Consider the following 72,089-nt stretch of genomic DNA (forward strand, 5'->3'; position numbering starts at 1 on the left):
GGTGTCCTGGTGCCAAGTGCACATATGAACACCCCTATGCTTGAACATGGTGTTTGCTATGGACAATCAGTGACGAGCACAGAAGTCCAATAACAAAACATCACTCGGGTTCAGATCGGAGGGGCCATGCCTCCCAATCACGCCCTTCCAGGTCTCACTGTCATTGCCCACGTGAGCATTGAAGTCTCCCAGCAGTACGAGGAAGTCCCCAGAAGGTATGCCCTGTAGCACCCCCTACAGGGACTCCAAAAAGGGTGGGTACTCCAGACTGCTGTTCAGCGCATATGCACAACAACAGTTAGGACCCATCCCCCCACCCGAAGGCGGAGGGAGGCTACCCTCTCGTCCACCGGGGTAAACCCCAATGTACAGGCTCCAAGTCAGGGGGCAATAAGTATGCCCACACCCGCTCGGAGCTTGTCACCGGGGGCAACTCCAGAGTGGTACATAGTCCAGCCCCTCTCAAGGAGATTGGTTCCAGAGTCCAAGCTGTGTGTCGAGGTGAGCCCGACTATATCTAGCCGGAACCTCTCAACCTTGCGCACAAGCTCAGGCTCCTTCCCCTTCAGAGATGTAACATTCCACATCCCAAGAGCCAGCTTCTGTAGCCGAGGATCGGACTTCCAAGGTCCCCTCCTTCGGCCATCACCCAACTCACACTGCACCCGACCTCCTTGGCCCCTCCCATAGGTGATGAGCACATGGGAAGGGGGACCCACGTTGCCTCTTCGGGCTGTGCCCAGCCAAGCCCCATGGGTGCAAGTCCGGTCACCAGGCGCTCGCTATTGAGCCCCACCTCCAGGCCTGGCTCCAGAGGGGGGCCCCGGTGACCCACGTCCGGGCGAGGGAAAACACCGTCCAAATTTTTTATTCATCATAGGAGGTTGTGTTGAACGCACTTTGTCTCATCCCTCACCTAGGACCAGTTTGCCTTGGGTGGCCCTACCAGGGGCATAAAGCCCTGGACAACAGAGATCATTGGGACACGCAAACCCCTCCACCACGATAAGGTGGCGGTTCGAGGAGGAGCTTTTTTTTCAACCTTATCAATGATTTCCCACAGCTGAGCCCCTAACCTACAGTTTGTGCATGTTAACATTATAATGTGGAGTCAATGCCCACACCAGCATATATTTAGCAACAGCCTGTGTTGCGGCACATGTAATTTTATCTCCGCCATTTCAGTTTCCTCAGAATGCTTTAACATTACAGCTATTCACCAGTACATGTAAAAACCATAGTTTCTGTAACTTTTGTAGAAATCAACTCTCAGTTAACAAGGCGAACCAAGTAGGCAGCATGCAGATTGGGAATGTGTCAGGGTCCTGATGATCAAAGACCTTTCCAGGTCTTCTGTATCAAGCAAACTTCACTTACTCTCGATCACAGACACATTCATCTTTCTGTTTTGTTCTGTTACAAGCGTTCAAAGACTCCAATGAAAGAAAACAGAAAATGCTGCATCCCCAGCACCGAAAGACCAACATATGATTTAATGTCATGCTTTTACCTTTTCACATATCTGTGTCATGGTTTTTCTAGGGCTCTGTTCCTGTCTTGACTTTTGTTCTTTGAAGCCTTTGTTCTTTGTAGATTTTTTGTAAATTGATTTGTTACTTTTGTTAATATTTGTGTTTTTGTTTTTAGCTATTTTTCTTTGGGCTTGTTCTGCTGTGTTAATTATTGTGTGAATGGTTTTGTTCTCCTTACATTATGTTCCTCCCTTTCCCCTTCATGTTGAGCCAACGGGCATGGGGCCTCCACAGGGTTGGCTGCACAGTGCCCATGACATGTTTAAGAGCAGGTGTAGAAAATATTTTAGACAGGAGCACCATGACATGAATTATTGGTGGGGCAAAGCAAAGGTCAAAATGATAGTTAATTAATTTAGCTAATAAATTCTCACTGTACTGAATAGATCAATATGTGTCTACCTGGCACTAAGCAGTGTGCGTAAGCTTTTGAACTTTATTAATGATGGAGACCAGGGCTTGCAGTTGTTCCCCATGAACAAGAATCCCCAGTGAGGTCATAAGCTCACACTGCCGTTTGTGCACACCTCCCATCGCTACTACCGATTAGATGGTTTAGTGAGATCCTCGGATCATCCTCGCTCTGATTGCTCATGGCCTTTGGCAAACCTGACTACAGAGGAGGTAAAAGACAAAACCATGTTTCTGTGGGTGAACCTGACATTACTGTGACTTGAAGAGCGACAGAGGGAGGCCATCATGTCCGCCTGAACTTGTCTCTCCCTTCAGGTTCTACCCCCCAAGTCTATTTTTCCCATGGGATCAATGCTTCAACATATGCAATTTTTGTATCCTTCATGTTTTTCAGAAACGTAACGCTAGTCAATAAAGAGAATAGAAGGTACAATGTCAGAATTTTATTTTGGTTCAATAATGTAGTTACAGTACCTTACATTTGATTATTGCAGTTTCTCTTTTGTAAAAGCTTTTTTTAAATCAGTTTTTATACAAATGGCTCATTTCTGAATGGCACTTTTAATGCCAGTACTATTTATTTCAAAACGCCTCTTTTCATTACTGAATGGTTTCCTCTCGTTTCTCAAATTTCTGTGATGATTTTGTTATTTCTCAATCAAGACAAAGACCAAAAGGCAGAACCTGTTTCTATTGGCTTATCCTTTGCTGTTGATTACTTTTCTTGATTGTAGGCAGCAGGCTTTCAAATATCAATAGCACTACTTGCATTCCAGCTGAGAAAGGCTTTGCAGGTAGTAGAGATCATTTAATACAGTGGTGTCATTATGAAATGAATTAACAATACAGCATATTGGAGATTCTCACATGGACAAGAGCAGCTTAAGACTGACTGAGCACCATGTCCGCACAGAAGGTGATTGTGAAGAAATCACATAGAAGAACAATTAATGTTGATTGCTGGTAGCTGTTTACTTGATGTTTTAGCCAGTCTGAATATAAGGAAAGTAGCACTAGTAAGTTAAAGTAACCGGCAGAGAATAACTAACCAATAGTAAGAGATTTAGACCTTTGGTTTTCATTGACAAATCCATCCATCCATTTTCCAACCCGCTGAATCCGAACACAGGGTCACGGGGGTCTGCTGGAGCCAATCCCAGCCAACACAGGGCACAAGGCAGGAACCAATCCAGGGCAGGGTGCCAACCCACCGCAGGACACACACAAACACACCCACACACCAAGCACACACTAGGGCCAATTTAGAATCGCCAATCCACCTAACCTGCATGTCTTTGGACTGTGGGAGGAAACCGGAGCGCCCCGGAGGAAACCCACGCAGACACGGGGAGAACATGCAAACTCCACGCAGGGAGGACCCGGGAAAGCGAACCCGGGTCCCCAGGTCTCCCAACTGCGAGGCAGCAGCGCTACCCACTGCGCCACCGTGCCGCCCTTTCATTGACAAATGAAAAGTGATATTCGGAAGTGAATTGTGCTTCAATTAAAATGGTCATTTAGAAATGTGCCATTTGAAAAAGTTTCATTATTAAAGAAAAAAGGTATTTCAAAATAAAACCATTTTGAAACAAAATCTACAATAATTAAATGAAAGATAAATACATAGTTAAACCTAAATAAAATGAAGACATTATATTTCATAATACTTAGCTGACTGTTATTTAATTATGTGCTTATTTTACAATTTAATTACCCATTTATATATATTGCTGTATTTTTCCATTTGATTATTTATTTCATTTTACATCAAATAATATTTAATTGAACGAGATGCATGTTTTTTTATATATCGTTGCAGAGAGTGCTCTAAGGCATGGGTCGCCATCTCCGGTCCTGGAGGACTACCATGGCTGCAGGTTTTCATTCTCACCTTTTTTTTTAATGAGTGTCCTGTTTGTGCTGTTAATTAACTTTTTGTGAATTCATTGTAATTGACTTGTTTTTTAAGATTTGTTCCTCTGAATTTCTTTTCATCGTTCCTCTGAATTGCTTCATTTCTTTTCTTAAATGGCACCCAAACAGAAGTGAAATATGAAGTGAGGGAGCCAACAGCAAGACCAACTAAGTCAGGGCTTCAAACTCCAAGCAATTTCACTCCAACCAGCTGCTTAATGAGGCACTGAGTCTTGTCGTTAATTAAACTTGTTCTTTAATTCCGTGGCTTGTTGCAGCTCTCATTGAGCAATAGCAGACATTTCTGAAATTGTTGATTTCTTCTTTTCTAAGGGTGCTGTTCAAATGTTTTGATAACCAGCATAGATCGACACCCCTAAGACCTTCATCTTTCTTTATTTTCAGATATTGTATGTTGTTTTGGCTCATTATGTATCTCATTATTGTCCATCCATCCATTTTCTAACCCGCTGAATCCGAACACAGGGTCACGGGGGTCTGCTGGAACCAATCCCAGCCAACAAAGGGCGCAAGGCAGGAACCAATCCCAGGCAAGGTGCCAGCCAAACGCAGGGCACACACACACACACACACACACACACACCAAGCACACACTAGGGACAATTTAGAATCGCCAATCCACCTAACCTGCATGTCTTTGGATTGTGGGAGGAAACCGGAGCGCCTGGTGGAAACCCACGCAGACATGAAGAGAACATGCAAACTCCACACAGGGAGGATCTGGGAAGTGAACCCAGGTCTCCTTACTGCGAGGCAGCAGCGCTACCACTGTGCCACAGTGCCGCCCATTATTGTTTGGCTGCTAATTAAGGAAAAAAGAAACAAGGGGTCTGAGTCTTCAAGAGCAAGTCAATTAAAAAGTTAATTAGCAGCAAAAACAGGTCACTCATTAAGAAAAGGGCTAGAATAAAAACCTGCAGCCATGGTGGTCCTCCAGGACTGGAGTTGGTGACCCCTGGTCTAAGGTATCAATTTCTCATGTCCTTTTTAAATGACTATAATCAAGAAGCTCAATTTATTACTGCCATTTATGCTCACATCATTCTAAGCATACACTTAACCAAACTGGGCAGATGTTCTTACAGTTTCCGACAAATGAAACAGCTTAACTGTATTTCTTTTTCATGATTATTTTATGCAGTGCCTTTACTGTAAACTTAATTAAAGTTAACAGCACTTGTGATGGCTTTTGATCAGCATCATCAGCTGGAATGCTATTAGATAACCTCTTGGGAAACAAGACTGTCTTATTAATTGTTTAAATGTGAAACAATAATATTGTTACTGTACTGAAAAAAGACTTGGATGTTTAATCTGTAAAATGTCATTAAGAACATCAAAAACCCTTCCTTAGAAATATCTTAGACCCAGAAGAACATTTTCAGGCTGGAATGCAGGACACTTTACTGGAAACTGCTGAAACATTTAAGAAGATCACACCTAAACCTTGTACTAATTTTAATGATGCCTGCTGCTTCACCTTTCTGCATTTCCCCCTATAAGAGTATTTTCTCTGGTGCACAACCTCATCTTTTCATAGGCCATTTATCTTCGCTGATCAGGTGGGACAATAGCTAGAGAAGCTCTACACTGCAAGGCAGCTGGACCTGGAGGCATTAGGCTGAGGGTGCTCAAGGCATGTCTGCTCTGTAAAGTCCTTCAACATCTGTCCATTCTTTCTCTGAGCCTTCTACAACTGTGGAAGATATCCTTATTATTCTGTCAGGACTGTTGAAAAATGGCAATCCACAAGAGCAAAAGGGAATAGGAAAATGGAATCATTAACCAAACAGTTACAAGGAAAGCAAATTGAACATGAAACAATGTCCAGAATCTGATAAAAAAATCATGGTGAAAGCAGTAAGTTTTGTGATTTCTGTCTCACAGAAGCAAAAAGGTTGAGCAGGCTTGAAAACTAAAAGCCTTCACCCCAGAAAGCCTGGCCTCAAATGCAAGAGGCAGGTTTGTGGTCTGCATAGGGGCAAAGCCCTTTAAAACTCAAAATGTCAAAAAATGACCAGAATTGGAGGAGAAGAAAACTATTAGAAACCTCTGATCTTAAGGACAAACAAAACCAGTGTTCTTTTTAACAGTTAAAGCTTGTATATTTAAGAAATCAATAGGGAAGACAAAAAAGGCAAGGCTGGATAAAGAAGCAAAAAAATGAAAAAGGGCAAAATAAAAAAAAAATCATAAAGCCAGGGGTCAAGGCAGAAATCCAAACAACCAAAGATGCACAAATCAAAAACACAATGTGAAAATCAAAAATCTAAAGAGAAAAACACATTACTGGAAATAAAAATTAATTAAGTTGCAAGCATCATAACAGACGTAATTAGCACATATGCTGTTCTCATTATTGTCTCCCTGTCTTTGTGAAAATTATTGGCAATGTAGCACTTTAATACATTTCAATAAATATATATATATTTTTAATTTATTTCCAAGAACATCAGCAATGACCTTTTTGTAGTGCAAAGCATGCATTTCTAAATAGTAAAACCATGAATTATTTGCTTTTTACATGTCGCTGAGGAAAGCTACTTGAAAGAAAATTATACAGACCTGATGGAGATGTGTCATGGAAATATAAATATATGCCTAACTAATAATGAGCACTGGTGCAACTTCAGTGTTCATGTACAGATTTGTGAGCTTGCTGCATTCCTGGCTGATTGAAGCGCCCTTCAAACAATGAGGGCTATGGGCTTAAAGGCAACAAAAATAATATCTCTTGTGCCTCTTGTGAAGGGAAACTAGAAAAATAAAGGCAGCACTTTGTTGAAACCAGGAAGCAACTCAAGCCGGGACACTCCCTCATTTCACACTCCCACACCGGACTACCTTAAAGCTTCTGATCAACATAACACATACATCTTTGGCATCTAGGAGAAAACTGGATGTCTGTACCTGCACAGTGACCTGGCTGGAATTCAAGCCCAGGATGTTGTGTGGCCCATCTATGCATGAATACAGAAATAAATGAAGGGCTTATAGGCCTTCACATAAACATTGTATTTTTTCTTCTTTGAACTTATTTACTTCAGTACAGGACAATGAACAGCATAGCACTGCACAATAGCATTAGGGTTGAAACCAACCCTAGACTGGACACCAATGCATCTCAGTGGTGCATTTGAAATACAGACAACAGTAAATTATCACTTGCATATCCTACTAACATGCAGCACCATGTTAAACTATTTTTAAATCTATTTATAATAAAAAAATCTTGGGTCGAGACGTGATCTTCTCAGAAAGACACTTTGACATCCCGCGAGTCTAGACTTTACAACCTTTGGAAGCAAGACCCATGAGAAGGTCACTTTTGCACGTCACGTCCTACTTACAAACAATTTAAAAAAGATCATAGACATCTAACCTCTCAGTTGTTGAAATGCTTTTGACAGACACACTTCATTTGCACAAAGCTCTTAAAAATATTATACATTCTAGATGGCAATCAACGACTAAGCGAAGAAGCAAGAGCAGCTATGTGCAAATTCTGAAAATAAGGAAAGTAATAATCAGCCCAGACCAAGTGGGATTGAAAACCAAGTAGGTCCAATCGGGGTCAGAAATAAAAGACTTCATAAAGATGTTCAAAAACGTTGGCGTGATACACATGCAGAGCAGGTTAGAGATTATAAAAGTAGTGGAATTCTAAAGGCTCAAAAAAAACGTTAGCTTTGGCAGAGCAAGTTACAGATTATGAAAGTAGTAAAATTCGAAAGTATCAAAAAAGAAAGTAAAAATTGCATTAACACATACAAATGGAAATTATTACTCGGTGAAATAACGGAACAGCAAAAAGAGATCGAATACATAATAATAATAATAATAATTCATTACATTTATATAGCGCTTTTCTCAGTACTCATGGACATATGTGATATGTCAGAAATATGTAGATATTGTAAGGCTTTAAAGTTTAAGTCAGAGACTTGTAGATCATCTTATTCGTGTTGCCATCAGGAAAAAGAGTGTTGCCTCCCAATGAAGAGGCATATCCACAAGAATTAAAAAATTTGTTGTTTCGTGAAAGTGAAATCCACAAATACTACAGGCAAAATATTTGAGTCTACAATCATCTTTTCGCGTTCGCATCATTCAAAGCTCAAAATGAAGATTTTACACAATAATGGACCATGCGCTATGAAAATCTGTGGTCTCACAACAATCAAAGCTACGACAAATTTAATTTCGAAAAATCCACAATTCAGTCTGGTGTATACTTATGATCACGGAAAAGTGATGCAACATAGAATCGAAAGAGTATGTAACAATTCCCATGAAAATAAGAATCTCTTAAAATTGTATATCCGGATAACCAAACCTGGGGGTGGGTGAGCGAAGCGAGCAGGGGATGGAGCCCCCTAGTTTTATAAAGTATTATTTTATGTATTTTATCATCAACAGCACATGAGGAAAATATCGCCAAGATACACTAGCCACATGTCTTACATCTTAATTTATACCATGTAAGATCTTATGGTTTTTTTTTTTGAGAACTAAATCTTAAGAGTTGAATGTTGCTTTATTATTGGTTTGTCCCAGCGACTTTTACTGAGAGTGGGACACCTTTAAATCAGCAACCAAATATGAAACTGATGATGTTCTATCAAAAATTGATGGGCATCCTTAAAGCTATTTGCTGCTAATTAAACCAAATTAATCATTTTTATTGGATTTGAAAGATTTTCCTCTTGAAATTGTTGGGGTTTCAAGATTTCTAAAGATGTATCAATTGTTTTTCTACATGTGGCAGCGTACCTTTTTGTTTACCTCATTCAATTTTTTTATGGGCATGTTTATACTAATATGCTTGAAATGCAATAGCTTTTTGTGGGATTTTGATGAAGGATTTGGGTAGAGTTTACGTCATCTCTGGGGTTTTTGACCCTGTGGAATCTTTTGCAAGCATTTATATTGCTCAAAAAAACTTTCATTAATACTGAAATACCATTTTGTTTTCATAAGCCTCTGACATTTTTCATTGTTACAACCGCTCGTTGCCATGATGATTGCATCCACAGTTCCCTGGGATTACACGATGAATGGCTTCATCAGCCCCAGCACAGTACTGCTGCCTAATGGGAATTGTAGGCCTCGCATCAGCATTGGTTTTTGAGTTGCCCCACTCCCATTATAACCCCATTTCCCGAAATGAAATATAGCTTGTATTTTAAATTTGACCAACAGCAAGGCACATGTTAAATTTTGTGAAAATCAGTTCAGCTATTTTTGTGAGATTAGTGAACAAACAAACAGATAAACAAACAGCCATCCAAACAGATTATGATTTTGTTTATAAAGACTTGTCAGCCTACGCTGTTAGGAATTAACTCATGAGATTATAGATGCCATTGAAGATACAATAGTAGGTAGAAGAAAATAAGAGAAACCAGAAGAATAAACAGTTCAATATCAATAGGGTTCCATTCATATTCACTGCATGGTCCCCGAATTTAAAGATAGAGAAGTCCACCTCCAGGCCTCACTTCAAATGGATTTTGAACATGTCATTCACTTATATTACCTCCGGACAGCAAAAACCTAACATTCATTTAGATTTTAAACTGCTATACAGGAAGGTGCTTTATGGCATCTTTATGGAAAATGCAGCAGGGACTGAGAGGGATGTAGGGAGATGTAATAGGGATGAGCTAATTAGCACAAAATGTCAAATTCAATGCTGTGAGTTGAGCCCACCTAACATAATGGATAGCTAACATGTAAACAGGGCCTGTTAAGAGTGTGGTGGGCGGCATTTAGAATCTGGCTGAAATGTTTTACTACACTCTGAAACACATAATTAGAGAGTTGGTTAAGGCTTTAAGAACTGAAAGATCACATTGGGTCTCTCTTTTCTGGAAGTAATGGATGAGGATTTCGTCCTGTGGACGATTTTAGTTGTGAAGGAGATTAATGTTAAAATTTGTATCATGCCCAAAATGGTGATAGGAGTTCGGTACATCTTCCTTAAACAGTCTTCCTACTTTCACATAAAAAGAGAGCAGACAATAAAATGTGAGTGTAGCTTTATGAAAGGAAGCAGCTCCTGAAAATGCTGCAGCTCTCCTCTCCCATAGGGCATCCCTCCCAACAGACCGGCTTCTGTTATTCACGAATGCTTGAAAAAATATGATCATTTAGTGTTTTTGTAGTCAATTGACTCCCTGCCACACTAATCATAAAACTGAGCCCAGGAAATGAATGGATGGATGGATTTAATTGAAACAGGGTAGGATTACAAATTGTGCTTCCCTAGTCTATGCCTTTAATGTCAGAAGGTGGCAGTAATGCACTAACAAAAGTGTTTGGTCTGCTGCTTCTCTCAAAAAGAAGAAGATTTGGAGGACTGACCAGGCATCTTTAGGGAGAATTCAATTCATATGACATTGCTTAATTTGAAAGCAGCTTTATGAAAATAGATGCCGAGTCTGAAGGGCCTAAGCAAAGGGCAGCATCGGTTCTTTATTTGATTTTTCTGCCTGGAACATATTTAACTCAAATGGTCAACATTTAAGAAGGAGGCATTACTTACTCTATTCGTATTCTATATTGTATAATTTTCTCTCTTTGTTTGAGAATATTATATTTGTCTTCATTGTAGAGTTCACTGGGTTCTTAAAAACCCAGGAAGTGATCTAATTAAGGGAAGGGTCCTTAAAGAATGCTGTGGGGAGCTCTCACAAATCTTGTGTCAGCTTTTTAATCGTTCCCTTAAATAGCAAAAAGTGTTGAAGCTTAGAAAGAGCTCTGAAATCCAGCCTTTCCCAAAAAATAACTGTCTAATTGAATTAAATGATTATTGTCCAGTGGGCCTTACATCACGCAAGGAATTCTTCAGGAATGTCTATTTTTTTGACAGCCCCTCAGCCCTGACTCCATAAGAAGACAAGAAATAAAAATCCTTCTAGGAATAAAATAAGGCAATTCAGAGAGACACCCCTTTCCAGGTAGGTTGGTCATACAATGGGTGACAAAAAATGGGATACATACTGTGAGGTTTCTGAACTCTTCTGGGATCCCTCCCCATTCCCACATCTGTGGAAGATTGCTTGGATGTTGCAGAAGAAACCGTAGGTTCAAGTGCCGCAGCATAGTGCCATGGAAACAACTACGAGCCGATTGAGATCACGCTATAAGCATCGTCGTCGATGGGTGATGCAAGGAACATTATAAATGCAGGGAACAGTTTAACTATTAAGGGACGCCAGCTTCGTCTGTGGCATATTGATCTGGACCGCCCAATATGGGGACAGATCCAGGACTTAGTACTCCTGATTTACAGCTGGATCCGTGGAGACACTTTTGAGTATATTGTGGAGAAGCTTGCTATTGATGCAGTCCTTTTAGATGAGAGCCTTTGTGATGAAATGCTATGGAACAACGTTCATTCACTGCTAGACTTGACCCACAGACTGGAGGCCGTACAGAGCTACCCAGGCTTGAACCCAGCTTCAATCCAATCGTAACAGACTTCTAGGGTTGGCAGTGCCACGGATGGAAGACGCCATTGTGGGAACACCCTAGTGCAGACTGAACGCAGATGCTTTCGTTGTGATCAACTGGGCCATCTGGCTCAGGGGTGCCATCTCCCACCTGTGCAAACCATGACCATCGGTATGGCCCAGGTATGTGATTCGCAAGTTTCTCCCAAAAGATTATAGGAGGACAATTTTAAGGTTTCTATTACACTGGCCTTGCGGGAAGTCTTGACTCACTCTGGCAGACCCCTTATAAGACCACAGAGCAAGTGAACATCCACTGCGTACATGGGGGCATTTAAACAAACAAGACTTTATTACTCCCTCTGGCATTTAAGGGGAAGAACTTTAAGGTTTGCAATGCCATATCAGACACTTCACCCTGGCCACTCTTAATAGGTAAGAGGAATGCTCTCTTCTGCAGGTCTTAGCCATCTGCATAGTGCCTCCCCCTGCAGTGGATAAAGCGGACAGAGAAGGGCTTGTCACAGACAATGTCAGTCAAGGAACAGGGTTTAAAATTGAAATGGAGTTGTCCAGGTGGGAGGCGAATTCTCAAGTGAGGACCTGAGACAGCTGGCAGACTTTTCCTCCAGTCGCTTGCACCTATAGCATCCCCAGACCGGACACCCAATTTGGACCCAGACGAAAAAAAAATAACAGTGGGAGGTGAGCGCAATGCTACATCAAACACAGAGGAAGCAGTGGCTGCCATTCAGACAGAGTTTGCTTACCTGCAATAAGCCAATAGCACCTTGGATTTCACCTTCAAACAAGCCCATGTTGCAAATGATTCTTACTATCTGGAGAGAGAGGACCCAAACTTTAAAACACCACATTTTTTAATTAAGAATGTTTTCCTGTATCAGTTGATTTCTGATTGCATGGGTGATGAGTAGCTGGTGGTGCCAAGTGGGCATAGGGAGAAGATTTTAAAAATAGCTCACAGTCATGTTTTGGGGTGTGAACTTGGCGCAGAAAAGATGAAAGAATGTATTTCGAAATGCTTCTATTGGGGAATATGGGCCAGTATGGGAAAACAATTCTGTAAAGCCTGTCCTGACTGTCAAATAGTTTCCACTTACAGACCTGCCAGGGTACCCCTTGTACCAAAGCCTATTTTAGATGTCCCCTTTGAGAGGGTGGGATTAGACATTGTTGGCCTGCTTACCAGGAGTAAAAGTGGCTTTCAGTGTATGCTTGTGTTAGTTGATTACGCCACAAGATACCCAGAAGTAGCCATGCTGCGGTGGGCAGATGCCCCCAGATTATTGCAAAAGTGCTCTCAGACATGTTCACGCATATTGGTATCCCTCGTGAGATTTTGACTGATCAAGGCACTCCCTTTATGTCTCACATCATGAAGCAACTATGCGAAAGTTTTGCAATTAAGCAGTTACACTCCATGGTTTATCATCCACAGACAAATGGCATCACTGAGCGATTTAATACAACCCTAAAATAGATGATTTGGCGGGTGGCCCATAACAACCTGACCTCCTGGGATACAGTAGTCGCCGCAAGCATCCACCGGGTTGAGTCCTTTCAAACTATTATTTGGCTGCCGACTGCAAAGGGTGTTGCATTTTTCTGGAAGAATGGAACAGGTTGCCACATTGTCTTCTATTGCGGTGCGAGCAGGATGCACAAAAATGTAATTATGACAAGACGAGTAAACTTTGTGAGTTTAAAAAGGGGGATAGTCTGGTAGTCATAAAAGAGCATAAATCCCCTGTGAATTATAAAGTTAGAATTGAAGGGTAGTGGAAGCCCATACAGGTTTTTCATATTAACCTGCTGAAGAAGTGGCATGAGCCATGCAAGGTCATGGTCACGTCTACAGCGGTCCCCCAGATTGAGGTCGCTTTTGGGGAATGATTTAACTGACGCTCAGAAAGCAGATTTGCTATCTCTGATCGAGAGTAACTCCGACATCTTTTTGGCCATACCTTGCCGGACAGACATTGTGGAACACAAGATCATTACTCCACCCAGTGTTACAGTACAGGTGCCCCCATATCGCCTGTCAGAGGCAACGAAGAAGGTGATACACAAAGATTCTTCAGTTAGGTGTGATTCATCCCAGCAAAAGTTAGTGGCAGAGCCCAATTGTACTTGTCTCAAAGTCCAATGTTTCGGTTCAATTTTATATTGATCTTTGGTGTTTGAATAACATTTCCAAGTTTGATGCATACCTGATGCCGCTTGTGGATGAGCTGTTGGAGGAGCTTGGGCAGGCCTCATATATTTACACCCTGGACCTCACGAAGGGTTATTGGCAGGTGCCCTTGGAGGAGTCCAGTTGCAAGAACACCACATTCGCCACTCCAGACGGGCTGTTTGAATTTATGGCACTTCATTTTGATCTCAATGGTGCACCGTTGACCTTTCAGCGGATGATGGAACAAATCATGCGTCCCCATTCTGCATACATGGTTGCCTATCTTGATGATGTTATCATTTCAATAATGACTAGGAATCTCATCTCGCCTACCTTTTGGGCGGTGCTTGACAGTTTTGCAGCTGGCGGGGTTGATGGCTAACTCTAAGAAGTGCAAGTTAGGTATGATGGAAAGCCATTATCTGGGGTATTCCATGGAGAAGGGTTTGCTCAAGCTTATAAAGGACAAAGTGGGGGAGGTGGTTGTGTATCCTCATCCCGAAACATAGAGGCAGGTTCATGCCTTCTTCAGGCTCGTGGGATACTACAGGCAGTTCTTTCCCAATTTTACGCATCAGGCCATCCCCCTCACTGACAGGACAAAGGGCAGAAAGAATAGTGTTGTCTGGACCAATGCCTGTGACAGAGCTTTCTTGGAACTAAAAGCCGATTTATCCTCATTCCCAGTTCTGCGCAATCCAGAATTTTTGAAGGAATTTATTCTGCAATCAGATGCAAGCGGATGTCTGTGTATAGGAGAGTTCTAGATCCCGCTACAATAAATAATCATGCTGTCCATTCTTTCAGTTGAATAAAGCTGGTTTTGCTAAAGTACTGAGACTCAGCCTCGCTTTTGGGGTGCAATACAATACACAAAACAGAACACAAGCTATCCTCTTTACAGACCTAGATGGTCAATATATCTTTGCCACCTATAAATACTGTACAATACAACAGTAAAAACTACTTTATTCTCGCACAATGTTCCTTATGAAGTGCAGGAGCAGAACCATTCTCAAGGGTTAATAACCACAAATCTAGTTATATCCTCCATAGTATAGGACTCACCAACCTTGGGGGACTCGACTTGAATTGGAGGGGTTTGTAAAGTTGGAACAAATAAGTGACCTTTCCCACAGTTCTAAACGCTCTTGAGAAAAGCCAGACAATTGGAAGCTATTGCATATTTCCCTACGGAGGTGCTCATTCCACAGTTGTTCTCACCTTTCCAAAAGCTGCACTATATCCCACTCTAGCTCTGTTTTAATGTCATCCACATATTCCTTCTGCATTCATGCATTTTGTAGCGTCTTTGTGAAATAAAGACCTCTCCACCACAAATGTTAGACATGACTGAGCAAATCCAGACAGTCGGCCAGTTCATTCAATAACGATAGTGACCTATCACTTTCATTGAAGTACATAGATCGCAACAGGCTTGTCTGCTCCCGGGGCCTCATGTATAAACAGTGCGTACAAAAATGTTATGTACGCCTGTTTCCACACTCACATCCAAATGTATAAAAACAAAACTTGCCGTAAAGCCAGGCACATTCTCACACCAGCTCAATCCATTGCGTACGCAAATTTTTGGCTCGGTTTTGCAAACTGGTGGCACCTAGCATCAAAGCAGTACTATTGTACCGGTTTGTTTCCCTTTATTTTTTAGATTCAACACTGAAATTAATCACATATCATTTATTAGGTTAAGACATCTGATTGTAATCAACCTGTAACAATATAATGATCCACGGAATGGTCAAACTATTCCAAATCCCATAGCTGCTTTAGCATTTCTACTCTCAATGCGCCACTCAGAGTATTATAATCCACTGTATCTGAGTGTGGAATCACAGCTCTACAGCAGCTGATTGGAAGGAGTATTATCGGGATACAGCATCTAGCACACACTGCCTCAGCCATGCACACAGTCTATTTGAACTTCTCCCATATGGCAAATGATTCAGAGCCTTTTCTGTAGGGACCTTGTGGTTCAGAAACAGTTTCATCCCAAGAGCTCTATTATTATTATTATTATTATTATTATTATTATTATTATTATTATTATTACTGTTATTTTATCATTTTAAAGGAAAATAAGTTAATGGAGAATTTGCATATTGAATCTCATAGTACCATACAGTAACATTAAAGAAATTAAATTTAATTCAATAGTCGATTTAGATTTCCAAGCGCTATCTTCTTGGAGCTCCTGCTATAATTTTTAAGATGAAAAAAGTAAAGTATGTATATTGCATTTTACAGACAAATTTTTAACTTCATTTAAATAATGCATACTGTTAATAATTAAATGTGCAGGCACGGTGGTGCAGCAGTAGCGATGAGCTGGCACCATATTCAGGGATTGTTCCTGCCTCATGCTGTATGCTTACTGGGACTGGCACAACCCTGGATGGATAGATGGATGGAAACATTAAACATGTACTATGAAGATATTTGAATGTTCCATAAAAGTTTTGAAGAATCAGCGTTCTAAGTTTACAGATGGCTTGACATTTATTATAGAGCTTATTGTGTGGCGATTGGTTAATTAGAGAAAGAAAGTAAGGACAGGAATTGGGAGTTAGTACATTTGAAAGGGACAGTCCTGCTGCAATAATTATTATCTTTGAGGGTTATGCATAGTGCAGCAAGCATCTCTGGACGGGGTACCAGCTCATCGCTACTACTATGCCACCGTGCCCTCATGTTTAATACATGCTTTAATTCATATCATCATGAAAATGATATCAAGTATACATCTTAGTATTTATATTGTTCAGAGAGCTGTAACATCATGAATGTAATGTATTCTGTGTCCTGTCGGCATTAGGGAAAGCCTGTTTAAGAAGCACGTAGTGATTCACACACATACAGTAGAATACATAGAAGAAAACGTAAAATACGAAGCATTTAACGTGCTACTTTAGTTAGAATGGGAATTGACAAACTAGTAAATTAAATAATTTTAAGATGAAGTTTATGACGTTCTACATAAATGACAAAATAAACTACGTGATTAAAGTGGACATTTCAAGATTAAAGTTGACTTTTTAACTTTTTTTCCACTGTATCCTTATTTTTTACTTTTCTCTGTACTGTAATGCGCTTCCATATGACACTCAGACAGTGGGCTATGACTTGCCTTTTCACTGCGGTTTTGATAACTGACCACTTCTTTTTTATTTTGGGCACTGTACAACTTTCTGAACTTCAACTTTCAAATTTCTCTGCCACTCTATGTCACATGATCAACCTATATTTTTGTTTTTACCACTGCTTAAACCAACAAATAGTATGTTTTTCCTTCCCTTGGTATTCGCTGAAATTCTTCTTTTTTCGCCGTGCTTTTGCCATTGTCTTTTCATAGAACGCTGAACTTAAGGGGTTATTTATATTTATTTGCATATTCAAAGTGGTGTAATTCTGGGAGGAGTTGGGATGTGGTTGCAGGCACGTGCACATGCATTACATTTCATGCTGACCAGGATTTAGGTAGCGGAAGAATGTGGACGTCGGTGTACGCACAGATTTATGCATCTGGATTTTATTGTGTGTAAGCACATTTCTGTTTTTGTCCATACACCATGTTTTAGCGTGAATTCTATGCACGGCGTTATGCATGACGCACGCTGAATGCACCTTGATCATAATATCACAGTACTCCCTGTTGATAGCAGTAACAGCAGCTTACTGATCTGTAGTGTGAATGAACTGCTACCAACTCTCAGAATGGAACATAACACCTAGCATTACGGCCATTCCACAAAGGACATACTCTTTTTTCAGTGTCCTTTCAGAAATCAACACATTAGAACAATTGTCACGTCAAGTCGAAATTTGAATGTTCCCAAAGCTGCTCTCTACCACACTACTTGGCAGTTTATTCCATCTGGCTTTGTGTAAAGAAAAACAAAATCTAACATCTGTTATAAATCTTCCCTTTATCTTTCCCTGTGTTTTTGTTGAAGAATTAATTTGAAAGTAACAGGTTGGATCCAAGTTCCATTCATGATTTTAAATATTTTAATCATGTCCCATTTTAATCTCCCATTACTTAAACTGAAAAGGTTCAGTTCCTTCTCCCTCCCCTCATAGTTCCAGAATCAACCAAGCCACTCTTCTCTGGATTTTCTCCAGTGCTGCTATGTCTTTTTTGTAATATGGAGAACAGAACTGAACACAGTACTACAGATGAGGCCTAACTACTGCTTTATATAACTGAAGTATACATTCCTTTGACTTAAACTTCAAACAATGTAATATTAAACCTAACATTCTTTTAGCCTTATTGTTTACTTCCGTACACTGTCCAAATGTAGATAGTTTCTGAGTTCTTGGTGACTCCCATATTCAGGGCCGGATTAAGACCCTTAGATGCCCTAAGCACTAAGTAATTTTGGTTCCCGCTTACACTAGTAATTCAAAATATTAAAACAATAACAAATAAAATAAATAATAAATATAAATAATAAATATAATAATATATAAATATAAATAATTCATATAATAATAATAATAATAAATAAAATAAAACAAATAGTAGCCTCCCTCCGCCTTCGGGTGGGGGGACGGGTCCTAACTGTTGTTTGTGCGTATGCACCGAATAGCAAATTGGAGTACCCACACTTTTTGGAATCCCTGGAGGGGGTGCTACAGGGGACACCTTCTGGAGACTCCCTCGTACTGCTGGGAGACTTCAATACTCACGTGGGCAATGACAGTGAGACCTGGAAGGGCGTGATTGGGAGGAATGGCCCCCCTGATCTGAACCCGAGTGGTGTTTTGTTATTGGACTTCTGTGCTCGTCACGGATTGTCCATAACAAACACCATGTTTAAGCAAAGGTGTGTTCATATGTGCACTTGGCACCAGGACACCCTAGGCCTCAGTTTGATGATCGACTTTGTGGTCATGTCGTCGGACTTGCGGCCACATGTCTTGGACACTCGGGTGAAGAGAGGGGCAGAGCTGTCAACTGATCACCATCTGGTGGTGAGTTGGCTTCGATGGGGTGGGGAGGATGCTGGTCAGGCCTGGTAGGCCCAAATGTGCTGTGAGGGTCTGCTGGGAATGTCTGACAGAGCCCCCTGTCAGAAGTAGCTTCAACTCCCACCTCCGGCAGAACTTCAACCATGTCCCGAGGGAGGTGGGGGACATTGAGTCCGAATGGGCCATGTTCCTCTATTGTTGAGGCGGCTGACCGGAGCTGTGGCCGTAAGGTGGTTGGTGCCTGTCGTGACGGCAATCCCAGAACCCGTTGGGGGACACCGGCGGTGAGGGATGCCGTCAAGCTGAAGAAGGAGTCCTACCGGTCCCTTTTGTCCTGTGGGACTCTGGAGGCAGCTAATAGGTACCAGCAGGCCAAGCCAAATGAGGCTTCAGTGGTTGCTGAGGCAAAAACTCGGGCATGGCAGGAGTTTGGGGAGGCCACGGAGAACAACTTTCGGATGGCTTCGAGAAGATTCTGGTTCACTGTCTGCCGTCTCAGGAGGGGGAAGCAGTGCAGTGTCAACACTGTATATGGTGGGGATGATGCGCTGCTGACCTCGACTTGGGATGTTGTGGGTCGGTGGGGGGGAGTACTTTGAAGACCTCCTCAATCCCACTAACATGCCTTCCAATGAGGAAGCAGAGCCTGGGGACTCGGAGGTGGGCTCCCCCATCTCTGGGACTGAGGTCACCAAGGTGGATGAGATACGCCCAGAGTTCCTCAAGGCTCTGGATGTTGTAGGGCTGTCTTGGTTGACACATCTCTGCAACATCGCATGGACATCAGGGACAGTGCCTCTGGATTGGCAGACCGGGGTGGTGGTCCCCCTCTTTAAGAAGGGGGACCGGAGGGTGTGTTCCAACTACAGAGGGATCACACTCCTCAGCCTCCCTGGAAAAGTCTATTTGGGGGTTCTGGAGAGGAGGGTCCGTCAGATAGTCGAACCTCGGATTCAGGAGGAACAGTGTGGTTTTCGTCCTGGTCGCGGAACAGTGGACCAGCTCTACACCCTTAGCAGAGTCCTGGAGGGTGCATGGGAGTTCGGCCAACCAGTCTACATGTGTTTTGTGGACTTGGAAAAGGCGTTCGACTGTGTCCCTCGGGGGAATCCTGTCGGGGCTCCTGGAGTATGGGGTACCGGACCTCCTGATAAGGGCTGTTCGGTCCCTGTACAACCGGTGTCAGAGCTTGGTCCACATTGCCGGCAGTAAGTCAAACCCGTTTCCAGTGGGAGTTGGACTCCGCCAGGGCTGCCCTTTGTCACCGATTCTGTTCATAACTTTTATGGACAGAATTTCTAGGCGCAGCCAGGGTGTTGAGGGGGTCCGGTTTGGTAGACTCAGGATTGGGTAACTGCTTTTTGGAAGTCTGGGCATCTCTGCTCAAGCTACTGCCCCCGCAACCCGACCTCGGATAAGCGGAAGAGGATGGATGGATGGATGAAAACAATAACAAACTAGAAAATAAAATTTTATTTTATTATCGAAAATTCGAAATTAAACAAAACATACTTATAGTAAGAAGGAAAATAATATTTATTTTTCTATGCTTCATTTTATTTTTATCTTAATAATTTTCTCCTACTTTTTTTCCTTGCAAACTCTTTGATTAGATAGATAGATAGATAGATAGATAGATAGATAGATAGATAGATAGATAGATAGATAGATAGATAGATAGATAGATAGATAGATAGATAGATAGATAGATAGATAGATAGATAGATAGATAGATACTTTATTAATCCCAGGGGGAAATTCACATACTCCAGCAGCAAAAAATATTAAATTAAAGAGTAATAAAAAATGCAGGTAAAAAAAAAAAAACAGACAATAACTTGAATAATGTTCAACGTTTACCCCCTCTGCTGGAATTGAAGAGTCGCATAGTTTGGGGGAGGAATGATCTCCTCAATCTGTCAGTGGAGCAGGACAGTGACAGCAGTCTGTCGCTGAAACTGCTCCTCTGTCTGGAGATGATACTGTTTAATGGATGTAGTGGATTCTCCATAATTGATAGGAGCCTGCTGAGTGCCCGTTGCTCTGCTACGGATGTCAAACCGTCCAGCTCTATGCCAACAATAGAGCCTGCCTTCCTCACCAGTTTGTCCAGGCGTGAGGCATCCTTCTTCTTAATGCTGCCTCCCCAGCACACCACTGCGTAGAAGAGGGCACTCGCCACAACCATCTGATAGAACATCTGCAGCATCTTACTGCAGATGTTGAAGGATGCCAGTCTTCTAAGGAAGTACAGGCGGCTCTGTCCTTTCTTGTACAGAGAATCAGTATTGGCAGTCCAGTCCAATTTATCGTCCAGCTGCACTCCTAGGTATTTATAGGTCTGCACCCTCTGCACACAGTCACCTCTGATGATCACGGGGTCCATGAGGGGCCTGGGTCTCCTAAAATCCACCACCAGTTCCTTGGTTTTGCTGGTGTTCAGTTGTAGGTGGTTTAAGTCACACCATTTAACAAAGTCCTTGATTAGGTCCCTATACTCCTCCTCCTGCCCACTCCTGATGCAGCCCACGATAGCAGTGTCGTCAGCAAACTTTTGCACGTGGCAGGACTCCGAGTTATATTGGAAGTCCGATGTATATAGGCTGAACAGGACTGGAGAAAGTACAGTCCCCTGCGGCGCTCCTGTGTTGCTGACCACAATGTCAGATCTGCAATTCCCGAGACGCACATACTGAGGTCTGTTTGTAAGATAGTCCACGATCCATGCCACCAGGTATGAATCTACTCCCATCTCTGTCAGCTTGTCCCTAAGGAGCAGAGGTTGGATGGTGTTGAAGGCGCTAGAGAAGTCTAGAAACATAATTCTTAAAGCGCCACTGCCTCTGTCCAAGTGGGAGAGGGATCGATGTAGCATATAGATGATGGCATCCTCCGCTCCCACCTTCTCCTGGTATGCAAACTGCAGAGGGTCAAGGGCGTGTTGGACCTGTGGCCTCAGGTGGTGAAGCAGCAGCCGCTCCATGGTCTTCATCACATGTGATGTTAGAGCGACATAATCAATCTTACGTAACACATCTGCTTCTATACATAATAGTGATAAGGCATCCAGCCTGTCTTGATGCATAGTTGTTCTGAGGGGATTTTTAATATATTTCAACAGAGAAAATGAGCGCTCAGCTGAGCAGTTTGTGACCATTAATGTTAAAAATATATGAAAGGCAATGTCTACATTTAGAAAAGCACACTCAATATTGTCTTCTAAAATTATTTTACAAAGTTCTGCATGACTGAATCTTGTTTTTACATTTTCTGTTGCACTGAACTTATGCCGCACATATAAATGAAACTGCTGAAGTTCAGCTGAGAAATTACTGTTGAAGAGAAAATGGCATCCGAAATTTTACAAATTTTAACATTTGGGGTCGATTTTAAAGGTTTTTTTGAAATGTACGTTTTTTATTTTGAAATGAAAACCATAAATTTACCATTTTGGTTATTTAATTTATTTATGGCTTTTTTGTCAATTTAGGAAATCTATTTACACATATTCTTAGTACAAGATTTGCAGAATATTTTGTGAAAATTTTGTTAATAAATCTTTATTAGTAAAAAAGTTATAAACAATTGTATCCAATAGTAATCAGCTGTATGATTTTACACTTTTACATAATGTAAATGAATTTTAAAATATCCAAGAATAGAATTAAATAGACTTACCAGAATATTTTTTCCTCAAACTGGGAAGATTTTTTGTTTTTCCTTAAACCAGAAAATAACTCTTTCTATGCAGTAGAAATGTATTTTAAGTTAAATAACAGATAATTCACGAAACACAACAATTACGTGATAATAATTTTTAATCAACTATTAATTATTATTTAAACATATAAAAACATATTGTTTTGAATCAAATTATTTTCACAATATTTTGACATAACATGGGGTTTAAGGGAATCACCATGAAATGGGAATTTCCCATCGCAGATGGCACCAGTATACAGAACGCACTGTGTAAGGCGCCATCTACGAACAGTGACGGCATAGGGAGGTACAGGGAGGCATTATTCATTTTTCATTACATTTTGAAAATGGCTATACATTTAATTAATTTAATAATTTATGTGATAAGCTCTGCCATGAAAAATTTTTGTGGTGCCCCCTTTACCCTTGATGCCCTAAGCATGTGCTTACTTTGCTTATATGGTTAATCCAGCACTGCCCATATTCTTCAAGTAAGGAGTACTTTCAAGTTTCAAACTGCCCATTGTGTATTCAAATTTGACATTTCTACAAGACCTTCATCACAAAACCTACTTAAAATCCTAACTAACACACTGTCATTTGGTTGTGTACTTTAAAGATTCATTATTTACAGTGTAATCCTGAAAGTCCAGCTCTTTATCCATTAGGCCTCACTGTGGGGAAATCATCTGTGCTTGAGAAAGACTGAGAAGGAAGCAGGAAACCAAAACACAAAAGAATGAAAAAGAGTTTTTGAACTTCCTTAATGAGATACCATCTTCAGGCGGAATACATCTGAAGGCATTCTTTACTTTGACACTGATTAGCATATTCCAGGCTTTCAAATATGAAATGTAATGGAAATGGAAACACTAAGAACTGGAATCTTTAGTACAGACCAGGCCAGCGCATCATATTCTCTCCAATTGGCATACTCAAGCGACTTTAAACCTCTTTAATAAATATGTTGAATTAAACTACTGAAGCTGGGTTTACTCAACATAAAAAGATTCATAATTAAAAAAAAACATCATTTTTCCTTAATCCTAGTATTCCCAAGGATATCAGCACTAGTGCCGTGGTCTTCCTAATAGCACACAGACATCAGGAGTGGTAATTGGCCCCTGATGAGATAAAATTAATTAGCTGTCAGTTCTTCTCCAGTTACAGGATGTTGTCAAAGAAGAAAGTAAGTAGCACTAGAGGAGTAGCAAATTATCCAAAAGGGCAACTTATGAATTATTTTATAAAAAATATTTTCCTTAGAAAATGGAAAATGTCATGAGATTAAAATTTATGCCATATTACTTATGGATTTCTGAAGTAGATTCTTGCATAATTAAAGTAATTGATTCTTTTTATTATGCAAGTTGTGTATGGCAGTCTATCCTCCCATGTTTTGTTGAACTCACTTATTCCATTAAAGAATTGCAGGGACTGCAGCCAATCTGGGCAGCATGAAAGACGGGAACCATCCTCGGGTGGTCAACTAGCGGATCATAAGCTTAGACACACACACACACACATCGGGTTAACGGAAAGTGACCTGTGGGTGGAAAGTGAAATAACCTGAGAAAATCCATGCAAGCCTACAGAGACAGTAAGACATCAAAGAAAGTGGTCGGCCTTGCATTTGAAGCTAAGTCCATGGAGCTGGAAGGCAGCAGCATTATTAACATTTTTGCAGTTTAATACAGCAGGAAAAAATGAATCACAACTTTTATTTCCTTTTAGTTATACGGTATAATTTGCTTTTGTGCTGTTTCCACGGAGCTCTTTATGAACTGACCATGCCCTCCCTATGCCATTGTTGTGTTTTGCCGTGGTTCTCCATTTTCTTGCCACATCCTATAAATTAGCCTGCTGTGTGTAAATGACAGTAGGAGTAAGTCAACCCATCTAGGACTAGCTCCTGTCTTCTACCCATTTACACAAACCAATAATAAGCAAATCCCCATAACTTCATAAGATCTGCAGAATATACAATAGTGCCATTAGCATTATATTTACCCCCGAGTGAAAAATATGGGAATTGTTTCAACAAGAAATAATGTTATCACCTGTAACAGAAACATGTAAATACTGAAATGTCAACATAAATACAGTAGGAAAGGTGTGTCTGGTGCCCACTGTTGTACTGATGCAGATTTACAGTAGTACATGCCTCTCAGTTGACATTTTTTGAAACAGTCACTAATGCACAGCCTGACCTCACAATAGAAGTGTGTTTCTTTGTTCACTTTTCTTAAAATATTTTTTCTGTTGCATACACACAAGAGGGTGGAATATCAGTGCCTGAACAGCACGATTGATGCAGTCCTGCTATGATGGACTACCATAGTACAAGGCTTAGTCAGTCAATAGTGAGTTCCACTTTCCCCCGACTTGAACAACATTTACTACATTATAAACAGTGCTTAGGGAACTAACGTCTTTCTTGTCCTTCCATTTGATTGCAATCATTTTGTCTTTTTGCCACACAGATACTGCACCCTACTCCAGATTTACACAACTGAAGTCACCAGGCATATCACGGTGGTTCACTCATACAGTTCCAATTCACATTGTCACCACCTTTGCTTGATTCAACTGATGGTTCAGTTTCAGTTTGTTTTATTACATTAGTGCTTTATAGCTCTGTGTTAAAGGCTCCACCTCACTCCTGAATATTGATGAGTTACCAAAGAGTGGCAGAACACATAAGAATATTCATGTTTTCATTTTATAGCATGATGTTGTTTTATCCACTAGATGGCAGCAGAATGCTGTCCTAGGTATTATTCAAACTCAATACTGTACTGTATATCAGATTATAACAGCTAAAATCCTAAGTGATACTTGGGGTTAACCGTTTTTATATTGAAATCCAAGTCTGAAAGGTGCTCCGAGTTTAAGCCAAGGATGTTAATAAGAATTATTTTTGTGTGTCTTGCTTTTATGATGATTTTCTTCTGTCCATGGCAATAATTATAGTTATATAATTATTAATTATTAATAGTTAATTATAATTATATGCATCTAACATGAAAGATACCAACTAACCTCTGAGGTTCCTTTCCAAATGATGGATAGGAAGAAAAAAACAGTTATACAACTGTTAGATGTAACCTCTTATCTGTCACACTGCCCACTGGACCTGTAATGGCAGGCTGCTTGCTAACTGGGGCTGTCTTTATTTTCCTTCCTTTACTTCAACCTAGTTTATCACCAACAGTGGGCTGTACAAGAGCATCCTCTCATGGGACCATAGTTAGACAAGGAGTGAACAATACATCTCAGCTCGCTAGTAACTGTGATGCCTCATGCAATGGCACAGTTGCAAGTGACCACATGGTGAGAGATTGAGACACAGAACTGTTCTTATAAAGCAGAGATTCTGTTTTTTATTGTAGATGTGTCAAAAAGTATTTACAAAAATATGTCTTGCAAATGCGGCGGCACAGTGGTAGCGCTGCTGCCCGAGCAGTTAGGAGACCCGGGTTCGCTTCCCGGGTCCTCCCTGCGTGGAGTTTGCATGTTCTCCCCGTGTCTGCATGGTTTTCCTCCCACAGTCCAAAGACATGCAGGTTAGGTGGACTGGCGATTCTAAATTGGCCCTAGTGTGTGCTGGGTGTGTTTGTGTGTGTCCTGCGGTGGGTTGGCACCCTGCCCGGGATTGGTTCCTGCCTTGTGCCCTGTGTTGGCTGGGATTGGCTCCAGCAGACCCCCATGACCCTTTGTTCGGATTCTGCGGGTTGGAAAATGGATGGATGGATGTCTTGCAAATATATACACAATTCACTGCATAAACACTAATGAAATAAGCAAAAGATAAGTGCTGGTGCTATTTACAATAATTACAGTGACTCCAAATCAAAGTGATGATAAAGGAAGCATAAACAAAAGCACTTTCTTCCTCCTTCCTGTAACACAGTTCATGAAGGATAAACAGAAAAACAATGAAAAACCAAAAAGACATTAAACTATACAAAGCAAAAAATACACTACCCTAGCCACAGGTGACCTCCACCAAAAATATATATGAACAAAAGTAAATCTGATTATAATAATATATACAAAAGTGAGCACTGTTTTTAAGCCATTCCACTTACTTAGCAGACTGGTCAAAATATGACCCCTAGTGGATTAGACCATTAGTGTTAGTCAATCCTCTCGTAGGTCTTTTTCATTGACACATGCACCATGCACAGCTCTCTAATCAAATGTACCTCTTCACATTCAAGTGCCTGCAACTGTGCTCACTTCTGTTGCTCATTCATAACTATGGAAGTTGTATGAGCTAATTTTATTTTCTTGTAATCTTTAACTATGCATATACTGTATGTAGCGATCTTCTCAATTAAATGCTCTGCATCTGTCTCCTTTGTAGACTTGTATGGCAGCGTTGCACCTACAGGTCAGAGAGCAGGATGAATTAAACTGGGTGAGACCTCACATTGCCACCTTGTTCTGAGGAGTGTTAAACAACAGGTAAGGGCTTTTTCAACTGTAAAATTTATATTTTTAATATATTGCTATAAAATCCCTTAAAAGAAATTACTGCATTATCACTGTACCAATCAAAGACATTGATTTAAGCTTTCACTTAAAAATTATATTTATTTGCATCAAAACCAATAGCAGCAAATATAATCAATACAAAGAATTATGCAACCTGGAGGGAGTTCATACAATCTCAATTAGACCCAAATAACAATTCCCAGATGGCTTATTTTCTTTAGCTGCAAACAATGTATCCTTTGTGGAATATGACCTGGACACAGACAGGCAAACACTTTAGATTTACCCCACACATGTTTATTTAGGGTCTCCATAATACAAAGTCACTACTCACAGACCCCAATACCCCACAGTCCTTGGCCAACACAATGCCTTCTCTCTCAGTCTTCAGACCGCCTCCTTCTCCCTTCCAGAGACCTCGTCCAACTACGCTCCCGACTCAAGTCCTCCTCTGAAGGGAGGCGGCCCCTTTAAATGAGCACCCGGATGTGCTCCAGGTGCGTCCCCAGCAATCTCCCACCGACACGCCCCTGTGTGGCGGAAGTGCCAGCTGTATCTCCAGAGGCACTCCGGGTGTCCCTGTTCCTCTTCTCCCCAGCACTTCCTGGTGTGGCGGAAGTGCTGAGGTCCAGGGTCCTCCAGGTATTGGGGTGCCCCCTGGCAGTGACTACGGGCCCCTACAGGGTTGAGCTTCCCAGCTCTGTACCCATGGACCCAGGGCGGTCGCCCCCTCGAGGTCTGGAGGAGGCACAAGCTCTCCTCCGGTCTTCTCGGGCGTCCCGGGTGGGTACCACCCCCATCCGGGCACCACACCTTAATCAAAAAATGAAAACATTTCTGCCACACAGAGGGCTCAATGAAAATGTCCATATTAGTGACAGATAGAAAGCTACCTGCATGGAACATACTATGCCAGTGATGAGGAAGTCTACAGAACAAAGCGCTGCTCAAATATTATAAAATGTTTTATCCGAGTGTTATAAAAAAGCTTTTTAAACTTTTAAGCATTGGTGTTCATAGGGATTATGTTGAAAAATAAAACTTGATTGGTTTTATTGTTGTTTTTCTTTAAAGATCAGGCTTAGAAACTTTTGATCACCCTGAACATTTGGCTTTTCACTGCATTTTTGCATTTTGCATTAGGTGCTGTGGAAGCCGACCTGGACACAGACAGGTGGACACGTTCAAGTCACCCACAACACATTTATTATACGTTATTGACAATTATAAGTGCACCACAAACCCCTAAAGTCCCCAAAGTTCAGGCCAACAGTCCAATGCCTTACTCTTCAGGCCGCCTCCTTGCCTCTCCTCCCGAGCTCTATCCTTCTACACTCCCGACTCAAGCCAACAAACGGAGGGAGGCGGCCCCTTTTATAATCACCCGGATGTGCTCCAGGTGCCTCCCAACAATCTTCCACCGGCACTCCCCTGTGTGGCGGAAGAGCCGGCTGCGCACCCGGAAGCACTCCTGGTGTCCCCGCTTCTCTTCCCCCCAGCACTTCCGGGTGTGGCGGAAGTGCTGAGGTCCAGGGCTCCAAAGGCATTGGGGCGCCCCCTGGCGGTGACCACGTGCCCCTACAGGGTTGAGCTTCAAAGCTCTGTACCCGAGGTCCCCATAGGCACCAGGGAGGTCACCCCCACGTGGTCTGGGGAAGACGTAAGCCCTCTTCTGGTCCTCCGAGGTGTCCCGGCCGGGTCGCCCCCCCAGCCACCTGCAGCAGTGCCTTGTGGAATGCTTCCAGCAAGTCCTCAGTCATGCAAGCTATATAACAATGTATTATTACTGTCTTTTAAGAAACATTTTCTGTACTCTCTGCACAATCTGAAGCTTTTGTCTTATAAAGTATTATCCCTTGGGAGAAAATGTGTCTGTAAGCCCCAGTCAAAGTTGTCTTTTTAAAGATGAGCCTTAATCTCAGGTCAGGAAGGAACAGAGTGGTGGTTTCACAGATCAGTCAGCCATCAGAGTTCCTATACTTAATAAAATACATTCAAATAGGAATAAAGAAAGTTCTGCAGTTAAAGAAAGATTTCTTATGAATTCAGCTTCAATGCAGAAGATTCAGTTTTACTGTGTGGACTCACTTTCAGCAGATCTCGTCCATATTAAGATGTTAAAGACCTTTCACTTTGATTGCTTAGAATTGGGAATCCTGCCAGGCTGGAAACTGAAGTCAATTATGTACCATTTGCCTTAATGAATTCTGAGTTGGACGCGCAAATCATCTGGCCCAAATATGCTGTGCAGCTCGCTGTCACATCTTTCTGTACTCAGTTCATTTTGAGAAGTCATTTCCTGGTGCACATTTCTAACTGGAATGCTGATTTTGGAAAGCAGATGTGAATCTCTGTGGCTCTACCAAGCATCCTCCATGCCAGGTGTCAACAGCATATTGGAGTTATTTTTGTATGCTAAACAGATTAAAAAAAGCAGATGAGATGATTTCAACTCAAAATTGAATAAAAGGTTTTGCTGCAATATCACTATCTACCCAGCCATCCATTTTTGTGTGTTTTCTGAACACTTTGTTTTCCATTAAATAGTCACAGGGAGCTACATCCTATCTGGCAGGATTGAGTGGAAGGCAAGTGCCAGTAAATCACAGAGCACACACTCACAGCCATGACTACAAGAACAAGAAATTCAAGTCTTTAAGATGTACGAAAATAGGTGAGTTTATCAGGATATGGAAAAATCCAGAGAAAATATGGAGAAAATCCATAGACTGTAGTGAAGGGATCTGGGCAGGTTAGGTCACCTTACAGACCACAGAAAATCACTAAATAAAATTAAAAAACTTCCTGCACATTAAAGCTAGAAAATGACAGAGAGAGAGAGAGAGGCATCACCATGATGGTGTTCTTGTAGAGTTGAAAAATGACTGGAAACAACTCGGAAGCAAACAAACCATGAGGTAGAAAGATGAAAATCAAAGTCAAAAGGGAGCACTAAAAGTCAATACCAGAGGGCTCAAGTTTACAACTTGCTTATGCTTGGAAACACGAAAAAGTTGGGATTTATAAAACACAAGCTTGGCATAAAATTGGCATTACATTAGGGCAAGTTCTGACAATCCATAAGTCTTATACAAATGTTTTTTATGTTAGCATTTTAGCGACACCAGGTGGCAAGATAATGCCACCTTATTATATAAGCATTTTTCATATATAAGTTATGTTTCTGAACTAGGAGTCCTAAAGCACATTATTTAGAAACAGTTCCAAATGCCCGCTTGCTGGTATTTAATGTCAAACCCCAACTAGATATAAGGGCACATTCAGGTTCTTTATAAAATCAAAAATTTATTTTACAATAAGTGTTGTTACAATGGGAAGCTGCAAAGAGCACAAAGTCACACAATGCTTGCCTGTAATAGAGGTGTCATTTAAGAACATATTTATGGAGATTAGATCATGAATACTCAAAGAAGGCTTTTTTAAACCATACATGGTGTGGTGGTTAGCTGGGGGCTGTGCCCAGTTGCGACACCTGGACAGACCAGGAGAGGGGCTGTGCCTCCCAGGGACCACAAGAGGGCAGCTGCCCTGCCTGGTTTGGGGGCCACGGGGTCAGAGCATGGAAGCTCAACCCTGTAATGGGGTGCACAGACGATTGTGGAGTCTCAGATAATAGCACTTCCGCCACACCTGGAAGTGCTGCAGGAAGTCCATTGGAAAGCACCTGGAGCATGTCCGGGTGGATATAAAATGGACCGCCTCCCTCCAGTCGGCAGCTGCAGTCGGGTGGAAGAGGATAGAGCTCAGTGGAGAGGAGTGGAGGCGGTGAAGGCTTGAAGAAGTGGGTGATTGGTACAAGGGCACTGTGTGCTGTGGACTTGACTGTAAATAAATGTGTGCTTTGTGTAACTATCGGTGGGTGCCTGTCTGTGTCCAGGGATGGACTTCCACAATTGGCATCCCAGATGGGACTCACCACCTGGTTCAAGGCAAACCATAAAAAAATATTATTGTGGTCAGCCCAGAACAGAGCTGGTGAGGCAGGTGAGCAGTGGACACCCTGGAGCACGTCATCGCTGTAGAGTCCCAGGTCGGCAATGCGACGGAGTAGGCCGCATGGAGGAGGTTGCCTCCGGCAGACGGGATCCACAAGGTAAGTCCCTGGCCCAACGGCAGTTGGCCCTGGGGGACTGGGCTGGCCAGACCTTGTTTGTGTGCCTTAGGCAGGGGCTGCCTGGATCCGCGTCGGTGGCCGACGCATGCTGAGTCGCTGGACAGTGCCAGTGTGGCGGCAGCAAGAACAACCGGGAAAGAGGAACCACTGCTGCTCAAGAAGCCACGGCAGCAGAGAAGCTGCCTGGAGGCTCGCCACGGCATCAGGAGCAGGAAGAAGAATATGGTGAAGAACCGGAAGTCACTCCCCGAGTCTGGTAAGGGATTGGATGGTGTGAGTTGTGTTCCCGCCACTGATTGGATGGAGGCGGGATCAACGAATGTCCGTCCCAAACCAGGAAGGGACCCAACAGAGCCGGGAAGGAGGCTTTGTGATACACAACCAGCACGTAGGATCGAACAACTGGTAAGTCCACCGCCGGCTGATGTTCCACCTCTGTTTGCTGTGAGCTGGATGAGTGCCTTCAGCCTGCCAAGTCACTTCTCCAGGTTATACGCGTCCTCCATGAGCTGTTGGAGAAGCTGGAGGGGAAGGCGGTCGCGCCTTTAAAGACGCTACAAGAGTGGGCGGAGCAGGGCGGTGCTGGATACTCCAGCTGGAGAGACACGGCGAAGAGACGGTACTGACTTTAGTTGCGGTTCATATGCTATACTCATCTCCAATCAGTGTCAGACTATTTTTAATTGTTTTTGCAGAAAATAATATGATGTTATGAAAGTGAAATTAAGGCGTATGTATGATTAGGGTGTCAAACATGACTTTTTAATGGGACTGATTTTAGTTTCTTTTATAAACTTCTTTTATACAATCAGAAATAAGGCAGGTTGTGGCAAAGGCTACAATTGACAAGATGAATTATTTTGGTAATTTAGAAGAAATATCAACAATCGTCTCTCAGCTGGAAGTGCTTAGTAAAGGAGGTGGTCTCTGCAGGAAGAATGTGGGGTGGATGCAGTGAGGGTGCATCATGTAAGAGAAAAGCTGTCTATGTGTGTAATGACAGAAAGAAAACAACAAATCTTTAAGAGTTTGTTTTTTTTTTAAATAAGGAAAATCGGCTGAGAATCGGTGTGCTTTTTTAAGAGAGAATAAGGAAAGGTGTCTTAGTCAGGCAGTGGTCACAAGAAAAAAATGCACGTGTGAAAACTGAACACCATAGTTCAACACAAAAATCAAAATCAATAGCCAAAATAACAAACAGAAGTTCCAAACTGTGGATAATTATCTTTACCTCTCTACTCTATGGCTCATTACGTTTTTTTTTTTGTGTCTCCTATGCAAAGCTTAGACACAAGACTGTGCAAGCCAATATCTGTTATAATAACTGTGTGGTCATACACCATGCCCAAGTGACATCATGTATCCCAACCAAAAAAACAACAATTTTATTCACTGGTGGTTCAAATGTGTATGGTGATTTAATTGGTGCTGCCTGTGAACAAAATTCTATAAAAATGGTCACAAAAATGCTGGTAAAAGAAAATCAGTGTGAGTGAGTGATCCACTTCTTCTCACGCAGGTAAAATTGGGCATTTAATTTTCTTTACTTTATAAAAGACTTAACAGTCATCTAGTGTGACAGAAATTAATTAATTAAAGAAAGAAACTTATCCTCTAACAGGACAAATCAGTAATCAGGAAGGAAAAAAGGTATTTCCATCTGCGTTCTTTATTACTCTTCAGCTAATGCTTGAACATGGAGCATTATTCTACAGCAGGATCAGAATGGTCAAATATTAAGGAAATTTGTTGGTTTTATAAGCAATTGAATTCACATAACAGTTTCAATCAATGCATACATTTACTCTGGTTGGTTCATTAGTTTACACCCAAATGATCGATATACTGTATCTAGTTTCCTGATATGCCTCAACAGGTTTCTGACATGTGTTAACCCAGGCAGGACGCCTTTCTTTTGGAGAGAGACGATACCTCTGCCAGGACATGAGAGGGTAGTCCCCCTGGTTTGTATTGGGGCCACGGGATCAGAGTTTGGAAGTTCAACACTGCTGCGGCCTGTGGCCGCCACCTGGGGATGCCTGGACAATTGCGAAGCTCTGGACGGCAGCATTTCCACTGCACTCGGAAGTGCTGCCAGAAGAAGATCTGGGGTTACCTGGAGTACTTCTGGGAGCCTTGCAGCACTTCAGCCACACCAGGGAGTGCTGCCAGAAGCTAATGGAATATAAAAGGGGCCACCTCACTCTATTCAGAGAACTGGCGTCAGGAGGTGGAGGACAGAGCTTGTGTGAAAAAGTGAAGGTGGCAGAAGAAAAGGTAGAGAAGAAGTGAGAAAGAAAGAAGGGACTGAGTTTATTGTTGTGCAGAATTGTATGCTGGCTAAAGGGCAACAAAAGAAAAGAAAAGAAACAGTTTGTGTTTTTGGACTTGTAAGTCTGTGTCGGGGCTGAACTGCCACACCCTTTATGCTATTTCTTTAAGATGAATGCTATGTTTCCCTCAAAATTATTCTTCCACACCGGCGAGGGTCAGAACAAGATGGCAATGAATGAACCCCATTTCATTGTTAAGAGATTTGGGAGGCATGAATGCCACCACACAACTCATAATTGTCATTACCCATCAGTGTCATCATCTTTTTGAGGCCTTCTGGCTTTTGGATGTGAATCTGTTCTGATTCAACTTTGAGCTCATTGTGTCCCCCTGTCTTTGGCTATGATGTTTCAAGGTAACAGTCAACATCAATAGCAATTTCTTTTGGATAGTGTAAAACAAAGAGAGTGTATTGGAGCACCTTGCGGCCAGCCCCATATAATTATAAACTATGGATTGGAAAAAAAAATGCATGTTAGTGATGCAACACAAGCTGTCTCAACTTCATTATCAGGTCGACTGATGGTGGTTCTTCCGTTTATTAGGCATTCTGAGAGGATGAGGCAGGTCCAGGTGGACAGACCCCAGAAATGCAGAGGAAGGACAAGAGAGATCATTATTATACAGTGTCACCTCATGTCTTGATGGAGAATTATCATCAAACAAGCCCAATGTGGCAATAGCTACGTTATTTTTTTGTGCTATTAAAGGCAAAATACACAAAAACTTCCAAGTATGTATAAAATTTTCCTATTTCCATAGCACATTTTTTAATAATCAAATTTTTATTGAGATAAAATATTGATAAAAATAAAAAGCAAGTCAACCCACTTTAAAGAATAAATTAAAAACAAAAGTCAATCAGAATACTGATATCCCCAACAAAATATACAAGGGTGGTAGTCTCTTCTATCCACTTAAACTGGCTGCACATTACATGACTTCTAATTGGACACGATGTCAGACCTTACGACTGCAGTTGCTCATCTCATTAACTTAAGGATGCCTAATTACATAACTAGAAATTGCAGAGGATGACAAATTATATGACCCTGTGATGAATTTCCAAAGTATTGTGGGCTTGCCACAAGATAACAGCCAACTAATGTGCTGCCTGACAGCGCAGGTACTTGTACGAATGCTTCCCAGGTATGGTGAGTTCACCCACAGCCTCTGTCCTTTTTTTTTTTATCTTTTTCCATTCTGTCAAGCATGAGACACCAGAAAACAAATCTCACTTCTTTTTATGCAGCCCATAACACCCTGCATTCCATATTCCATGTCGCTACATTGTAGCAGTGCTACCTGCTAAGGACTTCTTTTCTTGTCAGTCCTTGGGATCTCAGCACCGCCAGAGAACCTCAGCTTGCTGCATAGGGGCTGCTGGATGGGTGCCTGTGAAGGCGGTGAATTTAAAAGTACAACAGCTGGGCAGAGAGGAGCATTGTCTTTTTTTTCTTGTATCATTACAAACCTTCAGAAAATGTCATTGTTTCCCTGTATACCTTTCCAACACTCTGAGAATTACAGTTTTTCTTGGATTTATGCTCTGTTTTGTTCAAGGGATTTGTCTATGTGGAGTTGTGGTCACTGGGACTGTGCTCCTTCTAGATCAATGTCAGACATTTATGTGAACAGTAGGATAAGGAAAGGTAAGGTTTATATATTTCCAAGACTGTTCAGTTAGGTATTAATCCATTACACATAAACTTCATCTCATAACCGGACTGTGATTTAGACTTTATTATTGCATGTGTCACTGTTATGGGATATTGGGAGAGAATATATACATATTTTTATAAATGCCTTGTGTTTATAAACAGTGTCTTTTTGAATATATTGTCTGATTTTAACTCTCAGTGTTATGTTTCTCTATTGGGCAATACAGCATTCTATGCATTGTTCTTATGGCTGAACATGCATTTGTTGTCAACTCTCACTCACACAGGCTGTCTCCAATGACTAAAGACCAAATCAAAACCTGCTTGATTTAGCTGGGACGAGACACTGACCAGACTGAGTCACTAGGTATGTCAAACTACATGGCTGTGAGTCATGGGAGTGTGCCACCATTTGCCCCAAATTCTCTAAGATTATGTACATGAATTCTATAACTGAAAATCTGTAGAAAATCAATTCGTGTGATGGGTACTTTAGGTGTGCTGTGGTTTTTGCACACACCATTTCAGAAAGTTCACTGCTCTTCCCTGTCTGTATGAAAAGCAATTTTCAGTCGAATTTATTGTTATTAATAGTACTTCACCATAAGAGGCCAGCACTCTATACAATAACTACAAATGTAATGAATATAAAATAATCAAAACAGAAAATGCAATATTGAAATATAGTACCAAGCAATATACAGTACCTACCATTGCTATGTCCCAAACATTAAGGTCTCCTGAAATGGGGGCACTATGTATAAAAAGTGTTGTCATTTCTACATGATGAGATCAAATACAAATACATGTAAATGAAAGTCTGCAATGTGCACTTCAATCATGTCTGAATTCCGATTTGTAATATTAAATTGTGGATCAGAGGGGTAAATCGAGGAAAAAGTGTCTTTGTCCCAAACATTATGGAGGGCACTGTCTAACAAAAATACATGATAATACATTAGAATGTTACTAGTCAGCCACAGATTTTTAATAATACTTTTGCTTGTATTGCATTGCAGGAGGTGACGAACCCATGTATTATATCAGATTATTAAAACCTTATAACTACCAAATATATGAAGATGCAGTCTTGCGAGGTATGACTTTGGATCCAAAATAAATGTTGAGGCGCCAACCTTATCTGCCTGTTTAACTAATAAGGAGAAATGCAACAAAAATAGAGTTTGATAGTGCAAACAAACAAAATACAAGACTGGTATTCTTCTCTAATCTAGGTGTCAGGTCAGAAGCAGAGCTCCATTTCCATCTCAGCTTTTGTCCAAATGGATGCCTCAAATGTATAGGCCTCTGAACGGAAGGGGCAGAGTCAGTTGCCCTCACTGGGCATCTTCTCTGTGCTGTAGGAACAGAAAGAGACTATATCATTAGAAACAGCATCCTTGCTGAAGATGAGCAAGGAAGTTTATCCTTAGTTGTGCATCTGTGACAAGGCACACACACACACACTGTTAAGCCAAATTCCCCGTATCACCAGTCAGCCACTTTCTGCAATGAATCATTCCAAAATCAACAAATGACAATTTAATTTAGACAGAAGACACCTGAAAAAGCATCCATCATTAGTGACGACGTCTGGATGCGATACACACAGGATTTTAAACCCCACAACACTTTATCATTTTTTGTGTTTTAATTATATATTGTGTTACTGTTAGGTTTGGGCTTCTTTCCAGGAGTATTTATTTACACCATCAGTTGTGTTCTTGGGTCCAGTTTCTTTTACTGTGCTTCTCTTTTATAATTAGTTTGCATTTCAGGAGGATAAAATGTGTGAAAAATTGCCCTGTTCTGCAGATGTGACAGCGTTGCATATACAGAGAGTGCATTATTCAGCTCATGTTTTCCTTTTTTGGTTCAGTTCCTGAAGCTTGGCCTCAACATTAGCATAGCCAGCAGGCTAATTAAACTTTTGTGAAGTCTGGAGGCTATTGGTTTCATTGGCACCTTCTGGAGGGTATGCAGCTCTTCTTGTGGTACCAGAGGATGTTGTGAAATCTTTAATTTGAAATTCTTCTAGTAGTCTTCCCATCTGCATATCAATATGATTGAACTGAGCCATTTCTTAATCTGCTCTTCACTTAAGTGACATCCATCTCTGTCAAACATTCATTTGAATTCCCAACAGCAGAGCTGGGGGCCTCACAGGACAAAATGAATTCAGCTGCTGCTCAGGCCTGCATTTAGTCAAAGATACGGCTGTGCTGGTGATTTTAGCCCACTGTTGCATTTATATATTTTAGGCTGAGTTCCCTTTAAAAGTCCTGGCAGAAGGCTTGTCCTTTCTTCCTTAATTTTATAATGGTTTTAGCACTCAGTGTGTCTGTCCCCTTGGGAAATCTTGAGTAAACTCTGGGTTTGTGGTTACAGGTAAATGACATCTGGAGAGAGCTTGTTTTAAATTTCTTAAACTTGTCTGGTTAGAGTACTTGTGACATAAAAGAAAAACATAAAATAACAAAAGTGAGTAGGGTTTAGTATGTAAGACTTGGTGGACCAGTTAAGCAGAAGTGTGAATTGAACCAGCCACCTTTACTATGTGGCTCTCCATAAGTCACAAAATCTATTGCTAAAAGAATGACAAAAGATCCACAAAAAGGCATGTACTTGAACCCAGCTGCAAAATTGATCAATAAATGGTACAGTAGTGTACAGACTGGAGTCCAAAACAGAACTGACTGGGTAAAGATGGTGGTTTTAAAGTAAGGCAGAGGAAGTGATGTCATCAGGGTCAGGACCAGAACCGAAAGTAACATTCTTATGACCAGAAGTGGCATCATCAGGAAGTGGCGTCCTTGGGACCAGAAGTGGCATCATCAGGGTCAAGACCGGAAGTGACGCCATCAGGGCCAAGCAGAATTTCCCAAAACTGTAGTGGAATGAGAGACAGGATTAGTGCACTAAGCCACCCCCTGGTCTGTTGTGGAATTACCCTCATTTGAGCCCTTTAGCTGCCTCCCATGCACACATGTGACACTATAAACAGGTTCAATGTAGCCTGACATGAGGAGTCAAGTCCCCTTGATTAAAGGCATCAGACAAATATACAATGATAAAATTAACAATAAATAAAGTACAGAAATCATAACAATAAATAAAGTATAGAAATCAATAGAGAGCTGAATTTGTCCAGTTCCAATTATCTTTTTCCAGGGTTCTGCAAAGTCTCTCCTGGAGAGCTCTAATGGCTACAGATTTTTGTTTCAACCCCGTTGTTTAATAAGATAAGCAATTATTGTTAAAATTTTCCACCCTTAATCGCTCATTTTAGTCTTAAACACCTGCATTTATTGTTTTTAATTGCTTCTTATTAGCAATAAAATGCAAATGACAAAGGAAACAGCAGTTCTGTATCTAACTTGTTTCCATTACCACCTCTGTGCATTCATTGTGAACTATTTGATTTAATAAAATACTGGGAATGAAACTAGATAAAAAAGTGAAGCTGGGAATTACTCACCTACTTCAAAATACAAATCTTTTGGATGATATCCTTGGAAAGGTTAAATCTATGATATAGAATTGACCTGACCTTCTTGTTCTACTTGTTCTTCTTCCTCCTCATTTGTGCTTGGTCAACCTTCCCCATACAACTTAGTCCTGGACATCCCCAGTTAGACCCTCTTCCTTCAGATCTTCGTTTACTTTATCATCCTCCTCCACTTTAGCGTCCTTCTCTTTCTGTTCCACTGTACTTCCATCCCCATCACTCTTTTATCCACATATTTATTGTCTCTCCTCCTCACATGTCCACACCATTTCAACCTACTTTCATGCACATTCGTAAACATCTCTCCCTGTTTTGTTGTACCTCCGATTGTCTCTTTTCTTATTCTGTCCTTTATTGTAACTCCACACATGCATCTCAACGTTTTCATTTCTGCCATATCTAATTTCTCTCCTTCTACTGTCCATGACTCAGCTCCATGCATCATTGCTGGTCTTACCACTGTCTTTAAAACCTTACTTTTAACCTTAATTACACACAGCACTCTGTGGGTTATCTCTGCATTTTTGCAATTTTCCATCTTGGGCTACCACTGATGCTAGATATTTAAACTTATCCAATTTTTTCAGTGTCTTTCCCTGTGGCTTAACATTTGAATTTTGATAATTATTAAACCTTTATTAGTATTATGTCTTCTTTCTATTTATCTTCAATCCCCTATCTTCCAAAGCCCTTCTCCATTCTTCCAACTTCCTCTTCTGTTCCTCTTTTCTAGTTCTACAGAACATAATGATTTCAACAAATGTGCCAGATCAAATAAGTAATGACTTAAAGAAGATCCCTGGTGCAGACATACTCTAACTTAGATCTTTCCTATTACCCCAACTCTGCTTTTAATCCAAGTCCTCACTCCATCATACATATCCCAGATAATCCTCACATACTCTCTTGTAGTCATTTTCCTCTCATGCCCCTCCAGGCCTCTTGACATGGCACTCTATCACAAGCTTTCTCTGAATCAATAAACACCATATGCAAACCTTTCTGTTTTTATGAATGTTTCTTTATGAGTTGTTTCAAAGCAAAGACTGGTTCAGTTGATACTCTTCCTTGCATAAAAGCAAACTGCTCCTCCCCTATGGTTGTTTCTTCCCTAAGCCTTCTCTCTATAGCCCTTCCCAAATTTTCATCTCCTTAAAAATGGGTACAATAACACTGTTACCACAACACATCTTCTCCCTCATCTACTAAACTCTTCCACACTTCTACTGGAATTTCATCTTCTCCTGTTGTCTTTCCATTTTTCATTCTTTCCAGTGCCTCCTTTACTTTTTCCCTCCATATTCTTGCTACTAACCCTTCATTTAGGATTTCATCCCCAATTCAGTTTTGGGTAATGTTAATGTAAACTGCATTAATGCATTCATGCACATAAAGATCATTATTGTTCCAAGTGTGGATGGTTCATATACTGTATATGTGAATCACAAGCGATATCACAATATCAATACACAGATGGTCATGGATGCCAACTGTATTGTAGTAGCCATCATGTTACCATGAAGATAAGCAAGGAAAGATGAGTGGTTAACAGTGAAATGTCACAGAGTTGTATTGAGCTCCGTATTCCACAAACCCCTGGAATATTCACATTACACTGTACAAGTTTGGGAAGGTTCAAGAAGTCAGATGCATTGGATAAATACAACCTTGCAGAAGATAAAGAGACATAATGGAGAGAGATTTGGCATGTAACAGTGGAAGACTGTGATCAGGGACACTGCAAGAATGACTGTGACTTGTAGCTGTGGTTAGTTTTAGTATAACTAACACTTTACAAGGGGCTTCCCATGGCCATAACCGCAGGAAGGTGGTTCTTCTGAAAGTACATCATTCATCATTAAATGAAACTGTCCTGTTAATGACATTTACTCACATTCAATCCCTCCATTTTCATACTTTTGCAATGTCCTGCTCTGAGGTAGAACAAATTTCTATTCTAGTATGACTTTTGGTGCAATTCCTAAGAGTCTGAAATGCTTGATAAATATGAGCACTGTACTCTGACTTGGCCACTTCGCACAGGGGACTGTACTTTCTCCGGTCCTGTTCAGCCTATATACATCGGACTTCCAATACAACTCGGAGTCCTGCCATGTGCAAAAGTTCACTGATGACACTACTATCGTGGGCTGCATCAGGAATGGGCTGGAGGAGGAGTATAGGGACCTAATCAATGACTTTGTTAAATGGTGCGACTGAAACCACCTACACCTGAACACCAGCAAAACCAAGGAGCTGGTGGTGGATTTTAGGAGGCCCAGACCCCTCATAGACCCAGTGATCATCAAAGGTGACTGTGTGCAGATGGTGCAGACCTATAAATATCTGGGAGTGCAGCTGGATGATAAATTAGACTGGACTGCCAATACTGATGCGCTGTGCAAGAAAGGACAAAGCCGGTTATACTACCTTAGAAGGCTGGTGTCCTTCAACATCTGCAATAAGATGCTGCAGATGTTCTATCAGACAGTTGTGGCGAGCGCCCTCTTCTACGTAGTGGTGTGCTGGGGAGGCAGCATTAAGAGGAAAGACGCCTCACGCCTGGACAAACTGGTGAGGAAGGCAAGCTCTATTGTTGGCATGGAGCTGGACAGTTTAACATCTGTGGCAGAGCGAAGGGCGCTCAGCAGGCTCCTATCAATTATGGAGAATCCACTGCATCCACTTAATAGTATCATCTCCAGACAGAAGAGCAGCTTCAGCGACAGACTGCTGTCACTGTCCTGCTCCACTGACAGATTGAGGAGATCGTTCGTCCCCCAAACTATGTGACTCTTTAATTCCACCCGGGGGGGTAAACGTTAACATTTAACATTATACATAGTTATTGTCTGTTTTTCACCTGCATTATTATCATTCTTTAATTTAATATTATTTATTGTATCAGTATGCTGCTGCTGAAGAATGTGAATTTCCCATTGGGATTAATAAAGTATCTATCTATCTATCTATCTATCTATCTATCTATCTATCTATCTATCTATCTATCTATCTATCTATCTATCTATCTATCTATCTATCTATCTATCTATCTATCTATCTATCATTAACATTGCTGTTTTTCAACTATTCCTGAATAACGTTGGCTTTATGCTTGGAGTTGTTGACTTGCTGCAAAACAAATCTGATAATTAGGTATAGATTTCTTGCAGGCTGCATCCGTTTCTCCTCCAGAATTTCACTGTAGTTTGCTGCATTTTTTTTCATCTGTACTCTGACAAGCCTTCCAGGGCATGTGGCAGAGAAACACATCCACAGCATAATGCGGCCACCACTGTGCTTCATGGTGGGGATGGTGTTTTTCTGATATTCTGCAATGTTTAGTGGAATGGCATTTGGTCTGATGGCTAAAAAACGTAATTCTGTTCTCATCAGATCATAGAACCTTCTTCCAGTTGACTTCAAGGTCTTATGTGTGCCTCCTGGCAAACTCTATCCAAGAACATATCAGAATTTCTTTAAAAGTGGCTTTCTCTTTGCCACTAACCCATAAAGGTGTGACTGGTGTGCACAATCTCTCCAATTTCAGTCACAGTAATTGATATATCCATCACAGTTCTCATAGGTACGTTTTTGGTCTTCCTCGCTAGTCATCTTCTTGCACAATTCACAAACTTTTTGTGGGAGGCCTGCTCTAGCACATTCACGGCTGTGCTCTTTCTATTTTTTCATAATTGATTTAACTGAACACCAAGGGATTTTTAGTGACTTGTTTCATCCCCTGACTTATGCTTGGAGTGTCCTTTTGTATTCATTGCTTAGTTTACAGCACAATAGTGACTTACCAAAAGTTGGATCTTCCTAATATTTTGGCTTTATACTTCAGTCAAATGAAACTCTGGACAGTTGAGCTACTCATGGAACATCTAAAACCAATTGACTGCATCAGTGATAATTGAGATTTGTCATATTAAAGGGGCTGAGTACTTACATGATCGATTTGTTTATGTTTTATATTTGTAGGTAATGTGGACACTTCGTAAAGATCTGTTTTCAATTTGACATTGAAAAGGCTTTTTCTATTGATCAATGTCAACAAAGCCAAATTAAATCCTTGTGATTCAATTTTGTACAAGAAGAAAATATAAAAACTCTTAAGGCTGTGAATACTTCTGTAGATACCATTCTCCTAGCCAACCATTGGTCCACAATGGTATCTGCCAAAATCCCAAGCAGTACACTCATAAATGGGCTAAAATCACATGAAGCCACTGCTATTCCACAAGTGGGACTTCGTTAACTTGACTAACTTACTTCTAGTGGATAGATAGATAGATAGATAGATAGATAGATAGATAGATAGATAGATAGATAGATAGATAGATAGATAGATAGATAGATAGATTATTTAACCCCAAGAGGAGATTAACATATAAATATTATGATAAACAACAAACCCCTATACACACATGAGAGCTTCTGGCTTGTATAATAAAGAGGTGTCGCTGTCAATAACACTTTTGTAGGTATATTTAAAGGCATCAACATTAGAACAGCTTGTTATGTCCACAAATGGAGAAGTTTGTTGTCCTGGTTGATGTCACTGTCATTCTAGAGTCACAATGATTCATCATTAGAACATTAGTAGCAGAGTGAATACGTTTTGTTGCTGGGTTAGCCAGGATGAAGTAACTTATCACATTGGATGGTAACATGGATGAGTTTAGTCAACATTTCAATGTCTGAATCACACATTTAGTTTTAATTATAATGTGTTTGTTTTTTTACCATTGCTCATTCACACAAGTCTCCAGTTTCCATCTTACTTTTTCCACTAGATTTTTATCTGATAAAAGTCAGAACTCAGCAATAGAATATCATTTGAAATAAGATGTTTTGGCCAAATCTCTGCAGCACCCAAAATGTCATACTACCTGAACTCGCCATGAAATGTGACAGTTCATTCAACTTATATAAAAGCAATTGAACATCTCTCATTATATGGAAGCAAGCTAGTTCTGAATTCTTTCCACCGTACTTTTAGACTAACTCCTGATCTTCACCTTTTCCATTCTTGAATGAGATGCTCCTCCAATAAGGTGAGAGAGTGATCATTGTGCACAGGAATATTTAACATATCCCACTTTACATTCATCAGAGACTCTTACATCCTCATATGTTGTAGACGTAAGGCAGCCTTCAAATTCGGAGCTTGTCATAAAAGCAGTTAAGACAGGCCGGCGCTCAGGTCTGCTATGACAGCAGCACCCCTTCAATTTAAAAATCCATTCAAAAATTTATAGTAACAAGCCAGAGGCCAAATCTTCGCAATAATAATTAATATCATTAATAATTGTAAAAAATAATTGTAAAAACAAGAGAAAGAAAGCGAGCTTTTCTAAAGACAGCAACATGGCACTGTGCCCGGAAGTGTTCATTGGGGCATTGAAGTTTGAAGTTTGGCAGCTCTTGTTCGAAATATTCCATAATGATTGCAATTGACTTCTGAGGTAAGAAATCAGGAGATATTACATAATTTACAATAAGGAGTCTCTGTGAAGATAAAGAACATAAAGAAGAAAAGAATTTCCATGACTATACTTGCATGTTCTCAAGTATCTCTGCATGGTTTTTCATCCCACCTCCCATAGATAGGCAGTGTAGATGAACTGATGAATCAAAAGTAACCCTGTGTGAGTGGGACCTGTGAAGGACAGGTGCTCTGTCCATGTTTACATCCAGTACTGCTTGGTAGACGCTGGGATCCTTAGCACCTGAACCGAATGAAGTGGATTTGATACTTTAACAATTTACCCAGTGAAGAGCAAGGATAAGAAGAGTAATGACTATGAGGAGAAAAATGTTTCTGAAATAAATGAAAAAAATAACACCACTGGGGTGTGAAGCATGTTGCTGCTTAATATGACAGAAAAGAAAAAAATATTACATCCTCATAAGAGAATAATTATAATAAAGACCTGCAAAACACTGTGAACAAATAGCATTAACAAATGAAACTGAATATGCTGAAAATGATTTTCCCAAGGGAAGCTAACTGCTAATTATAAACCTCATCTGAAGTCAGCAGATTACAAATTATAATGAATTGTTAATGGCACAAGAACAGCTCAGGAGCTCTCAAGGAATAACATTTCATAAGTAAACCAGTGTGTAAAGGGAAGGGTAAAAATTGGACCTGACCGGACCTTAGTGTTGTCTATCAGCTGTCAGTATGACACAGTCAGAAGTGACATTGCATGATGCTGATGTAGGGTGTACCACATCTCTGCCCCAAGCAACAGATTGAACAACAACAACATTTATTTATATAGCACATTTTCATACAAATAATGTAGCTCAAAGTGCTTTACATGAAGAAGAAAGAGAAAAAGGACAAAATAAATAATTAAAATTAGGGAACACTAATTAACATAGAATAAAAGTAAGGTCTGATGGCCAGGGAGGACAGAAAAAAAAAAAAAAAACTCCAGATGGCTGGAGAAAAAAATAAAATCTGCAGGGGTTCTGAGGCCACGAGACCACCCAGCCCCCTCTAGGCATTCTACCTAACATACATGACCTCAATCAGTCCTCATTGTATTCAGGGTTCTCATGGAGGAATTTGATGATGATGGTCATGTGGACTTCTGGCCTTTAATCCATCAATGTAAGGACATCATGGTGCTATGAGTAGGTGGTGGAGGCGCAGATCGCCACCACAGAAAACCGGAAAAAGATCAGAAGAGAAAGCAGGGGTTAGTACGGATTTTGGAGCCACCATGAATAATAATGATAATTAATTGAATATACAGAGCATCAGGATTTAAGTAAGATGAAGCTATGAGAAAGCCATGTTAAAGTAATGTGTTTTCAGCAGTGTTTTAAAGTGCTCCACTGTATTAGCCTGGCGAATTTCTATAGGTAAGCTATTCCAGATTTTAGGTGCGTAACAGCAGAAGGCCACCTCACCACTTCTTTTAAGTTTAGCTCTTGGAATTCTAAGCAGACACTCATTTGAAGATCTAAGGTTACGATTTGGAGTGTAAGGTGTAAGACATTCCGAAATATAAGATGGAGCGAGATTATTTAAGGCTTTAAATAATAATTTGTAAACCATAAGCAGTATTTTAAAGTCAATTCTAAATCACACAGATAACCAATATACTGACATCAAAACTGGGGTGATGTGCTCAGATTTTCATTTCCGAGTTAAGATTCTAGCAGCTGCATTCTGGCACTAGTTGCAATCGATTTATGTCTTTTTTGGGTAGTCCTGAGAGGAGTGGATTACAGTAATCTAGCCGACTGAAAACAAAAGCGTGAACTAATTTTTCAGCATCTTGCAATGTTATAAGAGGTCGAACGTTTGCTATATTTCTTAAGTGACAAAATGCTGTCCTAGTAATCTGATTAATTGTGACTTAAAATTCAGGTCAGAGTCAATAGTTACCCCTAAATTCTTTACCTCCGTCTTGACTTTTAATCCTAATGCATCAAGTTTATTTCTAATAACCTCATTATATCCATTATTGCCAATCACTAAAATTTCTTTTTACTCTTTATTTAGTTTGAGAAAATTACTACTCATCCATTCGGAAACACAAGTGACACATTGTGTCAATGAATCAAGAGTGTTGGGGTCATCAGGTGCTATTGATAAATAAAGCTGTGTGTCATTGGCATAGCTGTGGTAGCTCACGTTATGCCCCAAGATAATCTGACCTAATGGAAGCATGTAAATCGAAAAGAGCAGCGGACCCAGGATAGAGCCTTGTGGAACACCATATAGAATATCAGGTGTCTTTGAAGTATAATTACCACAACTAACAAAGAATTTTCTACCTGCCAGGTAGGATTCAAACCAACTTAAGACACTGCCAGAGAGGTCCACCCATTGACTAAGGCGATTTCTAAAAATATTGTGATAAATGGTATGAAATGAGGCACTCAGATCTAAGAGGATGAGAACAGATAAATGGCCTCTGTCTGCATTTACCCACAAGTCATTTACTACTTTAACGAGTGCAGTTTCTGTACTGTGATTTTGTTCTGAAACCCAACTGAAACTTATTAAGAATAGCATGTTTATTGAGGTGATCATTAAGCTGCATAATGACTCCCTTCTCTAGAATTTTCAAAAGCAGAGGAGTCAAGATTATTTTTCTTGAGCAGGGGTTTAACTACAGCAGTCTTAAGACAGTCTGGGAAGACTCCGTATCTAATGACGAGTTTACTATGTCAAGAATACTGTCAATTAGCACGCTGGAAACGCCTACATCCTAAAGTTAGCAAGTCACCTAATGGTTCACAGTGAACATTAAGAATGTCTTTGCAGTAACTCAGAATGAGAATGACCCCTATGAGCTTGGACACATGAGGTGACCGGCCCCTCAGCCTCAGACCTTAAGACAATGAAGGCAGAAGGAAGTTCCATTTGAACAGATAAGAAGTGCTACATTAACTCTAGTGGGTGGCATACAGTACAAATTGCACCCTCTATAAAACCCAGATCAGATAAATTATTTATTTTTTCCTAATCACAAATTTTGCATTTTTCTTGTATACATTTATTCACAAAATTTTCCCAGTATTAAATAAATACAATTGCTCTTTTTGAAGAACTCTTTCTGCTTTGCTCTCAGTGCTGCTGGTATTAGCTGGAACACCCACTGGCCCTAAATTGTAAAAAGTGAATTTGAAAATATTTTTTGTTAGTGTTTTATGAGCTTTTTGTTTGAGAAAAGTACAAAATTAAGTTACAAGCCTTAGAGATGAACTTTGACATAGAAAAACATTTGTTCTCTTTTGAGTATGCTTAGTGATGGGTGTAGCATTCCAAGCTTAAGTTGTCAGACTGTGAATCTTATTCTTTATTTTCTGTTCTATTTCATGATTATGTAAGGTGTGGGTTTAGATTTTAAACTCAAATGTATTCATGACTTTGAGCTGTTAATTATTCAGTTTGCCATCAAACATGTCTGAGATTTGATGTTTCTTTTTGGATTCATACATAATTTCTGCTACAAAGAAAGATTGAGTCAAATGAAATGACTGAACAGCAAAGAAATCAGCCTGGAGAAATAGTTTTGAAGGAGGCATACCAGACCAGTTACAAGATTCCTGGTCAATAATGCCATCTGATGGCCCCTTGAACAGTTCTCAGAGACCACTCATTGAATGTTGTGACTCACACTTTCCTTGGCTTGTCTGCTTCATTGCCACAACACACTACACTCTGTATTGTCTAACACATAGACACTGCACTGTAGTTTTAATGGATGGCACTCATGGGCCAGTGTCCCTGTCATGATGAGTCCTGATTACATTCCTCACTGGGAGGCCATAATAGTGAGGGGGCAGGAAGAAGGACAAGACGTTCCCTCGACTAGTCAGAAAATCAACAAAAGATGCCATTGTGCCAGTAGATACATTGACATCCTGTCTGGAGGCCATAATAAAGATGGTATCAGGGGAGATAACATGTTCAGACTATTTACTCTCCCACACAATAGACAGCAGCATCACTGGGTTAGAATACCCACATGAATACCACAGGGCATGCTGGGAGCTGTAATCCCATTGGGTGGCCCTGCTGGGTTCCCTGGCTGCCCCCAGGGGATGCTGCAGGAATTACAAATCCCTACTTTGTGGAAATCCAGATAATCAAAAATACAGTACTTCCTGTGGACCATGTCCTAGTACTGAAAATACTCCCAGGTCTAGAATAGAAGGAGTCTCTCTGCCAAGTCATTTGGAGTCAGGTGGAATAGAGACAAAGCTCACCTAGAGAGCAAAAAAGAGAAAGAATACCTGTGCTTATGCAATGGTTGAGATGTCTTTGTAAGTTATTTATTGTAATAAAACTTGTATTTGAACCAGGGACTAGTGTCTGTTCAGGTGTGTCTGGGGTTTCAGGGTAAAGCAGCTCCCACTTAGTGATAACACAGTTTATCAAAACTCTTCACCCTTGCTTTTACTCTTTCACACTGTTATTGTAACACCCAAGAATTCATTCCTGGTTTGATATTTTTCTTCCTTTATTTAGACTTTTTGATGTCTTTCAAATATTAACCCAGCCACAGGGGATGCACAAACTAGCGTGTTTCTAAATGGGTAGGGTTACGTCAGGAAGGGCATCCGGTGTAAAATTTTGCCAAATCAATATGCGGACAACAATACAAATTTCCATACCGGATCAGTCGAGCCCCGGGTTAACAACAACCGTCACCAGCACGGTTAGCCAACAGGGTACTGGCGGAAATTGGGCTACTGTTGACTGAAGAAGAAGAAGGAGAAGAAGAGGGGGAGACATGTCCGGAGGCTGGAGGAGAGGAGGAAAGTAAAGAGAGTGTAACTGAGGGTAGGAACTTTGAATATTGGCAGTATGAATGGTAAGGGGAGAGAGTTAGCAGATATGGTGGAGAGAAGGAAGGTTGATATATTGTGCGTACAAGAGACTAAATGGAAGGGGAGTAAGGTCAGGTGGATTGGAGGTGGATTCAAATTGTTCTATCATGGTGTGGATGGGAGAAGAAATGGAGTAGGAAATTTCTGAAGGAACAGTATGTCAAGAGTGTTTTGGAGGTGAAAAGAGTGCCAGGCAGAGTAATGATTATGAAGTTGGAAATTGGAGGTGTGATGATGAATGTTGTTAGTGCATATGCACCGCAAGTTGGGTGTGCAATGGGTGAGAAAGAAGATTTTTGGAGTGATTTGGATGAAGTGATGAACAGTGTACCCAAGGGACAGAAAGTGGTGATTTCAATGGTCATGCTGGTGAAGGGAACAGAGGAGACGAGGAGGAGATGGGTAGGTATGGTGTCAAGGAGAAGAATGAAGAAGGTCAGAGGAGAGTGGATTTTGCCAAAAGGATGGACATGGCTGTGGTGAATACGGATTTTAAGAAGAGGGAGGAACATAGGGTTACATACAAGAGTGGTGGAAGATGCACACAGCTAGATTACATCCTATGCAGAAGAGTTGATCTGAAGGAGACTGAAGACTGCAAATGGCAGGGGAAAGTGTAGTTAAGCAGCATAGGATGGTGGTCTGTAGGATGATGTTGGAGATCAAGAAGAGGAACATAGTGAGAGCAGAGCCAAGGATCAAATAGTGGAAGTTGAAAAAGGAAGACTGCAAGGTTGAGTTTAGGGAAGTGGTGAGACAGGCACTGGGTGAAAGTGAAGAGTTACCAGACAGCTGGAAAACTACAGCAGGTGTAGTAAGGGTGACAGCAAGAAGGGTGCTTGGCGTGACATCTGGAAAGAGGAAGGAGGAAAAGGAAACCTGGTGGTGGAATGAGGAAATACAGGAGAGTATACAGAGGAAGAGGGTGGCAAAGAAGAAGAGGGATAGTCAGAGAGATGCAGAAAGTAGACAAGAGTACAAAGAGATAAGGTGCAAGGTGAAGAGAGAGATTGCGAAGACTATAGAAAAGGCGTATGATGAGTTGTATGAGAGGTTGGACAATAAGGAGGGAGAAAAGGACCTGTACCGATTGGCTAGACAGAGGGACCGACCTGAGAAAGATGTGCAGCAGGTTAGGGTGATAAAGGATAAAGATGGAAACTTACTCACAAGCGAGGAGAGTGTGTTGAGCAGATGAAAAGAGTACTTTGAGAGGCTGATGAAAGAAGAGAACGAGAGAGAGAAAAGGTTGGATGATGTGGAGATAGTGAATCAGGAAGTGCAATGGATTAGCAAGGAGGAAGTAAGGACAGCTATGAAAAGGATAATAAATGGAAAGGCCGTTGGTCCAGATGACAACACCTATGGAAGCATGGAGGTGTTTAGGAGAGATGGCAGTGGAGTTTTTAACCAGATTGTTTAATGGAATCTTGGAAAGTGAGAGGATGCCTGAGGAGTGGAGAAGAAGTGCATTGATGCCAATATTTAAGAATAAGAGGGATGTGCAGGACTGCAGTATACTACAGGGGAATAAAATTGATGAGCCACAACATGAAGTTATGGGAAAGAGTAGTAGAAGCTAGGTTAAGAAGTGAGGTGATGATTAGTGAGTAGCAGTATGGTTTCATGCCAAGAAAGATCACCACAGATGCAATGTTTGCTCTGAGGATGTTGATGGAGAAGTTTAGAGAAGGCCAGAAGCAGTTGCATTGCGTATTTGTGGACCTGGAGAAAGCATATGACAGGGTCCATCGAGAGGAGCTGTGGTATTGTATGAAGAAGGGAAGTGTGACAGTGGTGAGGTCTGCGGTAGGAGTGACGGATGCATTCAAGTTGGAGGTGGGATTACATCAGGGATCGTCTCTGAGCCCTTTCTTATTTGCAATGGTGATGGACAGGTTGACAGACGAGATTAGACAGGAGTCCCCATCGACTATGATGTTTGTGGATGACATTGTGATCTGTAGTGATAGTAGGGAGCAGGTTGAGGAGAGCCTGGAGAGGTGGAGATATGCTCTAAAGAGGAGAGGAATGAAGGTCAGTAGGAAGAAGACAGAATACATGTGTGTAAATGAGAGGGAGGTCAGTGGAATGGTGAGGATGCAGGGAGTAGAGCTGGTGAAGGTGGATGAGTTTAAATACTTGTACAGAGTAATGGGGATTGTGGAAGAGAGGTGAAAAAGAGAGTGCAGGCAGGGTGGAATGGGTGGAGAAGAGTGTCAGGAGTAATTTGTGATAGACTGGTATCAGCAAGATAGAAAGGGAAGGTCTACAGGATGGTAGTGAGACTAGCTATGTTATATGGGTTGGAGACAGTGGCACTGACCAGATAGCAGGAGACACAGCTGGAGGTAACAGAGTTAAAGATGTTAAGATTTGCATTGAGTGTGACGAGGATGGACAGGATTAGAAATAAGTACATTAGAGGGTCAGCTCAAGTTGGACTGTTGGGAGACAAAGTCAGAGAGGTGAGATTGTGTTGGTTTGGACATGTGCAGAGGAGAGATGCTGGGTTTATTGGGAGAAGGATGCTAAGTACAGAGCTGCCAGGGAAGAGGAAAAGAGGAAGGCCTAAGTGAAGATTTATGGATGTGGTGGGAGAGGACATGCAAGTGATGGGTGTAACAGAACAAGATGCAGAGGACAGAAAGATGTGGAAGAAGATGATCTGCTGTGGCAGCCCCTAACGGAAGCAGCCGAAAGAAGAAGAAGATGTCTTTCAAATATTATTTTCCATATTTTGTTATTAATTAAAGTGTTTTATCTATTTAATATTTTATTAGTTATTATTTCTGCACTTTTGTGCTTTATCATTAACATATGTATTTGTTTTTAATGTTTTTTGCCCTGTTTCCTTTATATGTAGCCCAAGGGATGAGGATCCACCTAATAATGCAGCTGGTGGAAGGAGAGCCTGAAGCTACATTACAGTTTTGGCATTCATTTGTTTTTTTTTTTTACCTGTCTAGTGACTTGTGCTTTTTTGATATAGGATTCCTGCATAGCTGCTTTCTTTGCTTTTACCTTATTTTTGCTCCTGCGTTTGTGTTTTTGTCCCATTTATTTATATCCTCTTTAATCAATCTTTAAATATGAACAAACTTTAGGTTGTCTTGGATCAAAGGTTTAACAATTTTACTCTCTGTACATATTTGAACTTTTTATTTGAATTCTGACCTAAGTTATCCCTCCATTTGATAATCAACAAACAAAACAATTTTAGTGCCTGTTAGCTTTATTTCATGTAGGCCTGGCAATATGTTCTGTTTTGGTTCAGAACTGTTTGAGATTTTGATTTTGATTTTCGCTTTGCCCTGTCCTTTTTTTGCTCAATTACACTGCACAACAATTTTTTTGAAAAGTCTTGCTTCCTGAAACGTTTTTGCTGATTCTGACAGTTACTACTGGGTATGCAAAAATATAGTTTTGGTTTTACTGCATCATGTAGGAACTCTGAGAAATAGACATTTATATGTTTACTGACAATAACGTATTTAGTCACGTTTATGTTTCGCATAAGCTATTAAATTCAACAGAATTAATAGTGTTTTGCTCCTGATTTTCTTTTGTATTCAATGTCTGGTGCATCACGTTGCAGTGTCCAACAGTAGTCAGCAAGCATTGATGGATTCCAGTCGCCCTGGTATCGTTTCACCATCGTAGCAATATCCTGGTGAAACCTTTCACCGTGTTTGTCACTGACAAGCACTGAGATTTGCAGGGAAGAAGTCCAAGTGTGAGTGGAGGAAATTAATCTTGAGTGACGTGTTGCACTTCATCGTCTTGTATGATTTAAGAAGTTTGTCTACCAGCTGAATGTAGTTTGGGGCTCTGTAATTGCCGTGAAAATTGTCAACATCTTTGAAGGCTTTCCAGGCAATTGTTTTCAGCCCAACTAACAGATCTTCAAACTGCTTGTCACTCATAACATGTCTGATCTGGGGGCCAATAAAAATGCCCTGTTTGATCTTGGTGTCAGTTATTCTTGTCTTAAATAATGAAAACCTTCACCTTCCTTGTTCAGTGCTTTCACAAAATTCTTCATGAGTCCCAGTTTTATGTGAAGGGGAGGCAAAAATATCTTTGCTGGGTCAACAAGTGATTCATGTGCCGTATTTTTCTGTCCCAGAACTAACTTTTTACGGAGTGGCCAGTTCTGTCGAGAATAGTGCGACTCTTTGGCACGGCTGTCCCATTCACAGATGAAACAACAGTACTTTGTGTAGCCGAGTTGCAGTCCTAGTAACAGAGCAGCAACTTAAAGATCTCCACAGATATTCCAGTTGTACCTGCTATACTGGACGCAGTTCAGCAACAGTTCCATATTCTCATATGTTTCTTTCATGTGTGCTGCATAGCCAACAGGTGCTGAAGGATAAACGTTGCCATTGCATAGCAGAACGGCTTTCAGGCTTAACATTGACGAATCAATGAAGAGACGCCACTCTTCCGGGTTGTGATCACAACCCAAGGCCGAGAACAATCCTTCAATGTCACAACAGAAACAGAGAATGTCGACCTGTGCAAAAAATTTGGTTATATCATGATGTCGGCCTCGAAACGCAGAAATTTTCATACCTGGTGACAGCAAACACCATTCCTGCAGTCTCGAACACAGCAGCTCGGCTTTTGCTTTTGACAGACCCAAATCTCTGACCAAATCATTCCAATTCGGATTGTGTTATCAGATGTGGATCGCCTGATGAGCACGGTTCAAAATCCGGGTCAATGTCATTGTCAGTACCCTGCATTGCAGTTTCTTCATCTGGTTCGTCTAAGGTCTCTGATGTCTCTGAGTCACCTCTGGTGGTTTCGGAATTGGAAGACTGTCGTCATGAGGCACGGGTCTTAGTGCTGAAGGCAGATTAGGATATTCAATTGACTTCTTGTTTTTGGCAGAGAAATCAGACACATTAGTCAAACAGAAGTAACAGCCTGTCACATGATCTTTCTGTTCTCGCCATATTATCGGAACAGCAAACGGCATCGTCTTTCGAGTGCCTCTGAGCCAGGCTCTCAGACTGACAGCACATGTCGCACAGCAAATGTGAGGCACCCATTCCTTGTCTTGATCACCAATTTTGCAGCCGAAATACAGATGATAAGCTTTCTTCACAAGAGCAGTCATACAACGTCTCTGAGGCACAAGTGAATATTTGCCACAGATATAGCAGAATGTATCGCGGCTGTTACAACATTGACAAGACATATCGCCCAACACCAAAATATCTATAGCATCAAGCTTGCTTACTGTTATATTGCTACAGATTCTATAATTTACTATACTGAAACTATACATACGTACTGACTATCTATATTAACCAAATGAGCAGGATCGGTGTATGCAAGCCACCTTTATAGCATGCTGAGACAGCGTCAAGCTTGTTTAGACCTGCCCAGGCAAGCCCAGGATGTCAACTTCTACAGAACAGCTTCCAACCTGGCCTGATTCCATGCCTGGACATGCCCAGGCTGCACAAACCGTTGATATTAAGTCACTTATGGGAGCAAAAATGTTTGGATACAAATATAAGAAAAAATCATGACAAAACTGAAGATTTCTCTGAAACGGTAGATGATGGGTAAATTTTGATGTGATATTCATGATCAGCACCCAAAAATCTATAAGAAACACCCAACAGTGTTCAAGAAGCAAAAATCTTTGTTGTGCAATGTTGACTTTGTGACCTTTGGGGTTCTGACCCTGCCTGTGTTTGTCAACAGTTTTGAACTAATGTGTTCTTAGCTCCTGGTGTTTTAGTTCTCTTGCAATAATTCTCAAAGACACAGTCTCAGAACAAAAGTAAGATGGAATCAGATGATGGATAATAACTTTAATAACAAGCCAAGATTGTACCCTAGAGTGCAGGAATTAAATAAACCAAGATTATGATGAGAGGCAAAATTATAGATCAAGAAACATAGTTAGGTAGTCAATAACTAGCAGCAGAAACTGAGATGCAAAATGAAAATCAATCTAGAAGAACTCAAGGGAATTAGTAACCAGAGATATCTATAACAATAATGACGATAATTTTGATTTATCCACAAACTTGGGCAATCAGGAAATGCATAACGCTGACCTGCATCACAAAAAGAATGCCGGTGGCCATTAAAGCAAAGTAACATTTTCAAAAACATACTAAATAAACAAAAATGACCTGACCATTACATTCCTTTACTTCTAATGATAGCTCTATTGTTTTTGAGGCTAAGAAAGAGACTGTCAATGTATAAAATAAAGTCCAAAGCATGACATAACCCTACCAACCCCTAAGTGAACCCAAAACACCACATAAACTCCATACCTCTTCCCGAAAGTGCGGTCACTAAATGGACCCACCAGGCTTGCTAGGATTCCTTTTGATGAAAGTTACGCAACAGTTAATGGGCATGCCCATGATCAACCCTGATCCACGAGTGGTCCTAACGACCTCATTCCTGACAATGAATCAAATATTCCACAGAAGAACTGTGATGTGAATTCAAAATTCTTTGAACTTCAGATTCCTCACTCTTCTCAACCTGATCTGGAAGAGTAGCAGACTGTGATTTGCAATAAGGAATTAAATTAACCAGTTTCAACTGAGATACTTGGGAATTTGAGTGAATCCTGAATTGTACAGGATGGGGCAGATGATAAGAGAGTTACAATTTCATAATTGTATAAGGTCTAAAAAAATCTGTGAGCTGTCTGACCCTAAAAAATGAAGCCACCTTTCATCTTCAGCTTGCAATTATTTTGGCACAGGTTTCTAACATCTTTATGTTCTCCAATACGTGCTTCTGAACCAAATAGACTTCAAAGATATTTGGACACACTCAGCAAAGAATGTCATTAGGTTAGAAAGCTCAAACAAATGTAGCTTGTATGCAAACTGACATTTAAATCTGTAAATTTTAACTGCTGAATTATAAAGCACAAGCAGTTTAAATTCTGTGATTGGCAAAAGGTCCACCCAGTTAGACCAACATGAATCAAAAGTACATCTAAGAAACATTTCCAAGACCTGATTAATCTTTGTATTTGTGCAATGACCTCCGAATGATAACCCAAAGTTTAATTTACCTCACTCCCCATCTTTTTAGAACACAAACTAGGAACTGCAATCAGAAATTATTAAGGAGATGTAACTCAGCTATTTCTTTGGTGAATACTTTTGCATGTATTTTTGATGATGCAAAATTCTCTCTCTTTGTCTGTCCCTCTCTCTTTCCCTGTCTCCAGGACGTTGCCTGCACTCCTTCCCAACCTGTTGAGAGTTTGCCCCAAAGTCTCCCCAACATCAGTCTCCATAGACAACAGGCAGGAAGCCACTTCTAAACCCCAGGAAACTAAACCAGCAGATACTGAAATGGTCAATGTCAGAGAAATCCTTAATTTAAAGTGTATCAAGAGGAATAAACTCTGCTACTGCTGAACAAAATATCTTAAGAGAGATGAACATCTCAAAGCTATACAAACGAGCACAAAGACCCAAAGGGGCAAAAGACAATGAAAGGAAAAGCTAAATAATGCCACAATGTAGAGTAGTCTTTTAAATTATTTTCATCTGACTGCCGCTGACACCTACCTAGTGTATTCTGGACCCCACCCTCCTGGTTGCAAACTAAATAAGAAACAATTAGCAAAAAAAAGAAAATGAGATGGTGGGTGAAACAAAAAAGGAATAAAGACAGAGCTAGGAAGGAGGCCCAGCTTTAGTCACCAGCGTGATTGCTCTAGAAGACTTCTCAGATATGTGCTACTCCTTTATTCTAATGTACTCTGACCAACCAAGGAGCCTTCTATAACTCCACAAGGACCCTTGAGTTAGCTGTGCATCCTGATCTTGTGGTAACACTTTGTGGTAGTGACCTAGCCAGGCATTACCAAAGCAAATGAGAAATAGCCTATTAAATACCTTTAAAGTCAGGAATAGAGAATAGAAAAGTAAGAAAATCATTCACCTTTTTCTTTAGAAGTGAAGGCAAGATGACGCTTTTGCTAGCGTTTTAGTGCTGCTTCAGTAAGACATTGGCAACCTGGCTGTGGTGTGGCTATGGAGGCCCACATGGCGTCACATGGTGCCAATTTCCAATGCTAGTGGCTCATGGCCACCTGCTGCTAAATAAGAAAACGATCCCAAATGTTAATCTAAATCATAGATAAAAAGACAGGTATTAACTTACCTTCAGTACAGTGTTTGAGAGTTCTTGAGCCTGATTCCGGTGAGAGTGCATGTGTGCCCATGAGGTCACTTGTATTTTAATAGAGGCCTTGCAGAGACAGATGCGACGTGATACATTAATATGCCCGCATCACCCACGATTGGTTAGAGGGTGACAAAGAGCTCCAGGATTGTTCAGTGCCAAATATTAAAGGCACTTCATCTTTCAACCAAATCGTAGTGGTGAGTGTTTGGTGTAGTTTAGCCTTTAATACCAGAATCCCTGAAGCCTACGAAAAAAGTTGTAATCCCGAGCCATCTTAAATTACTTCGCACCTCTCCATCAGTGTCTTTTGTTTTGTTAATGTGTCGATCAGCACAAGCTGCCTGCTGCCCCTTTCCTCAGTTCTACCAGCTCAAGTCTCTTTATCTGGGTGTGAGGTGCCTGGAGTTGCATAGGGTAAATAATATATTGTTATTTGGAATTAATGCATTTCATGTGTGTTCCATGTCTACAACGATCTCGGTAAATGTAGGATAACAGGAAATGTGAGGCAAGAAATGCTGAACACATACCTAAAACAGAAACTTTTTCCATGTTATACTAATAATGATGTGTATAAGTGTATAATGTGTGAAGACTTTAGTCCAAATATCAAATAAACACATGCACTTTTATTCAAGAATTAAACCAAAAAAAATTTCAGTTCACATGTTGCTATCAATGTGTTAAAAACGCAAGCTTAAATGTCAATCAAGAGAAAGTCATTATGTCTTCTTGGATGGTGCAGAGGTAAGAACTGCTATCTTATAATCAAAAAGTTCAAGTCCGAATGCTCCTCGTTTTGAGTAGCGAACTGCAATTATTATTACTATAATTTAGTAAAAACATATATTTGACACATTTGCAAAAGAAAGATGCTGATGGAGAGGTATTTAAGGTGGTCCAGGATTACGACTTTTATCGTAGGCTTCAGGGATTCTAGTGTTAAACTACATCAAACATAGTAGATTGTGCCTTATTTGTGTATATATTTTAATATTGTACATATATATATATATATATTGTCATGCTTGGATTACATAGTTGCACAGTTTCATTCAGGGGTTTCAAGAAACATAAACTTTATTAGTAAACAGCATAATTAAGCATAAAGAATAAAGCCGAGGATGTCTTTGGGAGAAGAGAGACAAGGCAATAAGACAAAAACACAGCTGCTATACAGGCTTTTAAATGTTTGAAGTGCCACGCGAGAAGCAGATCACATGGCACAGCAGCAGGTAATCGAGAAAAGAGGAGGTAAAATACTGTATTTGTTTCCCATTATATCACCAATTAATAGGGGGTTTCGTAGGAGCAACCGCATCTTCTAGGGGTGCATTCAGCCCCCTTTTTCAATATATATTATATATATATATATATATATATATATATATATATATATATATATATATATATATATAATGTAGAGGATGGCCAGGGTTCATGCCCGGCCAGGACGTCCCATCTACTTATATTCCGGGGGAGCAGCCATGGACTCCTGAATACCTCCCCCGGGACGCTTGGTGGCAGCCTCCCTGGTTGATGCCTCAGTTTCCCACAGGGTTTCATGGGAGATGGAGTTCTTCCCAACCCTGTGGGGACCTGGGATGGCTGCCAGGGGGCAAGACAGAGATAGTTAAGCCCAGCTGGTCTAATCATGGGGCCCACATGGGAATGCAATTGGGTATAGGTGAGCAAGCACCAAGAGCACTCCCAGAAGGGCCATAAATGAAGCTAGCAACCACCACTCATGGCCATAATCGGGAGGAAAAAGGACGAGGTGCCTGAGAGGAGTGGTGTTGCCAAAGGAATGATTGCTGTCTTGAGAAAGAGGTACTTTGGGACTGTGTTATACCTGTGGGGTTCACGGGGAAGACGTGCCCCACAGGTGAAGAAAAAGATTTGTGTTGTGTTAAGTGCTTGTGGGACTGTGTTGGGCTGTGGGACACGGGGAAGATGTGCCCCACGGCTGAAGAGAAAATAAAAATAGTTGTGTTCAATTTATACGTGTCTCAGTGTGAGTCTGTGCCGGGTCAGACGCTTATATTGCGCCTTTATTCATAGTAAGCCACCCTTTATTAATCCCAAGGGGAAATTCACATACTCCAGCAGCAGCATACTGATATAAAAAACAATATTAAATTAAAGAGTAATAATAATGTAGGCAAAAACAGACAATAACTTTGAATAATGTTAACGTTTACCCCCCCAGGTGGAACTGAAGAGTCGCATAGTTTGGGGGAGGAACGATCGCCTCAGTCTGTCAGTGGAGCAGGACAGTGACAACAGTCTGTCGCTGAAGCTGCTCCTCTGTCTGGAGATGACACTGTTTAGTGGATTCAGTGGATTCTCGTATAAATATCTCCTAGCATACTTTTTGATGAAGGTATTTATGTGAATTGGGTTTGTGAGGCACTTTTTGTCTTTGTGTATGTACACTGAGTTCGTACTTGTAAATATTTTTGGATCATTCTATTTAGGGGACTTTGTTGCTTTGGAGCTTCTTCTTGCTAGTATGAGGTAAACTGCCTATTTTTGTGTATATACATTTATTGATCTTATTTGTTTTTTCAGTTCAGGACTTGCCATATTCACTGTAAATAATATACAGTTTCACTACATTTTTTTTTGGGACATAGCTTCTTTTATTCTTGTGTGTCAGCTGTGGCATGGACTATGTAAAAAGCCTTAATGACACTGTTTAATGTGCTCCTGTAAATAAAACCCTACTTTTGTTTTTGAATCCCAGCCTTTTTGTGTCTGTACCTCTTTGCCTAACATCTCTCATTCTGATTCCTATCAGTCCCAAACTACAAGATTCCCAGTGTGTAGTCTGGTGCTCACTTTCCAACTACGTGGGATGTCATACACCTGCAGGATGGATTAGATTTCTAGATGAACACTTTGTAGACTTGGTAATATGGTATTTTATGATACTTGTGATGGAGTAAGCTACCCTCTCCTAATTTTTTTTTTGTTTAAATCAATGTAAAATGTTTTCAAAAAGAATTATTTTACAGTCTAATACATTTCAAGTTTTCTATATACACATTAAAGGGATAATTTCTATGTGTTGAGGAAGGTCAGTTAGTGTCAGTTTTGATAACTGTACTACTGAAAGCTAACCATGATAGGAAGAGATTTTAATGTGTGGATCAAGGGACGTTTTACTTTCGATCGATGCACAGTTGAACCTAGGAGCAGCAAGTTGTAAATGAACCAACAGAAGATGCTCATGTTCTCTGAATGCTGCCTCAGGATATGAGAGATGAGTTAATTGGATATACTAATATAACCTGACCCCATATAATGTTTATAAAAGCAGATTTATAAAATTAAAAAAGGAAAGTATAGCATTGGGCTTCAATTAAAAAAGAGAAGGAAAGAAGAACCCTTAAAGTACTGTATTAATAAGACAAATGTTTACTGCAGCTGATAACATTTAAATAAAAAGTTAAAACACTTCACACTGACATAACAAATGATGGTGGTGTGTGGAATATAACCAATGTAGGTGGAACAAAGTGTGATGGGTTTATGATCTTGCAATTTAAGTATTTGCCTTTAGGTCACTTCAAACTTTGGATTAAATTTGAGGATCAGCTCAGGACTCAGTGACTTAAGAGCAGTTACTAGACTACTGGGATACAGTCAACTATCATTATTATTATATTATATAATAATATAATAAGAATATATTATATTCTTATTGTGAATTTTCCCTTGGGGATTAATAAAGTATCTATCTATCTATCTATCTATCTATCTATCTATCTATCTATCTATCTATCTATCTATCTATCTATCTATCTAATTTAAACACGTAATTATATTATATTATATTATATTATATTATATTATATTATATTATATTATATTATATTATATTATATTATATTATATTGAATTATATTATACTGCTAGCCCATTTTTTTGTCTTTGTTGAGTTTGCACTTTCCATTCGGTTCCTTTCTTGTGCCCATTGTGTTGTGATACAGCCAGGACTGAATCCTTGGCTCAAGTTCAGGTTTAATTTATTTAATCTTTTTCTAGTTTCAATATTGTCTGATATTAACTCTGTTTTTGGTTTTGTTCAATATGTATTTTATTTCTTTAATATGATGTCATGTATTAATTATTTTCTAATTTTGTTATATGTTACATTTCTGTGCCTTTGTGTTCTTTATTGTCTTCCCTGACTTTTGTATGTGGATCTTAAAGAGGTTTGGACATCTAATTAGGCAGCTGGGGTACTGAAGAAGGCTCAAGGGGTTTAGCATTGCATTTTTTCTTTGGATTTCTGTTGTTTTTGAATTTTATTGATTTGGTGGCTCAATGGTAGTGCTGTTGTCAAATAACAAGGAGACCAGAGTTCATGTTCTCAATGCTCCCTGTGTGAAATCTGCAAGTTGTTCCAGTGTCAACATGGATGTACTGTGGTTCCTCCCACATTACAAAGGCTTGTAGGTTAGGTGGACTGATAATGCTAAATTGGTCCCTGATGTATCTGTCTGGCACCCTATACAGGGATTGTTCCTTCCTTGTGCACATTGCTTGCTATGATAGGCTTCAGGTTTCTTGCAGAATAAGTGGATTTAGAAGATGGATGGATTTCCTGGCTTTTGTCTCCTGCTACTGCTCTTATTTTTTGTGGTTTTTGGTATTTATTGGCCTCAAATATAAAACCTATTTTTGCTGCTTTTGTTCTTGTCTTGTGTTTTTTTTTATCTTTTTATAATTTTCAATGAACATTTAAATATTAAAGGGAGTTTGTTTTTTTGTCTTAGCATTTCTTTCTTTCATTTGGATATTTGAGACTTTAAAGCCTCTGCCCATTTTTGTGCTTATGCAGGCTGTACATCTGCCTGTTGATTTTGGGGCTAGGCTGCTTGAGGTGGTGAGGCCTACTCTTTTGCAGTCAATCCTGATTCATGTGAAGGACTGGCCTTTATCATTGAGGTCTGCACCATTTTTTGAGGTTTGTGAGAGACAGAATAAAAAAAAATAAAAGCCTTGAACTGAATCAGATATTTTAGAGAATGATACATACATAGCGGTTGTGCAGAAAAGGTTATAAATGTAGAGAATCAATTTGCATTCTAAAAGGCCACTTGAAGTGACCCTTTTAATGTTTTGTCTCATCATCATGGCTGTCAAGAGAATGAAAAAGAGCATGCAGCAATTGTAAATGTAGCATCAATGTTGCTGGTTTTTGACTCCTGGTTTTCATTTATGATCTTGTTTTGATTTCCTGGTTTTGAACCTGCTTTGATTTTAAGGTATTGATATTGGTTCACTGCTTCTAGAATTTGTTTGGTTTAGGTTATTGCCTTGTGACACAGTGAGACTCCAGACATGGTAAAGGTTTGGGGCAGCCACCCATATAATATGTTCTTTGGCTGCAAAATTAAAGAATTGTAGACAATAGCAGTTTACAAGACTGAGTCCAAAACAGAACTGAGATCCTGAGGAGGGGAGCGAGGTTTTATAGGGAGTCTTGGGGAAGTGACGTTGTCCTCAGGGCCAGGACAGAAAGTGACATCATCCTCGGGGCTGGGACAGGAAGTGACGTGTTCAGAGTCAAGGCACCGGAACCTGGCGGGATTTCCCGGGAAAGGTCTGCAGGGAACTTAGAAAGAAGGCCTGGTTGGGTGAGTCAGTACCCTTCTCTAAGCCCTTTAACTGCCTCCTACTCACACGTGTGTGACAGCCTTCATGGCAAAGTCTATTTTTCCTTTTTTTCTTTATTTACCTTTTTTGTGTTCCTTTTATGAAATTCTTTATAGTGAAATGCTGTAGTTAACTATATTAAAGGACCTTTTGTTTAGTTTGTTGGCCAGAGGGTTTTACTGTTTGCTTTTCTTCCCTTTTTAGAATTGGTGTGAATTTTTTGAACTTTACGAGCCTTATCCTCATTTTGTTTCCAAGGGTGATTTTATGAGGATGTTCCCATTTACTTATTTGGCTGATGACTTCATCCAAGGTTACTTACAGTTTTTGAGATACAATTGATGACATTTCTTTTGTTTTTCAATTGAAGCACAGGTTGGTAAAGTGACTTACACATGGTTACACAGAGTGTCAGTAGTGGGATCAGAACCCACAACAAAAGATATAAGGTAATACTTTAAAGAAGCTGTTTAAGCACATCACTGGGCATCGTTCAAGGCCATGCAGAGAAGATAGATAGATAGATAGATAGATAGATAGATAGATAGATAGATAGATAGATAGATAGATAGATAGATAGATAGATAGATAGATAGATAGATAGATACTTTATTAATCCCAAGGGGAAATTCACATACTCCAGCAGCAGCATACTGATAAAGAAACAATATTAAATTAAAGAGTGATAAACAAGCAGGTAAAACAGACAATAACTTTGTATAATGTTAACGTTTACCGCCCCGGTTGGCATTGAAGAGTCGCATAGTGTGATGGGGGGGGACGATCTCCTCAGTCTGTCAGTGGAGCAGGACAGTGATAGCAGTCTGTCGCTGAAGCTGCTCCTCTGTCTGGAGATGACATTGTTTAGTGGATGCAGTGGATTCTCCATGATTGACAGGAGCCTGTTCAGCGCCCGTTTCTCTGCCACAGATGTCAAACTGCCCAGCTCCATGCTTACAATAGAGCCTGCCTTCCTCACCAGTTTGTCCAGGCGTGAGGCATCCTTCTTCTTTATGCTGCCTCCCCAGCACACCATTGCGCCACAACCGTCTGATAGAACATCTGCAGCATCTTATTGCAGATGTTGAAAGATGCCAGCCTTCTAAGGAAGTATAGTCAGCTCTGTCCTCTCTTGCACAGAGCATCAGTATTGGCAGTCCAGTCTAATTTATCATCCAGCTACACTCCTAGGTATTTATAGGTCTGCACCCTCTGCACACAGTCACCTCTGATAATCACGGGGTCCAGGAGGGGCCTAGGTCTCCTAAAATCCACCACCAGCTCTTTGGTTTTGCTGGTGTTCAGGTGTAGGTGGTTTGAGTCGCACTATTTAACAAAGTCCTTGATGAGGTTCCTATACTCCTCCTCCTGCCCACTCCTGATACAGCGAACTTTTGCACGTGGAGCAGTGTCATCAACAAACTTTTGCATGTGGTGAATTTAGTCTGGGTCCTTATCAGAAAAGAGCTAAGAAGCAATCCTTCCAAAGGCCATTACACTAATACATCAAATCTATTAACTAATGTGAATGCTGGACAAAGTTTATGATACAATCATATTCTGTTTAGAGAGAGAGAGAGGTTAGGAGCTTACACTGGTACAGCGCTTTGCCATACCCACCACATGACAAACCATCTCAGCATTAAGAAAATTCAATCTATTAAAATAAGAATAGGACAGATTTTATAATGTCTAATTTTCATTGTTCCTGCAATGTTTGTTGGGACTGAAAGTGAAACCAACATGAGTAGTTGGTAGAGTTTCATTTCAACCAAAATATCACGACCCACTTAGAATGATGGATTCTTGGCTAATCAGTGAAATTTACAACTGCTTTTCATGGGAAAGTGTTTAAATGAGTGAGCTTTCATGAATTCAGTTCAACATATGCTTGATAATTCTTTATCTTGCATAGATATAAATTTGATAGGTTTGAATTCACTTTACGTGTGCATGATGTCAATGAATGTTGGTGTTTGGATGGGAGTGAATGAAGAGGTGCGAATGTTAACGTGTGGAGGGCTTTAAGACTTCTGGGGTGCAGGGTCACCAAGCCTCAGGAGTTGTTCATTTCATTTTCATGATAAGGGCCTATTAATCACATTTGGATTAGGTAAGACTCACCTAAATTAAAGGCTTCCAGTTATTTCTTTAACAGACTTGATACTAGTTTATACTAGTTTATTATTTTAACCACATGAGTATATTTAGTAACTTGAGCAGAATCCTGAGAGGGTGTACTGGGATGCAGTCAAATTCTGACTGATATGCTATGCCATATCCATGAATCTTGCTTATTATGACTGCACAATTTACATAAGAAGGAAAGCAGAAAGATTAAAACTGTGGAAGTCCTTATATATAATTAAAATTGCACTAAAATAATCTTATTAAATGCTATGAGTGCTGAAATAAAAACAAGCAAGAAAGAAATTCTAATCTAATCGACTGGCAATTTATGCATTTGTACTAATAAATACTTGTAGCATAGCGACACTGAAAGCAAGGATAACAAGTTTCTCAATTTGTCAATGGTGTTTCATCAGGCAACACCTTTCCAAATAGTAAAATTTCTGCATTGAACTGAATTACTGATGTTGAACAGCTAATAGGAAGCACTTCATCTTCTTTAAGCAGGTGCATCTTTGGACTGGAGTTACTCTGTGGTGCCAGTAAAACCCTGGATCATCTTGACGGCTCAAGCAGAGGGATGCATGCTGTTTGGAAACCTCAGCTGACTGTGTATAACCAGCACTAGAACACAATTCCATTCAGGAGTAGCCATCAGCATTAAAAGTAGGCTGAGTCCTTATTCAAAGCATCTGCTTCCATAGCAACATGCATGAGTGTGTCTCTTAACAAAAGACCGTGAAGCTGATGAGACATAATACTTGGAACTCAGCAGATGTACTAACAATATTAATGTGCTTCAAGGAAAAATAGAAACAGTTTGGAGCATATGTTGCTATCTACTATGTAACAAAGTTTAAACATTTCACCGTCTTGTGCTCTTTTAGTCTTCCATTTTATCTGAATCATAAAAGTAGGTACTTACTATGTATACTGTATATTTTACATATAGAGTTTAAAGAAGTGGACATGCACTACTGTATGTCATGTTATTTTCTAACCCGCTTAACTCAGGCCAGGGTTATGAGGGGCGCTGGAGCCTATCCCAGCTAGCACAGGAACAAACTCTGGACACAGTGCCAGTCCATTGCAGGACGAACTCACACACACACCAAACACACACTAGGGATAACTTAACATTACCAGTTCACCAGGCTGCATGTCTTTGGATTGTGGGAGAAAACTGGAGCACCACGGGAGCACTTAGAGGAAACCACGCAGACACAGATAAAACATACATTAACAAGGAGAATGCCTATGCCAGAATATGAACTTGTGGCTCTGTCACAATAAGATAACAATATACCATTATACACACACTGTATATAACTATTATATATGAGGGGTGTCTAATTGGACGTAAGCCTACCTGGTAAGGTATTGGTGCAGCACAATGCTGTTTTTGGACTTTTCAATGTTCCAACCTTTGGATGCCCTCAGAAAAAAAAATTCAAATTCTTATGAGTCACACCACTGCACCGCCTCATCGATGACAGCAACATCTGTGTCAAAATGGCATCTTCACAGGTGTTTCTTGGATTGTGGGAGAAAACTGGAGCACCACAGGAGCATTTGGAGGAAAGAGAAAGATGTCACAAGGTCACAAATTTAGTGAATAAGGAAGATGGGGCAACAGATCAAAGCTGCATTGTTGGCAATGTTTTCACTGTCACGTAACGCTCTGTGTGGCGATGCCACCCGCTCTGTGTGGTGGTGCGTGACTCTGAGAGACAACTTTTCAGAAAGTTTTTTTTTTTTAGTAATGTAAAGCAGGAGTAACAATTGCCAGGTTGAAAGGTGGTGGGAATTATAAACAAGGTCTAGTCTACTTAGGAAAAAAATTCACATGCCTGACATTACACTTTCTTGGGTAGGCTTACTTCCCATCAAACAACTTCTTGAATTGAACAGTCATCATTTGTCACCTAGAAACTTAGCTTGTGTAAAGTAGTTGTATATTTCTACCCATCCATTTCTAAAGCTGTTTGTTCATTTGGTAGTCACAGGGTGCCCAAGTGGCAACAATCAGTTAACTTGATACTCATGCCTGAGATGGCAGGACGATCTGAAAGAAGACCTACAAATACACATGGACAACATACAAACTCCACACTGGCTGTAAGGTTGGCAGCACGATCAATACTGTAGATTTTTTCCCTGTTAATTAGCCACCATAGTAAATACAAATTAAAGTCGGAAGTTAGGACAGTCTAACGAGAAAACCAACCATGTCAGTGCCCTGACAGCATTCATTGGTTCACAGTATAACTAGGAAGCTTTAAAGCTGACTTAGGTGCCATTAGTACACAGCGTTAATTTCCACCAATTTCTCAGTACATCCTCATGTTGTTAAAGGTTAAGTCGGAGTACAAAATTTATCAGTTTTATTAGATTTGCTTCTTCTGAGCTGTTGCTAAGAACATCAAATGCATATTAAATTCAGTATCAGAGAGACAAGGCAATATCTTTTTGGCCTCCCTTAGCTATTGACATTCTTATGACGTTTTTGCAACTGTGCTAAACAGAAAGGGAATAATTAGCAGGTCTAAGAACCTTTCCTCTGTTACAAATTGTGTTTTACCATCTCAGCCCTGTTGTGTTTTCTATTAATCTAACTTCCATAACTCTCATCTGTATAGTAATTGCCTCACCGGGATGCATGAGTGCTATTCCTGTGTAATGAAGTATCGTAGATCATAGAAAAGCAAGAATCAAATCTGAATAAACAATATGATTGCTCTGAAGAAGCCTCCTTAGTGCACAACTTACTAGATGTCCATTATTATTTTAAAATTTTTACAATGGTGTGCAATGTTGATTTTGAAAAAAAAACTTTTACTGGACATTTTATTATTCACCGATTTGGTATCACTTAATTACTGAGTATTTATATTAAGTGCACTTTTTAGTATTGTTTTTAAATGACTTTGGCACAATAAACACACTTTTTGCATGCTACACCTGTGTGCCTGCCTCACTTAGTACCCCACTGATCTTAACCCTCTGTGATCCATCCAGATTCTAGAAAATTCTGTTTGACATAGGCAGGTGGAGGCACCCATGGGGTACAATAGGCTATACCCCAATAATAGTTTAAGTACAGTAAGTATTAGAGCAAGTATTTTAAGATCTGTTGGGCTTTTTGAAGCCACTCTCGTCTTGGAGAGGATTTGTTCACTGGAGCATGTATAATGGGTCATTAACTGAAGTTTATTTTCTTGCCTTTTATTTAAGAGGGGCTTTGAATATATTTTAACTCTTGATGATAGTGTTAGCTATTGTATTACGTTATAGGTTTCCTAGGTGTGCATATTAGTTATCAAATTTGTCTTCAGGTCAGTGCTCTCTCTAAAGATTTTGCATGTGCTTCCCATGAATGGATTAACTTTTTCACTAAGTACTTTGGTTTTCTCCCACAACCAAAAAGACACCTATGTCTGATCATTTGACATTTGTAAACATTTTCTTTAGTGGCACCATTTGATGGATCTCATGGAAATCCTCTGTTGGTTGGTTTCTGCCTTGCATGTAAAGCTCTGAGGATAGGCACTGGCTCCCTATAATCTTATAAGTGAATATACAGCGAAGAGAACTTGAATCTGAAACCCATTAACTATTTGTTCAGTGTCTGCAATCAGTGTCATATTCTGATTGTATAGATTATTCTGAGCTGTTGTTTAAAGAGGGCAATCTAAAAGCTAGCCAAGATCTTCTGTACCATCTCAGATCATATTACTCCAAAGGATTTATTGACTGAAACATTGAGTGGCTAATATTGGTTTACTATGTAATGAGGATTTACCTGAGAAGATGATATGAAGAGCAGCCCATTTCACATGATTTCTTTATTGGAATGTTTTTTTTTCTATTAAATAGTTTAAACCCTGGCAGATTATATGCACTGCATTTGGATAGGCTAAAAGAGAAAAAAATTGTAAAATAAAAAGCATAAGCATGTGTTTGTGTGTTTATGTATATATATATATATATATATATATATATATATATATATATATATATATATATATATATATATATATATATATATATACTAGCAAAATACCCGCGCTTCGCAGCGGAGAAGTAGTGTGTTAAAGAGGTTATGTAAACATATATATACATAAACATATATACTTATATATACATATCTACATATACACATATCTACATATATACATATATATATGTACATATACACATCCACATATATATACATATATCAACATATATATATATACACATGCATATACACACATACATACATACACACACATATTATATATATATATATATATATATATATACACATACAGACACATATATATACATATACATATTTACATATCTACATACATACACATCTATCTATCTATCTATCTATCTATCTATCTATCTATCTATCTATCTATCTATCTATCTATCTATCTATCTATCTATCTATCTATCTATCTATCTATCTATCTATCTATCTATCTATATATACATCCCCGTGCTTTGCAGCGGCGAAGTACTGCTTTTAAATTTTTATTAAGAAGAAAACCTTTTTAAATTGAGTGAAAATCTACCAATAACAATTTGTTAAGGATCTGTTTTTTTGTGAAGCTGACTTCACACAGCCTCTCCGCTGTTTTATAAACGAATGCCATATAAGGTCTTCCTTTTTCGTTGCTTTGCCAATGGAAGCAGCCTTTTTATTTAATCCTGTTTTTACGATTGTTCTGTTTGTATATCACGTTGTCAGTTCAGCACTCCGGTTGTAATATGACCAAGCCGTGCAAGCACACTCTTGAGAATGCAACGTACAGTTGTACAGGAGAAAAGCAATCTTGCCTCAAATCAATGGCAACCTTTTGTAGGTCTATGAACTTAATTTAAACTTTAGGTTTACACGTTGCTTTCTTTCCGAAGTACCTGCACTCATGAATATGTCTGTATGCGTCAGTCGCTCAAATCCCCACAGTTCGCACCGGCGAAGTTCTGCTTTTAAATTTTTATTAAGAAGAAAAGAAAACCTTTTAAAATTGAGGTAAAATATACCAATAACAGTTTGTTAAGGATCTGTTTTTTTTGTGAAGCTGCCTTCACTCGAGTGATCACTTCGAGCTTTAAGCCTCAGAAATCACCCCGTAAATGCACACGTTTAATTGCACATCTGTTAATATGTATGCTTACAAAGTATTAAAAGACACTCAACAATTACACAGTATTAAAAGACACTCAACAATTAATGTCTTTACCTTCGTTCCCGCGTTTGACTCGTGCTGTAAATCTCTTCCTTGTTTTCACTTCACGTGATTACGTAGGAGGCGTAATACGTGATGACGCAATACGTGACTCCGCCTCCTCCATTAGAGTATATGGACAAAAAACAAGTTCCAGTTATGACCATTACGCGTAGAATTTCGAAATGAAACCTGCCTAACTTTTGTAAGTAAGCTGTAAGGAATGAGCCTGCCAAATTTCAGCCTTCTACCTACACGGGAAGTTGGAGAATTAGTGATGAGTGAGTCAGTCAGTCAGTCAGTCAGTCAGTCAGTGAGGGCTTTGCCTTTTATTAGTATATATATATATATATATATATATATATATATATATATATATATATATATATATATATATATATATAATGTGGTGGATTGCTGGGACACCTCTTTGACACAGGATCCGGGTGAGCAGCCATTGGATGCACACTACGTCTCCCCAGAACACTTGGTGGCAGCCCCCCTGGGTTGCATCGGGGCCACAATTGTGTCGCACCGGAGCTCATCCCTGTTGGGCTCCGTGGCTACCGCCAGGGCGAGCTGCACAGCTTCCTGAGCTCATCTGGGCTGTGATGCAGCCACACCCGGAAGTGCAGCCTAATTTAGGTTATTTATCACCTGGAGCGCTTCCGGGTGGGCTATAAGAGAAGTCGACACCCTCCACTCAAGAAGCCAGAGTCAGGAGGAGGGAGACAAAGCTGCTGAGAGGAGTGAAGGAAAGAAGAGTGTTTTGTTTTGGTGTTTCAGTTTGTGCTTTTGGGACTGTGTTGTGTCTGTGGGTACAGGGAAGACGTAGCCCACAGCTAAAGAAAATAAAACATTTATTTGTTTTTAGTAGTGTGCCTCCTGTGTTTGTCTGTGTCGGGTCTGGCGCCAATATAGCGCCTTTCACAATATATATATATATATATATATATATATATACAGTAATGAAAGAGGCAAAGACATTGTAAATGTTAGGGGCACTGAAATGCTAACCCCATAAAATGAAAACAAAAGACACTAGTCAGCCGAGACAAGCCAAGCAGCCTACGCGTCAAAGCAAGCACACCTTGAAAGAAAAGCACTTTAACTTTATTTTGTTATAATTGTTGAAGCCTTGCTGTTAAATGCAATAACAAAACATGCTTAAGCCCTTTTCTTACTTGGTTCAAACTTCTTTGTCATAGCTTTTGAGTATAAGCTCAGAAGAGTAGAGGCTCAGCTAAAACCCTTTAAGCAATGTAGCTGGTTTTCTTGTCTTGTCAGCACACCGACATCACATGTCAGGGACACACTGAACCGGCATTCAAATTCAACTTCTACACCAACATCTTGTGAAATCCATGCCACAAAGAAAAGAGGAAGTTCCGAGAGTAAAACGAGGCCTTACCAAGGATTAGTATAGTGGTCCTAAGAATTTGCTCAGAAAGTGTATATTGTTCAGTAAACTTACTCTGTATTTAACATACGAAAATCACTAATTATCAAATTGTTTCAATATCTTTGTACAGACAAAATGCATGCATGTAATAACCTGCTATCTCATAAATATAATGTCTCAGCTGCACATAACATTTTCTTTAAATATATAAACTAGGAATTACAGTACATTAAAGTTCCAGAATCTCAAAGGAATGTTCCCAACATCTTGCAGAATTCATGCCACAAAGAAATGAGACAGTTTTGAGAGCAAAAGGAGGCCTTAACCAGTATTAGTATAGTGATCCTAAATTTGCTCAGTAGTTGTATATGAATGTATATATATATATATATATATATATATATATATATATATATATATATATATATATATATATATATATATATATATTGTGGTGCCCGGATGGGGGTGGTACCCAGCCGGGACGGCCAGGAGAACCAGAGGAGGGCTTGTGCCTCCTCCAGACCACGAGGGTGCGACTGCCCTGGTTGCTTTGGGGGCCATGGGTACAGAGCTTGGACGCTCTACCCTGTAGGGGCCTGTGGTCACCGCCAGGGGGCGCCCCAATGCCTTGGGGACACCCGGAGTGCTTCTGGGGTTCACAGCCGGCACTTCCTCCACACTGGGGAGTGCCGGTGGAAGATTTCCGAGGAGCACCTGGAGCACATCTGGGCGTG

The sequence above is a fragment of the Erpetoichthys calabaricus genome, chromosome 10, assembly GCF_900747795.2.
Source record: "Erpetoichthys calabaricus chromosome 10, fErpCal1.3, whole genome shotgun sequence".
Lineage (NCBI taxonomy): Eukaryota > Metazoa > Chordata > Cladistia > Polypteriformes > Polypteridae > Erpetoichthys > Erpetoichthys calabaricus.